The 68,324-nt window shown below is 45.2% G+C and overlaps 8 non-coding genes across 8 annotated transcripts; all 8 read left to right on the forward strand.

The window, feature by feature from the left end:
- Nucleotides 1–28,123: 28,123 nt before the first annotated feature.
- Nucleotides 28,124–28,415, forward strand: LOC147123702 (Nuclear RNase P). The gene has a single exon (XR_015075227.1).
- Nucleotides 28,416–32,375: 3,960 nt separating this feature from the next.
- LOC147123703 (Nuclear RNase P) lies at nucleotides 32,376–32,672 on the forward strand. The gene has a single exon (XR_015075197.1).
- Nucleotides 32,673–40,806: 8,134 nt separating this feature from the next.
- On the forward strand, nucleotides 40,807–41,109 carry LOC147123704 (Nuclear RNase P). Its single transcript, XR_015075205.1, has one exon.
- Nucleotides 41,110–44,917: 3,808 nt separating this feature from the next.
- LOC147123705 (Nuclear RNase P) lies at nucleotides 44,918–45,220 on the forward strand. Its single transcript, XR_015075207.1, has one exon.
- Nucleotides 45,221–50,506: 5,286 nt separating this feature from the next.
- On the forward strand, nucleotides 50,507–50,809 carry LOC147123706 (Nuclear RNase P). Its single transcript, XR_015075212.1, has one exon.
- A 5,286-nt stretch (nucleotides 50,810–56,095) lies between these two features.
- On the forward strand, nucleotides 56,096–56,392 carry LOC147123707 (Nuclear RNase P). The gene has a single exon (XR_015075216.1).
- A 5,286-nt stretch (nucleotides 56,393–61,678) lies between these two features.
- On the forward strand, nucleotides 61,679–61,981 carry LOC147123708 (Nuclear RNase P). The gene has a single exon (XR_015075213.1).
- A 3,808-nt stretch (nucleotides 61,982–65,789) lies between these two features.
- On the forward strand, nucleotides 65,790–66,089 carry LOC147123709 (Nuclear RNase P). The gene has a single exon (XR_015075188.1).
- Nucleotides 66,090–68,324: the final 2,235 nt, after the last annotated feature.

The following is a 68,324-nucleotide window of genomic DNA, read 5'->3' on the forward strand; positions in this document are numbered from 1 at the left end:
TGTATATCTAGGGCATTAATGAATGATGTCCCCGTGTTTATTCCCATGAGTATATCGGTTCCTAAGCTCCTCTTAATCCTTTGGTGGAATGCAGCATGTCCCCTGAAACTAGTGGCCCCTGTCGCATCAGCAGCTTGGTTAATTACATTCTTTATCATATATGCATACAATTCTCTAGTTTTAGTAAACCTTTCACAATATCCTGGCCATTGTAACATGGTTAAGTTCCTTAGTACCGGTACAATTTCGTGTCTCACGTTACCATACAATTGTTCTCCCTGGTAAATAATACTAGTCCATTCATGGGTCCAGGATTCATATCTGGACATTGTGGCATCCTCAGTTCGCTTGTCTCTTCTTTCTGTATATTGGGAGCTGTGGATGAGACTCCGAATGCGATTGTTCCATTAAAAGATGGTGCTTCTTCATCATGTACTTGTCATATAATGTGGGATGTCCCTTTGCTTATTTCGTGTCCCAGCAGTAATCCCACCTTCACGGTGAAGTTTCCTTGTAAATTAAGCAGAAGCCTGGTCGTCACCAGAGGTTAGTTTATCTCCGGTGTTTATTCCATTGTTCCTGTGGGATTTAAGATCAGATGGGTTATTGCTTTATCATTTTAATTGGGTCCAATGTTTCCATCTCCCTTTTCCCCTCATATCTATACATGCACACGTATCGCTGGTCATGATAATCTCAAATGGTCCGGTCCATGTAGGTGAGAATCCCGATCTCTCTGGCAATATTTTAACAAATACCTGCTCGCCCACCTTGGGTAGGGGCTCCGAGGCCCCCTGCTTTTGTGTATTTTTATCTCTGATGTTTGTTGTTCTTTAACTTCTTGTTTGAGCTCTTTCAATTGATTATCTAATGTTTGTACGTATTTCCTAATTTTATCTTTTAAGGGACCTGGCCTCTCGCTACCGGATGCTACTCCTTCCGGCAGACACATTGCTCGTCGAGTCATGAGTTCATATGGTGTCAGTCTGGTCACCCTGTTTGGGGTGGCTCTCAGCCTCATCAGGATACACGGAAGGTCATCCACCCATCCCTGTCCGGTTTCAGCTATGGCCTTACTTAAGGCTGTTTTCAGGGTTCTGTTCATTCTCTCTACCATGCCTGAGCTTTGCAGATGATAGGGGATATGGAACTTCTGTCTTACTCCTAGTAGCTTACAAGCTTCTTTCATTACCTTTCCCGTAAAGTGGGTACCTTGATCTGAATCTATTTGCAATGAGACCCCCCATCTCGGTATCATGTCGTATGCAAATATTCGGGCCAGAGTCTGAGCACTGCAGTCTCTGGTAGGGAATGCTTCCACCCACCTTGTAAACTGGTCTATGATCACTAGGCAGTATTTCTTCCCTCTACCGTTAGGTAGGGGTCCAGTAAAGTCTATCTGGAGGTTTTCCCAGGGGCCTTTGGGTCATGGCTGGTAGGCCATTCTAACCTTTATGGGCCTACCCGGGTTGTGCTGTCCACAGATGATGCAGCGTCTGCAGTATCTTGCCACATCTTGTCCCATTCCACTCCTCCACCAATCTATACTTAGCCTACCTATCATGCCATTCCGCCCCCCATGGTCTGGCTCATGGAATATTTTCAACAAATTCTCCTGAATACAGCGAGGGGCTACCACCCTGTGATCCTTTTTCCATATTCCATCTCTACCTTTGGCTGCGACTCTCTTTGTCCACCGCTCCTGCTCCTCCATTTCGGTCTTGATATACCTTAAATAGCTACAGAGACTGGTAGTTATAACTCAAACAGTTGGCTTTTAATAGCTTAGAACTGGACAGAACAGAACACACATGTTAGCCTTCTGACCAGCTTCTCAGAAGTGAACTAGGAGGCGGAGCCAGGGGCGAAGTAACAGATCAGGGCAATCAATGGCACAGCAGAGTGGTATACAGTACATCAGCATTCCTGGCCAACCAAGAAAACAGCAGGGTTACAATAGATTACAATAGGAAACTATACACAGGTAGAATAAGGTATATACTTATAAGACTTATTTCACCACATTCACCCCTCCTATAAGTTAAGTCTGACCGGGGGTTTTACAGTTCATAGTGAGCGACGTAGCGTCGGCCGAGGAACCTCTTGGGGGACTTGCTCAGGTTCCTCCGCCGTCCCGGCGTCTGCTGGGTTTTCCAAAACGACGTTTTGTACATCTTGTACCTCCGGGCATCCCACCCCCACAGGCGGCGCATCACGGTGCTCCACACCCGCATCTTCACTAGCAGCATCGCTCTCTCTCTCTTCTCCTGCCGGAGCCAGGTCCTTTATTGAAACAGTATCCTCACGTCCATCAGGGTATTGAATATATGTGTACTGAGGATTGGCGTGGAGGAGCTGTACTTCCTCCACTAGGGGATCAGTCTTATGACCTCTCACATGTTTTCGTAGCAGTACAGTGCCCGGGGACATCAACCACCCGGGTAGTGAAATACCTGAGGAAGATTTCCTGGGGAAACCGAACATCCTCTCATGAGGAGTAGCATTTGTTGCGGTGCGCAGCAGAGACCTTATGGAATGCAGTACATCGGGAAGAACTTCCTGCCAGCAAGAGGTCGGTAGGCCTTTCGATTTTAAAGACAGAACGACTGCCTTCCACACTGTCGCATTCTCCCTCTCAACCTGCCCATTGCCCCGGGGGTTGTAGCTAGTGGTTCTACTAGTAGCAATCCCTTTTGATAGTAAGAACCGGCGTAACTCATCACTCATAAACGACGTCCCTCTGTCGCTATGGATATAGTTGGGCATACCGAACAGACAGAATAAGTTGCAGAGGCTTTTGATTACCGTAGCACTGGTCATGTCCGGGCAGGGAATGGCAAAGGGGAAACGAGAGTATTCGTCTATAACGTTGAGGAAATAGACATTACGATCAACCGATGGGAGAGGACCTTTGAAATCAAGGCTTAGGCGCTCGAATGGCCGAGTTGCCTTGATGAGGTGAGCTTGTTCGGGCCTGTAGAAGCGGGGTTTGCATTCCGCACAAACGCGGCAGGCTCTGGTCATCGTTCGGACCTCCTTAATGGAGTAGGGTAAGTTGCGAGACTTGATGAAGTGATTCAATCGGGTGATTCCTGGGTGGCAGAGTGCGTCGTGGAGACTTTGGAGCTTGTCAGTACTAAGGCTGGCACATACCCCTCGAGATAGGGCATCGGGTGGCTCGTTGAGTGCTCCTGGCTTGTACATAATATCGTAGTCGTAAGTGGACAGTTCTATCCGCCATCTTAGGATCTTGTCATTTTTTATCTTGCCTCTCTGCTTCGTGTTAAACATGAAGGCCACAGACCGCTGGTCAGTGAGGAGTGTGAAACGTTTGCCGGCGAGATAATGTCTCCAATGTCTGACCGCCTCGATAATTGCTTGTGCTTCCTTCTCAACGGAAGAATGCCTGACTTCAGGACCCTGTAGTGTACGGGAAAAGAAGGCTACCGGTCTCCCGGCCTGGTTGAGGGTTGCAGCCAACGCAAAATCAGAAGCATCGCTCTCTACCTGGAAGGGTATCCTCTCATCTACAGCACATACCACGGCCTTTTCAATGTCCCGTTTGATGTTGGTGAATGCCTCCTGCGCTTCTACTGATAGAGGGAAGGACGTCGACTTGATAAGGGCTCGGGCTTTGTCCGAATAGTTGGCCACCCACTGAGCATAATAAGAGAAGAATCCCAGACACCTTCTTAAGGCCTTAGGGTTATGTGGCAGTGGTAGTTCTTTAAGCGGGCGTAATCGTTCAGGGTCTGGCCCGATTACCCCATTCTCTACCACACAGCCGAGAATACACAGACGAGTAGTGTTGAAAGTACATTTGTGCTCGTTATAGGTCAGGTTTAGCTTTTGGGCAGTCTCTAGAAATTTAGCGAGATTCCGGTCATGCTCCTGTTGGTTGCGTCCACAGATAGTAACATTGTCCAGGTACGGAAATGTTGCCTCCAACGCATTCTCATCTACCATACGGTCCATTTCCCGTTGGAAAACGGAAACTCCATTCGTGACCCCGAAGGGTACCCTAAGGAATTGGTACAGGCGCCCATTTGCTTCAAAAGCCGTATAAGGACGGTCGTCTACTTTTATGGGGAGCTGGTGATAGGCAGACTTTAAGTCAATAGTGGAAAACACACGATACTGGGCAATCTGGTTCACCAATTCGGAGATGCGAGGCAAGGGATAAGCGTCTAGTTGCGTATATATGTTGATGGTCTGGCTGTAGTCGACCACGAGCCGTTTCTTTTCGTTAGTTTTAACCACCACTACCTGAGCACGCCACGGGCTATTACTATTTTCGATGATACCCTCCCGCTGTAGCCTTCCTACTTCTTCTTTTATCTTCCGAACTGTACCGTCGACTTTTGGTCGCGATAGGTCTACAGTTTGGGGCGAGGTTCACAAACAGGGATGGCGGGCTTATCTTTAAAGTGGAGAGGCCGCAAACTGTGAGCGGGGGCTGGGATCCGCCATATGCAAGTGTGACGCTCTCGTGGTGGCACTGGAAATCTAGGCCTAGAATTAGTTTCACGCAGAGCTGTGGCAACACAAGGAGTTTAAAATCTTTATACTCTGTGCCCTTAACAGTCAGTGTTACTTTACAGAAACCGCTTACCTCCGAAGTGAGGGACTTAGATGCCATCGCGATTTTGCTCCGGGTAGGGTACACCTTTAGTGAGTACGGTTTGATGAGGCTATGGTGAATAAAACTCTCAGTACTCCCGCAATCGATTAAACACTTCGTCGGGTGTCCGTTTACCTTAACGTCCATCATAGACTTTGATAGTGGATGCAGTCTGGACTGGTCAACCGTGACTGAGGCTATCGTAGATCCGTAGGCGGCCGCTGAGATGGTATCAAATTCTGGGACCACGTGTAGGGCCGCGGAGACTGTATCAGGTACGGGATTCCCCTTACATACCTTGCTGAAATGTCCCTGTTTCTTGCACTTGAAACATGTGGCGTCTCTCACAGGACATCGGTGTCTGGGGTGCTTGAGCTGGCCGCAGAAGTAGCATCTTGGTCCGCGGGACATCGCTGCAGTGGTGGGGCTGGGTGGAGACTCCCGTGGTGTAGGGCTGGTCTGAGGCCCAGGCGGAGAGGATGGCGCCTCCTCGCTCGGCGCGCACGAGGCTGAGAGGGCCGCATGGCCTGACGCATAGGTCTCGGAGTTCTTCTGCGCCACATCCAGCGATTGAGCTGTAGCCACGGCCGTCTTTAGATCCAGAGTGTCCCTTTCAAGCAACCTCTGCCTAATGTAATTCGATCGAAGGCCCGATATAAACGAATCGCGAACCGCTTCTTCCTGGTACAAAATGGCCGTCACGGCCTTGTAGTTGCAGTCCTTCGCCAGGGCCTTTAGATTCTGTAGAAAATCATCCAGCGATTCCTCCGGTAGTTGCCTGCGGGTAGCCAAGAGATGCCTGGCATACACCTCATTAACAGGCTTCAGGTATTGGGCCTTGAGAGTCGCGAGTGCATCCTCGTATGTAGAAGCATCCTCGATTAGCGAGTAAGATGACTTACTCGGTTAGTCAGTAGGCCCAGTTTGTTGGCCCCATCATCGAGCGATGCAATGAAATGTTCGAAACACCGGAGCCAATGTGCGAATTTCTTCGATGCGTCCGCCGAATGTGGATCACTGTCTAGACGCTCCGGCTTCAGGAGTCTGTCCATCCCTGGAAGTAATAAGCTATTAAAATTGATATACCTTAAATAGCTACAGAGACTGGTAGTTATAACTCAAACAGTTGGCTTTTAATAGCTTAGAACTGGACAGAACAGAACACACATGTTAGCCTTCTGACCAGCTTCTCAGAAGTGAACTAGGAGGCGGAGCCAGGGGCGAAGTAACAGATCAGGACAATCAATGGCACAGCAGAGTGGTATACAGTACATCAGCATTCCTGGCCAACCAAGAAAACAGCAGGGTTACAATAGATTACAATAGGAAACTATACACAGGTAGAATAAGGTATATACTTATAAGACTTATTTCACCACAGGTCTCCTCTTGGATTCTTTTAATGTTCACTTCCTCAGCTGTTATTCTACCTGCTGCTATTGGTGTAGACATCTCTGTGTCTGCTGCTGCTCTTGCTGCCTGATCAGCTAGCACATTTCCTTTTTGTTGCTCGCTCACTATCTTGCGGTGTGCCTTTATTTTAATCACTGTTACCTCTTCTGCTCCTTTTACCGCTTCTACTAGGTCTCTCACTACTTCCTCATGCTGTATTTGTCCTCCTCCGGAGGTTACATATCCTCTCCTATTCCATGCTATCATTGTTAAGTCTGTGTGTTATATTGAGAATTACTACACAGACCACAAGAGTAAAATTTAACAGGTCTTTACTAGTCGAAGGTCAGGGCGGAACTGCCCAATAAATCATTACACAGCACTTATATACCGGTGTGGTCACCACCGGTATTACAGTATACAGCAGCCAAGATAAAGTAGTGCAACCCTTAAAATAGTTCTCTTAAAGGTGGAACGGTTACATACACCACAATCCTCCCTTTTTAGCTTAACAGTATATATTCCCCATTAACATAACATAATAACATATATACACAACTTCATGTAAAAACAGTTCACAGATTCAGTCTCTCTGGAGGCTTCCTGACTCGGTCCGGATAACGCCTCGGTGGTGTAGTAGTTTTCGGTGGTGTAGTAGGTTCTTTTGGCAAGGTCGATTCGGCTTGAATGCCAGTGTCGGGTTCATCTGATTCCAGTATCACCGGATCGGAGGTAGATACTATGGGTATCTCTGCTTCATCATTAGGCGTATAGAGTTGTGGAGTAGGTTGTCCCTTTTCGGATGACCCTATGATCTGGTCAACATGGCGCCTTATTATGCTTTCACCAATGTCCACGGTATACATCAGCGGTCCTAGTCGTGTGCAAATAGTTCCAGGCTGCCATTTCTCGGTACGGTAGTCCCGGGCCAAAACTTGTTGACCTATCTGGAAGGTTCTAGTTGGCCTTTCATTCATGCCTTGAAATTGCCGGTTCTCTCCGTCCCTTCTGATGTTTTGCTTGATCAAATCCAGCCGACATCTTAGTCTTCTATTGAAAAACATCATGGCGGGAGTTTGGTTTGTAACCACATGTGTTGCATTCCTGTACGCCAACAAGAAGTTATCTACCTTATGTTGTAGATTTATGTCTTCATTACCCATGGCCTTTATGGCCTTCTTGAAGGTCTGGACAAACCTTTCAGCTAATCCATTGGTGGCGGGATGGTATGGGGCGGACGTGTAGTGCTTAACCCCATTGTTTTTTAAGAACTTCCTGAATTCTTCGGACACAAATTGCGGTCCATTATCAGAACAGATCTGTTCCGGCAGCCCATTCCTGGCAAATATGGTCCTTAATACTGTGATGGTTTTTTCCGTGGTGGTGGAGGACATCTTTATTACCTCCGGCCACTTGGAGTGTGCATCCACCGCGATTAAGAACATTGAGTCCATAAATGGACCAGCAAAGTCGATATGTACCCTTTGCCATGGAGATGAGGGCCACTCCCATGGATGTAGAGGGGCTTGTGGTGGGGCGTTTTGGACCTTCTGGCATCCTAGACAGCTCTTGGTCATTTCTTCGATGTCTCCATCGATACCTGGCCACCACACAAACGCTCTGGCTAGGTTCTTCATTTTCACTCCACCCAGATGCCCCTCGTGAAGCTCCTTTAGCACTTTATGTTGGAGTTTGGGTGGAATCACCACTCTGGATCCACACATCAAAGTTCCTCGGCACACTGACAGCTGTTCTCTTCTTTGCGAGAATGCTGGCAACAGTGGTTCGCCATGTGCTGGCCATCCCTTCACCGTTAATTCGTAGACTCGTGAGAGAGTCGGGTCATTTCTTGTTTCCTTTTCGATCGTAGAATTTGTTACTGGTAGACATTCCACTATGGTTGAGTGGAACATCTCCACTGGGTCCACTGTAGGCGCTTCTTCTACCGTTGGCAACGGTAGGCGTGATAAACCGTCAGCATTCCCATGCTGTTTTGATCCTTTGTATTCTATGTCATATTGGTGTGCCCCTAAGAAAAGGGACCACCTCTGTAGCCTTTGCGCTGTCATAATGGAAACGCCCTTTTTAGGGTTGAATATGGATACCAACGGCTGGTGGTCTGTCAGCAGTGTAAACTTCTGGCCCTGCAGGTAATGATTAAACTTCTTTACTCCCCACACCAGGCTGAGAGCCTCCCTATCTATCTGAGCATAGTTGCGCTCAGCGGAGGTCAATGATCTGGATGCAAATGCGACTGGCCTTTCCAAGCCATTTGGCAACTTGTGTGAGAGTACTGCTCCAATACCATAAGGAGAAGCATCACAAGCTAAACGAATAGGTAGCGTTGGGTTGAAGTGAGCCAACACTTCCTCTGAGGTGATCAATGCCTTGCTTTTGCGAAAGGCCTTCTTACAGTCCTCGCTCCACTTCCATGGTACTTCTTTCTGCAAAAGAGCATTCAGCGGGTGCAGCACCGTGGATAGATTTGGCAGAAACTTATGGTAATAGTTAATCAACCCTAGGAACGACCTCAACTGGGATACATTTTCCGGAGCAGGAGCCTTCACAACAGCTTCGATCTTGTCAGGTGACTTGTGCAGCTCCTCCTGGTCAATGACATGGCCACAGTACGAGATCCATTTCTGAAAGAACTCACATTTCTGGCGATTAACTCGAAGGCCATATTCCTTCAACCTGGTGAGCACCAGTTTCAAATTTGCAAGGTGTTCCTCATCGTCATCTCCTGTAATCAGGATGTCGTCCAAGTAACATTGAGTGCTTGGAATTCCCTGTAATACCTGCTCCATGGCCCTCTGCCAAATTGCTGGAGCCGAAGCCACTCCAAAAACCAGTCTATTATATCGATACAAGCCTCTGTGCGTGTTCATTGTGAGATACTGGCGCGACTCTTCCTCAACTTCCATCTGTAAGTACGCTTGCGCCAGGTCTATCTTGGTGAAGCGTTTCCCGCCAGACAATGAAGCAAAGATACCCTCAATCCGCGGAAGCGGATATTGCACCGTGTGAAGCACTGGATTAACTGTGATCTTGAAGTCTCCACAGATGCGGACCTTCCCCGGTTCCCCTGGCTTGTTACTTGATGAACGCTTCATGACGGGAACAATGGGCGTGGCCCACTCACTCCAGTCCACCTTAGGCAGTACTCCTGAACGTTCTAGCCCTTCCAGCTCAGCTTCCACAGCAGGTCGTATCGCATAAGGTACCGGTCTGGCTTTGAAAAATTTTGGGTTTGCATGTTCTGCAATCTTGATTTTTGCCTTAATTCCTCTCAGTGTTCCCAGTCCCTGTTGGAACACCTCTTTCGCCTCATCCAATATTCTGGACAATCGTTCAGGTTTGACATCTTTTTTCCCGGAATCTACCGTTATTGCGTTTAGGGAGTGCCAGTCCATATTTATTTTCCTAATCCACTCCCGTCCCAGAAGTGGTGGACCTCCCTCAGGTAGTACATATAAGTCCATTCCTTGGTGTTCTTTGCCCTTGTGTACCACCTTGACTTTTATCTTTCCGATGGGGTATACTCTTTGCCCCGTGTATGTCTGCAATACTATCTTCGTATCCCGTAGGGGAATATGTTTGAATAACCTTTTGTAATCTTGCTTATTCATGACCGTCAACGCCGATCCGGTGTCCAATTCCATCTTCACTTGGACTCCTGCTATCTGCAGTGTGGCCCAGATAGTTTGTCGGTCAGCTTCCTTACTCACATTGTGAATTCTCAGACTACCCAGTTCCTTGCTGTTGGAGTCTGAATCCGAATTCTGTTCATCCAAACTCTTCTCAGCCACCTTATGTACCTTTCTGCACTTTTCCTGCGGTGACTTTTTGTTGCTGGTCTTCTTTCCTGACCGGCATACTTTAGCTATGTGACCAAGCTTGCCACATTTTCTACATTCCTGGTTTTTAAACCAGCATTGGTTCTGATCGTGTGTTGTCTTTCCACAACGATAACATTTCGTTGTACCCAAAGCCATTTGATCTACGCTGAGTACCGCTGCCTTCAGCTGCATTTCCGCAGTGCCTCTCGCTGCGGCTTCGTGTGATGCTGCAATAGTGACAGCCTTATCAAGTGTAAGATCATTCTCTTCAAGCAGCCGCTTTTGTGTTCCTTCTTTCGACAATCCACACACAAATTTGTCTCTCAGTGCCTCTGTCAGACTTTCCCCAAACTGACAGTATTTCGCTAGCTTACGCAGTTCAATTAAATACTCCGCGTTGCTTTCCTCTTTCAGTTGCGTTCTCTCATAAAATTTAAATCGTTCCGCGAACATCAGCGGTGTGGGGTTCAAATGATTTTTCAGGACAGCAACAATTTTAGCGAAAGTCTGATCCGCCGGTTTAGCTGGTGATAGAAGATGCTTCAATAGCCCATATGTCTTCGCACCCATTGAGTTTAGTAAGGTTAGTGCTTTATCTTCATCTGATATTTTATTTGCCTTACAATATATCTCTATACGTTCTACATACGTGGCCCAATCTTCAACATCGGGATCGAAATCGTTGATGTTACCACGCTTAGGCATCCTCGCAATCTTCTTGAGAAACAAAAAGAAATTTTTCCTTTATTTTTTTTTTCAAAATGGCGGTTTCCCGCGCTTGTCTTCTTCCCCCGCCTACGAAAATGGCGGCTTCCCGCATTTGCCTTTCTCCCCCGCTGGCTGTAATGGCGATTGCCGTATTGCTGCATTCGCCCTCCCCAGCGGTTTTCAAATCGTGCCTCCCAGCCCCTCTTGCAGTCCGGTCCTTTCCCCCGGCTGCGGCTGAGTTCTCCGCGGTTTTTTTATATTTTCTTCCACACCTTACACTGTCCCGGTCGCTGCGCCTCGCGGCCTCGCGGCCTCGGTAGCTGCCCGGCCTTTCTCACCGGTCGCGGTCAAGCTCTCTCTCGACGCTGTTGCGTCTCCCAGCCCGCTTGCAGCCCGGTCTTTTACACCGGCTGCGTTTGTCGTGGTTGAGCTCTCTCTCGACGCTGTTGCGTCTCCCAGCCCGCTTGCAGCCCGGTCTTTTACACCGGCTGCGTTTGCATTCACCGCGGCTCCCGTGCCTTACGCTGCCCCAGTCTCAGCGCCTCTGGCCCCGACTTCTGTCCGGCTCTTTTCCCCGGCCGTGGTCGAGTTCTCCGCCCTTATATCCTCCGTTTTTCCCTCCCCTACTTCACAGATCGGCTTACCCACCACCGTGATAGAAGGGATGATCACTGCCTGTTGCTGATGGAAGACTTCGTGTCAGGATTCTTCCTTTGCTCTTCAGACCTGCGTCTTTTCTCAGCAGGATGATGAGGGCGGATGCCTCCTCTCAACGCCCGTCAACTGCCTTGGATGTATCTCTGCCGCAGGGTAAGATCGTACTCGTCGCCACTGTTAAGTCTGTGTGTTATATTGAGAATTACTACACAGACCACAAGAGTAAAATTTAACAGGTCTTTACTAGTCGAAGGTCAGGGCGGAACTGCCCAATAAATCATTACACAGCACTTATATACCGGTGTGGTCACCACCGGTATTACAGTATACAGCAGCCAAGATAAAGTAGTGCAACTCTTAAAATAGTTCTCTTAAAGGTGGAACGGTTACATACACCACAATCATATAATCATGTACTACCCCAAATGCATACCTACTGTCTGTGTATATATTTACTCATTTTCCTTTTGCCAATTTCAATGCTTCCGTGAGAGCCACTAGTTCTGCTACCTGTGCTGAGGTTCCTCCTTCAAGCCCTCCCTTTGCAACTGTTTCTCCGTTCTCGGATACTAATGCCCAACCGTGTGTGGCTCCCCATTTATATATCAGCGAGATCTGTCTACATAAAAGGTGTTTGGGGGATTTTGAAGGGGTGATTCTAATACGGTTCCTCTGACCTCTTCTTCAATTACTAACTGACACTCGTGTGCCTCACCCTCTGATAGCATTCCCTCTGCGGGGTTGACTCTATGTTCCCTTATAATCTGGACTGATCTGTCCTTGGGTATCAATACTGCTTCCCAAGCTGCCCTCCTTCTGTCTGATACAGCCTTCATTTTGCCTGTGTTTAGCAGGTCCACACTGTGTTTTGTGTGTGTAATATCAGCTGTCTTGACATAGTGACGGGCTCGCATATCCACACTGCCCATGCGGCGCAGTCGAGGGCCGCCATGCTTCTGCCATTCCTTTAGCCACGGGGGTTTGTTGGGTGAAGTAAAAGGCAATTGGCCTCATATCTCCCCCATACTCTTGGGTGACTACAGCGTTATAGAAGTCCCCGTCTATACTATAGTATACATGGAATGGTTTGACGATATTTGGCAATCCTAGTGTGGGTGTGGACGTCAGGGCTGCTTTTAATTTTGCATAAGCCTCGTCCTGCTCTGATTCCCATTCTATCTTATCCCCTTCAACTAACCATTGAATCGGCTCTGCTTTCCCTGCAAAGTCTGATATAAAATTCCTGCAGTAGTTAAATAGTCCCAACACTTTCCTCACTCCCGGACGGTCACTGGCCTTGGCATGTCTTTTATGGCTGCCTTTCGTTCCTGCGGGAGTGCCTTATACCCCTGGCTAATTTCGTGCCCTAGATACTTTACTTTGGGCAGTCCAACCTGTGCCTTTTTGGGGTTCAATTTAAAGCCAGCCTTCTTAAGTGCCTGGAGGGTGGCTAGTAATGCTCCCATGTGTCCTTTGGCATCCTCTGATGCAATCATTATGTCATCGACATATTGGAGTAGGGCGCTCTGGTATTTTGATAGGTCTAACTCATCTAAGGTTTGACGCAGTACACGGTGGAATATATTTGGACTATTGTGGAACCCCTGTGGGACTCTGGTCCATGTATACTGTCTATCCCCGACAGTAAAGACAAATTTCCCTTGTGATTCCTCTGCCAATGGTATGGACCAGAACCCGTTCACTATATCCAAGACTGTAAATATTTTAAAGTCTGGTTTCAGACCATTTAATATCTTATTCAATGCGGTCTACACAAATTTGCACCAACCAGAATTTCACTGTGGCCACAATAAAAGTCTGGTTTTAATAGGTTAATTAACCTCATAACTCCAATCCAATCCAGATCAATTTTTTTTTTAACTAACCAATATCACTTGAAAAAGAAAGAAACCATGGCTTCATTTTCTTCCAGGCACATTGGCAACTGTGACTTCAAGGCTGAAGCTTATCTTTTGTAAAACAATTAACAAACTTAAAACAGTGTAGGATTTGCAAAATTGGACTTTGTATTAATAAGGGTCAAATGGCAGAAGAGGCCATGATTTTAAAGACTGTTTTAAAAGAAGCCCAGAAAAAGGGGCATACAAAATGGCTGCCATACCATGCGACCAGCTTATTGGAACACTTTAAATTGGTTCCTGCGCAACCTCAGACAGCTTTGTGGATTCAACCTACAGCAAGTTCTGGAAGCCGTTTCTGAGAGAACGAAACCAGACCCACACGTATGCATATGGATTAAATGCAGATCCAGTTAAGATCGGCCTGGAGACAGAGGCCATCTAAATGTTGACCCAGACAAAAGGGGACAATTTCATATTCATGAGAACAGCACCCAGGACTAGATAACGAGATCAGCAGGACATTAAAAACAATGAAGGTAATTCCAGACCAGAGATGGGCCTTTACCGACCGTTTAAGACATTTCAAAATATAATAACTACCCCGCTGTGCTCCCAGCCCGCCAAAAGTAAAACAAAGACTAACCTAATTTTGGGCGGGAGACGGAAGTTTCTGGGAGAAAGGTATATCAGAGAGACTTTTCGGCAGTTGGGGCAAGCTTGAAGAGACACGCACCTTGAATGCCGTTTTGAATCTGGACACTCAGAAGAAGAAGCAGGCACTCGGAGAAGGAAGAAGAACCAAGCCAACATCAAGAAGGCCGTCTCGAAGCCGGCATCCCACCCTGGGGAAAACACATCGGGAGATCATCGACCATCCCCGGGCCATTGCCAGAACGAGAGGTCATCGACCCAACTTGGGAGAAGAGACAAAAAAATAAAAACCCCAAGAGAAGAAACCTTCCAGCCACCCCGGTTGGAAGGAGAAGAGATAAAAACAAACTGAAGAAGCGAAGGGAGCCAGCCCAAGGCTCCTCTGACCAGGGGCGAGCCGACGATCCTCGACCCCGCCGACATCCAGGCCCGCCGGTGTCCAGCCGCCCCCGACCCCCACCTCAGGAGAGAGGTGTGGTGCAGCTCGCAGGGGCTCCACGATCCACATGGAGACGAAACGTCTGAAAGGACCAAACACAGACTCGATTTCAAAACCTTGCACTTCCTAGTGGGATTGGTGAGCATGTTTCTGGCCCTTCACAATCAGATCTAGATAAGTTTAATAAGGGGGTGGATTTAAGGGTACAATTAACATGAGTTGTTGTCCCTCGATATTCCGTGTGTTTCCTTATTTCATGATGATCTTTGTAGAGTATAAGATGCCTGTATTTGCCTTAGTCAGTACTGTGTCGTTATGATTTGTTTGTGTGTTTTTCCCTCCCATGTACTCTCTTATCTGCTTGCATTTGATTTGATATTTTTCCTTATGCAATAAAATTTCATTTTGTTTCATCAAACTTGGTCTACAAGAGTTTTCTCTACACTGTAGTTCCTGCCCCAAAGTCCAGAGTATAGAATCTAAGGGGCGAGTGGGTCGAACCACTCAAGGTTTTACTGTGCAAGAGAGAGAGGCCTCCAGAGAGAGAAAACCTCAGGGAAATCTCTCGAGGAAAACCCCTTACAACAACACACGCTTGTCCATCATTCAAGACAAGTCTTCAAAGGGTTAAACAGCTTTTAGCTCTCTGTACAAAAGAATGGGTGGAGCTAAAACAAACACAACAGACATTTTCTTTCAAAGACAGAAAACTTCCACACTTTTAACACACACTTTCACACAAACTGAGATTCCAGCCTTCCTTTTAAGATTCCTTTCACTTAGCAAATCCTGTATTTGACTTGTTTTGGACAGAAGCTGATAGCATCTGTGTTGATAAAACTTTAATTTTTTCCTTATTCCCTTTCTTAAATTACTGGTACTCAGGTACAATTTTGGCACCCGTTTTTGGTCCAAATTCGAGTACAACTACTCAACTCATAATATGTGCAAGCCACTAAAATGATGGCCTTTTCTTCCTTTAATTTTGTTTCTTTAGCCCACCATTCTCTTTGTTTTACCGGTGGGTCGTTCGGTTGCAAATCATTTTAAACCATTTTGTCAATTAACCTTTTAGTTTTGTCCGCGAAATGGTGTGTCAGAGACCCCACCGGTCCCCACTCGAGTTTTTCACTTCCCGTGGTTAATTGTTGTCAGCGGTACCTCCCTTACTTTACTCTCGCAGAGTGAGACGGTACTTGCAACCGCAGTTGTCAGCGGTACCTCCCTTACTTTACTCTCGCAAAGTGAGACGGTACTTGCAACCGCAGTTGTCAGCGGTACGTTCCTTACTTTACTCTCGCAGAGTGAGACGGTACTTACAACCGCAGTTGTCAGAGGTACCTCTCTTACTTTACTCTCACAGAGTGAGACCGTACTTGTAACCGCAGTTGTCAGCGGTACGTCCCTTACTTACTCTCGCAGAGTGAGACGGTACTTGCAACCGCAGTTGTCAGAGGTACCTCTCTTACTTTACTCTCGCAGAGTGAGACGATACTTGCAACCGCAGTTGTCAGAGGTATCTCTCTTGCTTACTCTCACAGAGTGAGACGGTACTTACACCCGCAGTTGTCAGAGGTACCTCTCTTGCTTACTCTCGCAGAGTGAGACGGTACTTACAACAGCAGTTGTCAGCGGTACGTCCCTTACTTTACTCTCGCAGAGTGAAACGGTACTTGTAACCGCAGTTGTCAGCGGTACGTCCCTTACTTTACTCTCACAGAGTGAGACGGTACTTGTAACCGCAGTTGTCAGAGGTACCTCTCTTACTTTACTCTCACAAAGTGAGACGGTACTTACAATCACAGTTGTCAGCGGTATCTCTCTTGCTTACTCTCGCAGAGTGAGACGGTACTTACAACAGCAGTTGTCAGCAGTACGTCCCTTACTTTACTCTCGCAGAGTGAGACGGTACTTGTAACCGCAGTTGTCAGCGGTACGTCCCTTACTTTAATCTCACAGAGTGAGACGGTACTTGTAACCGCAGTTGTCAGCGGTACCTCTCTTGCTTTACTCTCACAGGGTGAGACCGTACTTGTAACCGCAGTTGTCAGCGGTACGTCCCTTACTTTACTCTCGCAGAGTGAGACCATACTTGTAACCGCAGTTGTCAGCGGTACGTCCCTTACTTTACTCTCGCAGAGTGAGACGGTACTTGTAACTGCAGTTGTCAGTGGTACGTCCCTTACTTTACTCTCACAGAATGAGACGGTACTTGCAACCGCAGTTGTCAGAGGTACCTCTCTTACTTTACTCTCACAGAGTGAGACGGTACTTGTAACCGCAGTTGTCAGCGGTACGTCCCTTACTTTACTCTCACAGAGTGAGACGGTACTTGCAACCGCAGTTGTCAGAGGTACCTCTCTTACTTTACTCTCACAGAGTGAGACGATACTTGCAACCGCAGTTGTCAGCGGTACGTCCCTTACTTTACTCTCACAGAGTGAGACGGTACTTGCAACCGCAGTTGCCAGAGGTACCTCTCTTACTTTACTCTCACAGAGTGAGACGATACTTGCAACCGCAGTTGTCAGAGGTACCTCTCTTGCTTACTCTCACAGAGTGAGACGGTACTTGCAACCGCAGTTGTCAGAGGTACCTCTCTTGCTTACTCTCGCAGAGTGAGACGGTACTTGCAACCGCAGTTGTCAGAGGTACCTCTCTTGCTTTACTCTCGCAGAGTGAGACGGTACTTGCAACCGCAGTTGTCAGAGGTACCTCTCTTGCTTTACTCTCGCAGAGTGAGACGGTACTTGCAACCGCAGTTGTCAGAGGTACCTCTCTTGCTTTCTCTCACAGGGTGAGATGGTACTTGCAATCGCAGTTGTTAAGTCCGTGAATGATTGAGACACGGACTAGCAGGAGAGAAAATAAACAGATCTTTACTGGTGAAAGGCATAAACGAAACTAAACAACAGAGGCGCTCTAGCGCCTTTTATACAGGGGTGGTCACTGCCGGTACTGCAGTCTGAGACCAGTTATTCTCTTAAAGGTACATACACAACAATTCCTCCCCTTTTAGATAAACAGTACATAACATTCATTTAACAACTAATGATAACGAATTACAATCACAATTACTGTTGCTAGATACATTGGTTAAGTTTAAGCAATTATAAGTTCAGTCTTTGAGGAGGCTTCCTGATTCTGTCTGGATAACGCTTCTTTGGGGTATCAGGTTCGTCTGGCAATGTTGAGTCGGAATCAATGTTGTTGTTTGGTTCATCTGCTTCCAATATTACCGGTTCTGTGGTAGCTGCAATTGGAACGTCGATTTCATTACCAGGTGTATCAGATCGTGGTGTGGAGTTGACGTTTTCCAGTGACTCTAGAATCTGGTCAGCATGGCGTCTTACAATGCTCTCCCCAATGTCCACGGTATACATGAGAGGTCCTTGTCGTGTACAAATCGTTCCTGGCTGCCATTTCTCAGTGCGGTAGTCCCGGGCCAAAACTGTTTGACCTATCTTAAAACTCCTGGTCGGCCTTTCATTCATATTCTGAAACTGCCTGTTCTCCACATCTCTTCGGACGTTTGGCTTAACCAAATCCAAGCGGCATCGTAGTCTTCGATTGAACAACATCATGGCTGGAGTTTGGTTGGTAACCGCATGTGTCGCATTCCGGTAGGCAAACAAGAAGTTGTCCACCTTGTGTTGTAGGGGTATATCTTCATTACACATTGCCTTGATAGCCTTCTTGAATGTTTGGACAAACCTCTCGGCCAATCCATTAGTGGCTGGATGATATGGGGCACATGTGTAATGCTTAACACCATTGTTCTTTAAGAACCTCCGGAACTCTTCAGACACAAACTGTGGTCCATTGTCAGAGCAAATCTGTTCAGGCAGCCCATTCCTGGCGAATATGGTTCGTAAAACTGTGATCGTTTTTTCCGTGGTGGTTGAGGACATTTTTATTACCTCTGGCCACTTTGAATGTGCATCCACCGCAATTAAAAACATCGAGTCCATGAAGGGACCAGCAAAATCAATGTGCACCCTTTGCCATGGAGATGAAGGCCACTCCCATGGATGCAGAGGAGCTTGTGGTGGGGCGTTTTGGACCTTCTGGCATCCTGCACAGCTCTTGGTCATCTCTTCGATTTCTCTATCGATTCCCGGCCACCACACAAACGCTCTGGCTAAGCTCTTCATTTTTACCCCACCCAGATGACCCTCATGAAGCTCATTGAGCACTCTATCCGTCAACTTAGGTGGAATTACTACTCTGGATCCACACATCAAGGTTCCTCTGCACACTGACAGCTGTTCTCTTCTCAGCGAGAATGCTGGCAGCAGTGGTTCGCCATGTGCTGGCCATCCTGTCACCGTTAAATCATAGACTCGTGATAGTGTCGGGTCATTCCGTGTTTCCTTTTCTATGTTTGCATTCGTCACAGGGAGACATTCGACTATGGTCGAGTGGAATAACTCCATTGGATCCACTGCAAGGTCTTCTTCTTCCACCGTCGGCAACGGTAGACGTGACAATCCATCAGCATTTCCATGCTGTTTAGTTCCTTTGTACTCGATGTCATATTGGTGTGCCCCTAGGAAAAGGGACCATCTCTGCAGCCGTTGTGCTGTCATTATCGGTACGCCCTTCTGAGGGTTGAAAATGGAGACAAGAGGTTGATGATCGGTTAGCAGAGTAAATTTTTGACCGTGCAGATAGTGATTGAACTTCTTCACCCCCCACACTAGGCTGAGGGCCTCTCTGTCAATCTGGGCGTAGTTACGCTCGGCAGAAGTTAACGAGCGTGACGCAAAAGCTATCGGCCTCTCCGAACCATCAAGGAATTTATGTGACAGTACCGCCCCAATGCCGTAGGGAGACGCATCACACGCCAGCCTGATTGGCAGTGCTGGGTTATAGTGAGCCAATACTTCCTTTGAAGTGATTAAGCCCTTACTCTTCTGAAAAGCACGCTTACAATCATCACTCCATTTCCATGCTACCCCCGTTCATAGCAGGGCGTTCAGTGGGTGCAGAATTGTCGACAAATTCGGCAAAAACTTATGATAGTAATTCACCAACCCAAGGAATGACCTCAGTTGCGACACATTTTCAGGCGCTGGGGCCTTAACAACCGCTTCAATTTTGTCAGGGGACTTATGTAACCCCTCTTCATCAATCACGTGGCCACAATATGATATCTGTTTCTTAAAAAATTCGCACTTGGGGCAGTTGGCTCGCAGCCCATGTTCCCGTAGTCTAGTGAGCACCTGTTCTAGGTTGTTAAGGTGTTCACTGTCATCTTCACCTGTTACAAGGATATCGTCCAAGTAACACTGAGTCCCCGGAATCCCTTGCAGGACTTGTTCCATCGCTCTTTGCCATATCGCCGGAGCCGATGCTGCTCCGAATACCAATCGATGATACTGGTAAAGACCTTTGTGAGTGTTTATCGTGAGATACTTCCTAGAGGACTCTTCAACCTCCATCTGCAAATATGCTTGTGCTAGGTCAATTTTTGTAAAACGCTTCCCTCCAGACAGCGAGGCGAAGATGTCTTCTATCCTTGGAAGAGGATATTGTACTGTGCGAAGGACAGGGTTCACCGTCACCTTGAAATCCCCACAGATGCGAATCTTCCTTGGCTCTCCGGACTTATTGGTTAACGTTTTCTTCATGACAGGAATGATGGGTGTCGCCCACTCGCTCCAGTCGACCTTAGACAACACGCCCGCCTTCTCCAGATTCTCCAGCTCTGCCTCGACGGCTGGGCGAATTGCATATGGTACCGGTCTCGCTTTGAAAAACTTGGGAACTGCATTCTCTTCTAGTTTTATCGAGGCAGTTACGCCTCTAAGCGTGCCCAGTTCTTGTTGAAATACCTCTTTGGAGTTAGCTAAGATTGTTGACAATCGTCCAGGAGTGACGTCTTCATCTTTTCTACCGTCCACCGTCATTGCATGAATGGAATGCCAATCTAAGTTTATCTTCCTGATCCATTCCCGTCCCAATAACGGTGGTCCACCATTTGGCAGTATGTAGAGATACAATTTCCGGATTTTCTTGCCATTGTATTCGACAGGCACCCTTATTTTTCCTCTGGGGTATACTTTTTGCCCCGTATACGTTGTCAAGACGATGGATGTCTCTCTCAAGGGTATGTGTGAAAATAGCCGCTCGTAGTCTCGTCGATTCATGACAGTTAGCGCTGATCCTGTATCCAATTCCATTTTAACTTGGGACCCTGCTATCGTGAGAGTGACCCAAATGGTTCGGTGATCCTCTTTTGCGATTACATTGTGAAGTTTGAGACAGCTTAGTCTCCTGTTTCCGGATTCATTATCGCTCATCTGGTCTTCGGAACTACTGTCCGTCATCTTTTGTACTTTCTTGTACGGTTCCTTAGTAGCCTTTTTGTTGTCGCTGGTCTTCTTCCCAGACCTACAAACTCGTGCAATGTATCCAATCTTCCCGCATTGTCTGCATATTTTGCCTTTGGACCAGCAGTCCTTCTGGTCATGGTTAGTTCTCCCGCAGCGATAACATTTTGCAAATCCCCGTGTCATTTCGTGGGTGCCGTATTCCTGTGGTTTTTGTTGAATTTCTGCAGCTCCCCTGGCTGCTGCTTCATACGATACTGCCACGCTGAAAGCCTTATCTAGCGTCAGCTCTTTTTCTGAGAGTAACTTCTTCTGTGTTCCTTCACTCAGGAATCCACAGACAAATTTGTCCCGTAGGGTATCTGCCAATCCTGCTCCGAACTGGCAGTGCTTTGATAGCTTGCGTAGTTCCGTAAGATACTCAGCATTGCTCTCATCTTTGTGCTGAGTTCTCCTGTGGAATTTAAATCTTTCTGCTATCAACAGCGGTGCAGGGTTTAAGTGTTCCTGTAGGACAGCAACAATTTCGTTAAAACTCTTCGCCTTCGGTTTGGCTGGAGTAATCAGATCCCGCAATAGGCCGTACGTTCTAGCGCCCATTAAGTTTAGCAATATCGATGCCTTTTTCCCCTCCGCTATTTTGTTTGACTCGAAATATACCTCGACTCTTTCCACATACGTGGTCCAGTCCTCTAATGTGCTATCAAAAGCAGTGATACAGCCAGTCTTCGGCATCTTGCAAATCTAAAATGGCACCTCCCGCGCTTTGCCTTCTTCCCCGATTTAACAAAGTGGCACCTCCCGCGCTTTGTCTTCCTCCCCGCTGTTGTTAGCGCTGCTTTCCACGGTTTCCTGCACGTTAAATATTAATTCTTTTTCTTTTATTATCTTCCCGTCGTGGAGCGGACCCTCTGGGACACTTCCCTCCCTCTTCTGAGGTCCGAACGCTGCCCAGCTTCGAAACACCGGCCGCGCCCTGTGTGCTCCACCCTCTCTCTCTCTCCTTGCTTCCCGACTCGCTGCCCGGCCCCGTTGAAAAGCCACCCGATCGAGCTTCAGCCCGCCGCAGCCCAGGAAGGATCAGAGCACTACCTGCCACCAGCCCGATTAGCTGGGAAACCACGGACCGAGGAACCCAGCCTGGCTCGGGACAGTCTCTCCTGCAAGTTTTGAAATCGATGATTGACGGTTGACGCCCGTTTCTCGAGTTTCAATGGCCTCTTTTTTTTTCTTTTTTTTTTCTGGCTCCGACCTTCAACAACGTCGTCGGAGCTGCTGCTGAGTTGCAGGTAAGTTCGTTTCTAACTCATCGCCGGTGTTAAGTCCGTGAATGATTGAGACACGGACTAGCAGGAGAGAAAACAAACAGATCTTTACTGGTGAAAGGCATAAACGAAACTAAACAACAGAGGCTCTCTAGCGCCTTTTATACAGGGGTGGTCACTGCCCACACTGCAGTCTGAGACCAGTTATTCTCTTAAAGGTACATACACAACAGCAGTTGTCAGAGGTACCTCTCTTACTTTACTCTCACAGATTGAGACGGTACTTGCAACCGCAGTTGTCAGAGGTACCTCTCTTGCTTACTCTCACAGAGTGAGACGGTACTTACAATCACAGTTGTCAGAGGTACCTCTCTTACTTCACTCTCACAGAGTGAGACAGTACTTGTAACCGCAGTTGTCAGAGGTACCTCTCTTGCTTTACTCTCACAGGGTGAGATGGTACTTGCAACCGCAGTTGTCAGAGGTACCTCTCTTGCTTACTCTCACAGAGTGAGACGATACTTACAATCACAGTTGTCAGAGGTACCTCTCTTACTTTACTCTCATAGAGTGAGACGGTACTTGTAACCGCAGTTGTCAGAGGTACCTCTCTTGCTTTACTCTCACAGGGTGAGATGGTACTTGCAACCGCAGTTGTCAGAGGTACCTCTCTTGCTCACTCTTGCAGAGTGAGACGGTACTTGCAACAATTTTGTTCAGGTAATTTGTTGTCAGAGGTGTGCTTAGCACTACTTGCAACTGGAGTTGTCAGAGGTATGCTTTAGACTTTTACTCCCAAGTTAACGCACTACTTGCAACTCATACCACACCCATACTTCCGTGCGTTTCATCTGAACCCCAAGACCGCTTGACTTATCGATTCAAACCTTTTAGTTCTTTGATTCCGAAGGGGACGCTGGACACGAGACGGTGTTGCCTTGCCCTAACTGTATGTGGTATTTAAAAGTACTCACATTTTTGGCTCAGCTTCACTCACCCGTGCCTCCCGTCCATGTGAAAATCCTGTTCGTGACGCCAATTGTTGTGGAGTATTTTAAACCAACACTCGACACAAGGTTTTTGGATCAATAATCAAGTTGTCTTTATTACACCAGTGGGGAGAATCTGCTCTGTCTTAGCCAGACTTCTCCAAATTGTTACAGCAAACACTACATTTTTATACATTACAATACACATGTCCAGCTCATGCAAAATTCATTCCTGCCACCTGATTGGACCTTGGCCCGCATGCATCTTCACTGATTGGTTGCCTATGCCGTGTTACATTAAAGTACCGCCTTTATTATCGGAAAAGTATATGTCCATTATCCCTCAAGCTGTTGTTGCAACTATGACATTGTTTATGCCAGATGGGGTCTCACCAACATTGTACTTCTGACTCATTGTTCTGCTTCCCTGCCTCTCTAGGCCTCTTTACTTCCAACTCATTGTTTTACTTTCCTGCCAGAACAGAACTTACATCCTCTAGGCCTCTTATGGTCCAACATCCATCTGTTTGCAATTGTCCCTAAGTGACACAGAATGCAGTCGTTAATCATTCTAACACTACTGCAAAATTAACATGTCATTCTTAGGTTATCTCAACTGCCAGTTCAGCAATTTAGAAAAAGCTTACTACTGCAAAGGCCTATTAGATTATTGTCTTTATTAAACCATTCAGTGAAACTGCCAGCGATGTCAGTTTAACTCTTTCCCCACTGCAGGATAGATTCAGAACAGATCTAGCAGCTCAAAACTTGGCATCCATGAAGCGCTGTGGGCCATCAACAGCAGCAGAATTGTACTCCACCACAATCTTTAACCTCATGGCCTGGCATATCCCTCACTCTACCATTACCACCAAGCCAGGGGACCAACCCTGCTTCAACAACGAGTGTAGAAGAGCATGCCAGGAGCAGCACCAAGCGTACCTAAAAATGAGGTGCCAACCCGGGGAAGCTGCAACACAGGACTATATGCATGCTAAAAAGCTGAAACAGCATGCTATAGACAGGGCTAAGCGATCCCACAATCAACGGATCAGATCAAAACTCTGCAGTCCTGCCACATCCAGTCGTGAATGGTGGTGGACCATTAAACAACTAACGGGAGAAGGAGGCTCCAAGAATATCTCCATCCTCAACGATGGTGGAGCCCAGTACGTGAGTGCAAAAGACAAGGCTGAAGCGTTTGCAACCAACTTCAGCCAAAAGTGCCGAGTGGAAGATCCATATCGGCCTACTCCCGAGTTCCCCAGCATCACAGAAGCCAGTCTTCAGCCAATTCGATTCACTCCACGTGATATCAAGAAACGGCTGAGCGCACTATATATAGTAAACGCTATGGGCCCCGACAACATCCCGGCTATCGTGCTGAAGACTTGTGCTCCAGAACTAGCCGCGCCTCTAGCCAAGCTGTTTCAGTACAGCTACAACACTGGCATCTATCCGACAATTTGGAAAACTGCCCAGGTATGTCCTGTCCACAAAAAGCAGGACAAATCCAACCCGGCCAATTACCGCCCCATCAGTCTACTCTCAATCATCAGCAAAGTGATGGAAGGTGTCATCGACAGTGCTATCAAGCAGCACTTACTCACCAATAACCTGCTCACTGATGCCTAGTTTGGGTTCCGCCAAGATCACTTGGCTCCCGACCTCATTACAGCCTTGGTCCAAACATGGACAAAGGAGCTGAATTCCAGAGGTAAGATGAGAGTGACTGCCCTTGACATCAAGGCAGCATTTGACCAAGTGTGGCATCAAGGAACCCTAGTAAAACTAAAGTCAATGGGAATCAGGGGGAAAACGCTCCACTGGCTGGAGTCATACCTAGCACAAAGGAAGATGGTTGTGGTGGTTGAAGGTCAATCATCACAGCCCTAGGACATCGCTGCAGGAGCTCCTCAGGGCAGTGTCCTGGGCCCAACCATCTTCAGCTGCTTCATCAATGACCTTCCCTCCAACATAAGGTCAGAAATGGGGATGTTCGCTGATGATTGCAGTGTTCAGCACCATTCACAACTCCACAGATAATGAAGCAGTCCATGCCCGCAAGCAACAAGACCTGGACGACGTTCAGGCTTGGGCTGATAAGTGGCAGGTAACATTTGCACCACAGAAGTGCCAGGCAATGACTATCTCCAACAAGCGAGAGTCTAACCACCTCCCCATGACAATCAATGGAATTACCATCGCCAAATCCACCACTATCAACATCCTGGGGGTCACCATTAACCAGAAACTTAACTGGACCAGCCACATAAATACTGTGGCAACAAGAGCAGGTCCGAGGCTAGGTATTCTGCGGCGAGTGTCTCACCTCCTGACTCCCCAAAGCCTTTCCACCATCTACAAGGCACAAGTAAGGAGTGTGATGGAATACTCTCCACTTGCCTGGATGAGTGCAGCTCCGACAACACTCAAGAAGCTCGACACCATCCAGGACAAAGCAGCCCAATTGATTGGTACCCCATCCACCACCTTAAACATTCACTCCCTCCACCACCGGCGTACCATGGCTGCAGTGTGTACCATCTACAAGATGCACTGTAGTAACTCGCCAAGGCTTCTTCGGCAGCACCTCCCAAACCCGCAACCTCTTCCACCTAGAAGGACAAGGGCAGCAGGCGCATGGGAACACCACTACCTCCAAGTTCCCCTCCAAGTCACACACCATCCTGACTTAGAAGTATATCGCCGATCCTTCATCGTTGCTGGGTCTAAATCCTGGAACTCCCTACCTAACAGCACTGTGGGAGTACCTTCACCACACGGACTGCAGCGGTTCAAGTAAGCGGCTCACCACCACCTTCTCAAGGGCAACTAGGGATGTGCAATAAATGCTGGCATTGCCAGTGACGCCCTGATCCCATAAACGAATAAAAAAATATATATATAATTTGTGAAATACAGCAAATGGAGCCCCTGCAATGGAGTTTTCAAAGATTCTCATGGGACAAGTCTTTGTTGCTCCTTCCAGATAGCAATGTCTTGTCCATCTCACTAGGCTGAGACATAGCGGTATAAAGTGATATATTTCATGCCCGTTTTTCAATTACCAATTTGCCTCTTTACCAATATAGCAGTGGGATGGACTGCACCCAATCTGTGTTGGCTTTCGTCGCTCTGCTAAATACTTGGAGTCCATTTTTTAGGCATCTCGGACCATTCCATGAGAAGTAATTAAAAACACAAATCTACTACTGTTGTAATAATTAAAAATGGAAGACTTGTATTTATACAGCACCTTTCAAGACCTCATGACATCCCAAAGCAATTTTACAAAAATGAAGCACTTTTGCGGTGTTGTCACTGTTGTAATGTAGGGTACGCTGAGGGACAAATATTAGCGTGGACACCAGGGAGAACATAAGAAATAGAAGCAGGAGTAGGCCATTCGGCCCTTTGAGCCCGCTCCGCCATTCAATGAGATCATGGCTGATCACAGAATCCCCACAGTGCAGATAGAGGCCATTTCGGCCCATCGAGCCTGCACCGACACATACCCCACCCTATCCCACGTATTTAATCCCCTAACACTAAGGGTCAATTTATCATAGCCAAATCAACCTAACCCGCACATCTTTGGACTGTGGGAGGAAACCGGAGCACCTGGAGGAAACCCACGCAGACACAGGGAGAATGTGCAAACTCCACACAGACAGTCACCCGAGGCCAGATTTGAACCCAGGTCCCTGGTGCTGTGAGGCAACAGTGCTAACCACTATGCCACCGTGCCACCGTGATCTTCTGTATCAACTCCATTCACCGGCCCTATCGACATATCCCTTGATGCCCTTACTAGTCAGAAATCTATCAACTTCTGTTTTGAATATACCCAATGACTGAGCCTCCACAGCCCTCTTGGGTAGAGAATTCCAAAGATTTCCCACCCTCTGTGTGAAGAAATGTCTTCTCATCTCAGTCCTGAATGGCCTACCCTTTATCCTGAGGCTGTGGCCCCTTATTCTAGAATCCCCAGCCAAGGGAAACATTCTCCCAGCATCCATCCTATCAAGCCCTGTAATAATTTTGTATGCTTCAATGAGATCCCCTCTCATTCTTCTGAATTGAAGAGAATACAGGCCTAGTTTACTCAATCTCTTCTCATACGACAGTCCCGCCATCCCAGGAATCAATCTTGTGAACCTTCGTTGCACTCCCTCTATGGCAAGTATATCCTTCCTTAGGTAAGGAGACCAAAGTTGTACACAGTACTCCAGGTGTGGTCTCACCAGGGCCCTATATAATTGGAGTAAGACTTCTTTACTCCTGTACTCAAATTCTCTTGTAATGAAGGCCAGCATAACATTTGCCTTCCTAATGGCTTGCTGGACCTGCACATTCACTTTCAGTGACTCATGTACAAGAACACCCAGGTCCCTTTGAGCATCTGCATTCCCCAATCTTTCAGCATTTAGGAAACACTCTGCCTTTCTGTTTTTTCTATCAAAGTGGATAACTTCACATTTATCCACATTATATTCCATCTGCCATGTTCTCGCCCACTCACTGAGCCTGTCGAGATCCCCTTGAAGCCTCTTCACATCCTCTTCGCAACTTCCACTGCCACCTAGCTTTGTATCATCAGGAAATTTGGAAAAGTTACATTTAGTCCCCTCATCCAAATCATTGATATAGAATGTGAATAGCTGGGGCCCAAGCACCGATCCTTGCGGTACCCGACTAGTCACAGCCTGCCATCCTGAAAAAGACCTGTTTATCCCTACTCTTTGTTTTCTGTCTGTTAACCAATTCGCAATCCATGCTAGTATATTAACCCCAATTCCATGTGCCCTAATTTTGTTCACCAACCTCTTGTGTGGGACCTTATCGAAGGCCTTCTGAAAATCCAGATACACCACATCTACCGGTTCCCCTTTGTCTACTCCACTAGTTACATCCTCAAAGAACTCCAATAGGTTAGAACTGCGCTGCTCTTCTTCAAAATAGTGCCTTGGGATCTTTTACATCCACTTGAGAGGAAAGACGGGGCCTCGGTTTAATGCAGCATCTGAAAAATGGCACCTCTGAGAGTGCAGCACTCCCTCAGTACTGCATTGGAGTGTCAGCCTAGATTAATGTGCTCAATTCTCTGGAGTGGGACTTGGATGCTACGAATAGCCAATGAGCTCTCATACTCAGGGACGGTATTAGAATAATTTATGCATAATTTACTAGTTTCAGCTGTTTTCCATGTAAATATTAATTTGATTTAAATAAATGTTGAATCCTGTTGTAATAACTAATGGAATGATCTAAACTGGAGCGTGAGGCCTCCCTCACCCTATGTTTGAAGTATTTGTGTTCACTAAGGGTTTATATATCTTCCCATTTCTCTCACATACAATGTGGTGGGAAGCTCACTGTGGAGGTCACTTGCTGAGTGTGGATCACTCATTGCTTATTACCTTGGGAAAGGCCTGAGATAACGAGCCAGTTATTGCCCTTGCAGGGTGTTACCTGATGCAGGTGAGGAAGTCACACAGGGATGTGAGAGTACAGAGAGCAGGAGAAGCAGTCCCAGCACTGTTGGATGCAGTTACTGACTGGAATGGGAAGGGCTTCTGGCTGGCTTGGTCAGCTCAATGTGTGAGATGAGACAAGAAATCTTACAACCCAATTCAGACTACTCTCCCCGTAGCCTTGCAAGTTTATTTCCCTCAAGTGCCTATCCAGTCTCCCCTTGAGAACATTGTGTGTTTCCGCTTCCACCACTTCCGTCGACATGAATTCTATTTTTAAGGACACCCAGGAGCTGTTGCACAAACTCCTCCAAGGAACTCAAGGCTCACTGAAGAGCAACCAACCGTATTGCCCTCCAAGGCGTGCTATCCTCATGCTATGCTATTGCCAACCTGGCTGAGATCGACCTGGGGACTTTTACTAAACTATCAAGGGAATACCACATATTAGCTTCACGACATTGTCTGTAGTGTGAAAAACAGGACAAGGGAGGCCTGGCAATGGAGTTTTCAAAGTCTTTCTCACTCCTTCAAGATAGTAATGTCTCTTCCATCTTACTATGTTGAGACATACGGTTATAAAGTGATAGAGTCATAACGGCACAGAAGGAGGCCATTCGGCCCATCGAATCCATGCCGGCTCTCTGTAGAGCAATCCAGTCAGTCCCATTCCCCTGCTCTATCCCCGTAGCCTTGCAACTTTATTTCCCTCAAGTGCCTATCCAGTCTCCCCTTGAGAACATTGCGTGTCTCCGCTTCCACCACTTCCGTCGGCAGCGAGTTCCAGGCCATCGCCACTCGTTGTGTAAAATGGTTTTATCTCACATCACCTCTGTATCTCTTGCCCAAAACCTTAAATCTGTGTCCCCTAGTCCTTGTACCATCAACTAGTGGGAACAGCCTTTCCCCGTCTAGCCTATCCGAACCCGTCATAATCTTGTACACCTCTATCAAATCACCCCTCAACCTCCTTTGCTCTAATGAAAACAAATCCAGCTTCTCCAGCCTGTCCTTGTAGCTAAGATCCCCCATCCCCGGAACCATTCTGGTAAATCTCCTCTGCACCCTCTCGAGGGCCTTCACATCCTTCCTAAAGTGTGGTGACCAGAACTAGACGCAATACTCCAGTTGTGGCCTAACCAGCGCATTATAAAAGTTCAGCATAACTTCTCTACTTTTGTACTCAATACCTCTATTTATGAAGCCCAAGATCCCATATGCTTTGTTAACCACTCTCTCAGTATGTCCTGCCACCTTCAGGGACCTATGCACATTAACTTCCAGGTCCCCGTGTCCTTGTACACTCTTTAAAACTGTGCTATTAGGTGTATATTGCCTCTCCCTGTTCCTTCTGCCAAAATGCATCACCTCACACTTCTCTGTATTAAATTCCATCTGCCACTTGATATATTTCGTGCCCGTTTTTTGGGCATAAAACAGCGCACATACCAATTTAGCAGTAGGACGGACTGCACCCAATCTGCGTAGGCTCTGGTTGCTCTGCTAAATACGTTGGGCTCATTTGTTTAGGCATTTCGGACCATTCCATGGGACGTAATTAAAAACACAAATCTACTAATGTTGTAATAATTAAAAAATAGAAGACTTGTATTTATATAGCACCTTTCAAAACCTCAGGACATCCCACTGGGATGGTAGGAATGACGTATGAAGAGAGATTGGGTCGATTAGGCTTATATTCACTAGAGTTTAGAAGAATGAGAGGGGCTCTCGCTGAAACTTATAAAATTCTAACAGGACTAGACAGACTAGATGCAGGAAGGATGTTCCCAGTGGCAGGGGAGTCCAGAACCAGGGGTCACAGACTAAGGATAAGGGGTAAGCCATTTAGGACTGAGATGAGGAGGAATTTCTTCACCCAGAGAGTGGTGAACCTGTGGAATTCTCGACCACTGAAGGCAGTTGAGGCCAACTTATTAAATATATTCAAGAAGGAGTTAGATATATTTCTTGAGGCTAAAGGGATCAAGGGATATGGGGAGAAAGCAGGGACAGGGTACTGAATTTGGCTGATCAGCCATGATCTCATTAAATGGCGGAGCAGGCTCGAGGGGCTGAATGGCCTACTCCTGCTCCTAGTTTCTATGTGTATGTTTCTATGTAAAGCACTTTTACAACAACGTCACACTTTTGTGGTATTGTCACTGTTGTAATGTAGGGGACTGCAGGGTTTGAAAATCCACAACCACGTTTTATTGGAGCCTTCTAAGGGCAAGGTGACCAAAATTGGATTGCCCTATACAGTTTAAAACCAACATCTTCGGCCAATGCAGTGGTCCCGAAAAGCAGGCTGGGATATCTGAATACAGGGGACTATGGCTCAGAAGCGAGCCATAGATGTCGGCCAATCGAAACAAAGTGCATTCTCAAAGGCCAATCAGGGGACTGAGTCGGGCCTGAAGCAAGGAAATCCCCGGCCAATGGGGACGACCCGGCCCAGGCTTGAATATGTGACTCACCCCTAATCGAGCTATGAGTACAGGCCATCATCACCTTAATCAACTCGGACTAGGGACAATAGTTTTGGGATCACTACAGTTAAGAGGTGGCCCAAAATAATCAAGTCCCAGGACTGGCACAATGGCACAGCAGACTTGGAGGAGCCGCTGTGCACTCAAAACAATACCCCTGCCCTCGAACTTGTAAACACCAATTTAATTGGGCGCGAAGAGGCCGAAATGGAATTGGGTATAAAATACAGAACCAAGAGATTATTAAAAAAGACCAGAAGAAAGAGCAGGAGAGCGAGTTAAGAAGCTGAGGGAGAGACGAGCTGGGGCGAACTACCATCTAAAGAACTCCAACCACGCTGATGAGAAGATCCACCATCAGGCCCCAGACTCAATCGGCATACTGAAAGTTTACTCCGCTACCAGATGGCACAACATCACCGCAAGAAACCGCACCGTATACCAACTCCCGTCCCAGGGACATCAACAAGAAGACACCAACGACCGAAGTGGCTGTGGAAGACGGCATTCACTCCCGCTATTTTGGGAGCCTTTTCCATCAAGCACAAACCAACCAACAACAGCAACAACCCAACAACCGCACTCAAAGTAGGCTGTGAGTATAATCTAAGGGCCTGCAACTGTCAGTCTAGTCTAGGTAGGAAAGTGGGTTGGTGGGATTGGACTTGGTAAAGTTAAAACAGTGTAAAACATTTTCGTTATGTCCATTCTCTCCCATATATTATTTATAGTTATAGAGTGTGTGTGTTTATTACGTTTGCGGTAGAACCAAATAAAATTGGTTGTTACCTGTTTTTTCCAAGGACTACTTGTCTCCGAGTGTCTATTTAAAGTGCATCGTTCTCCATCCAAATTCTGGAGTTAGAACCAGATAGGGGCATTAGGGCGCTTCGAACCCGCCAAACAAGGGAACAGCAGGCTAGGGAAAAAGAGAGAGGACTACAGGAGCCCTTGGGCTCAGGAGTACCCCGCAGATTAGGCATAAACTGTGCGGGTCGTCACCGTATTCTAGTCTTGCTCTATAAGCTGTTGTTCTCTATCTCCTTAGAGGGTGTTTAGTGACACCCGACCTGCAGGCTAACATAAGCTGCAAGGGTATAAAGGAGACAGAGGCCCAATACATTAACAGGCACTAAAGACCCCTGTAATTGGGCAGAGCAAAACCCCCTACAGGACGTTGAAGGATAAACATTGGCGAGGGCTCCAGAGAGAATGCCGCTGCTCTTCTACGAAATAGTGTCCTGGGAACTGTTACGTCCACTTAAGAGGGAAGACGGGGTCTCGGTTTAATACATCATCCCAAAAATGGCACCTCCGACAGTGCAGCACTCCCTCAGTACTGCACTGGAGTGTCAGCCTAGATTAATGTGCTCAATTCTCTGGAGTGGGTCTTGGATGCTGCCCAATAGCCAATGAGCTCTCCTACTCAGGGAAGATATCAGCATAATTTATGCTTACTTTACTAGTTTCAGCTATTTTCTATATAAATATGAATTTTATTTTAAATAAATGTTGAATACTGTTGTAATAATTAATGGAATAAACGAAACTGGAGAGTGAGGCCTCCCACTAGTAACCCTCACCCTATGTTTGAAGTATTTGTGTTCACTAAGGGTTTATATATCTTTCCATTTCTCTCACATACAATGTGGTGGGAAGCTCACTGTGGAGGTCACATGCTGAGTGTGCATCACTCATTGTCTATTACCTTGGGGAAGGTCTGAGATAAGAGCCAATCACTGCCCTTGCAGGGTGTTACCTGATGCAGGTGAGGAAGTCACCAGAGATGTGATTCAGGCAGTAACAGTGAGTAGGAGAAGCAGTGCCAGCACTGTGGATGCAGTTATTGACTGGAATGGGAATGGCTTCTGGCTGGCTTGGTAAGCTCAATGTGTGAGATGAGACAAGAAATCTCACAACCCAATTCAGACTACTCTCCCACCACATGAATTCTATTTTTAGGGCACCTGTTCCACAAACTCCTCCAAGGAACTCAAGGCTCATTGAAGAGCAACCAACCATAATCCCCATCTCTGGATACTGTGGTCATGACCTGTACTACCAACCGTGCTGAGATCAGGTAGCCTGGTCTGGGTGTATTTACTCTTCTTCTTCTTAGGCAGTCCCTCGGAACCGAGGATGACTTGCTTCCACATTAAAAATGAGTTCTCAGGTGACTGATGAATCCGATGCGGGACCTACAGTCTCTGTCACAGGTGGGGCAGACGGTGGTTGAATGGGTGGGGTGCTTGGGTTGACGTGCGCTCCTTGCGCTTGGCTTCCGCTTGCTCCCGACGAAGAGTCTCGAGGTGTTCGGCACCTGCCCGGATGCTTCTCCTCCACTTTGTGCGGTCTTGGGCCAGGGATTCTCAGGTGTCGGTGGGGATGTTACACTTTTTCAAGGAGGCTTTGAGGGTGTCCTTGAAGCGTTTCCTCTGCCCACCTGGGGCTCATCTTGCACGTGCTGGAGCTCCAAGTAGAGCGCTTGTTTTGGGAGTCTCGTATCGGACATGCGGACAATGTGACCCGTCCATCGGAGCTGATTGAGTGTGGTCAGAGCTTCGATGCTGGGGATGTTGGCCTGAGCAAGAACACTGACGTTGGCGCGCCTATCCTGCCAATGGATTTGCAGGATCTTGCGGAGACAGCATTGGTGGTACCTCTCCAGTGCTTTGAGGTGCCTGCTGTACATGGTCCATGTCTCTGAGGCATACAGCAGGGCAGGTATCATTGCTGCCCTGTAGACCATGAGCTTTTACTAAGTGCATTTACTAAGCTATCAAGGAGACACCACATATTAGCTTCATACACTGCACCCAATCTGCGTAGGCTCTGGTTGCTCTGCTAAATATGTTGGGCCCATTTGTTTAGGCGTTTCGGACCATTCCATGGGACGTAATTAAAAACACAAATCTACTAATGTTGTAATAATTAAAAAATAGAAGACTTGTATTTATATAGCACCTTTCAAAACCTCAGGACATCCCACTAGGTGTTATGTTCATTAATAACTAGACATTCTTATTATGAACAGCTAGCTTCTAGCTAGTCATTTATTCAGTACACGTTCTCTAGGTACAGCGTCTGTAGAGATTCAGCATGTGTACTTCTGTGTGCAGGCAGCCATCTTGACTACTGCCTTGTGGGTAGCCTAGTGCATCATGGGTAGTGTAGTCTTAAACACATACAACTAAATATACAGCTCTACGGCTCCATCTAGTGTACTACTCTAGAATGACATGTTATTGATCATTACATCCCCATTTCTTTGAGGTTAAACAAAATCAATATCAATCAATATCAATCAACTTTCAAGAAACACGATAAAGATGATATCAGTAACACTTTTGCTAGTGCTCTATAAACATAAACATTTTCACAACAGTCAATACATTTGCAATATAGTTTTTCTTTGCACTCAAAGATTAAGTCTATCAGGCTTTTTTACTTCACGTGTGGATCTTCTCAACACAGGTAAGTCTGATGTGTTTTCATGAGATTGTTCTGGTGGTGAATGACAACATTCAGTTGCGGCATTGTCATCAATCTGCTCTTGGATAGTTTCTTGTGTTTTCAGGAGGGAACGGCGGTTCCTCCTGAGAATCTGTCCTTCCTCGGTTCTAACAGTGTATGACCTTGGTGTTGTTGCCCTTTCTTTGTTTTTACTTTTGAAAAGCATTGTTTGGCAAAGTGATTCTTTCCATGACATTTTGTGCACATTTTTCCAAACGCTGGGCATTGTTTTAACTGGTGTTTGTAACCACAGCGTTTACAATTAAAAATTTCATCCTCTGATTGCTTTTCATTTCTGTTCTGCCCACGTTTCTTCCCCTTGTAGGACACAGCACCGACAGCAGCACTTACTACAATCATATCATTATTGATTTCACTGAACGTCTTTGCATGCTTTTGAGCTAGCTCGCTGGCTTGGCATATTTTCACAGCATTTTCCAATGTTAGTTCGGTTTCTCTCAACAGACGTTCCCTGACCTTTTTATCATGAATACCAAACACAATTTGGTCACGAATCATGGAAGCTTTCAGCTCAGAGAAATTACATGTCTGTGCTTTCAGTTTCAGATCGGTCACAAAGCTATCAAAAGTCTCACTTTGCTGTTGTGCCCCCCCCCTCCTCTAACCTAGTAGTCTTTTAGCAGCTGTCTAAAAACAGAGGTCACAAATTTTTTGGTCTCAGTTTCTTTTCAGCAGGGCAGGAACCGGGAGGAGCGGGAAGTCGGCGTAGGACCAAGGGGACAAGACCGGGAAGTCAGTGAAAGACCAGGGAGGTAAGACTAACTGGTAAGTACTTTCCTCAAACCTTCCTAGAAAGTAAAACCAAAACTAGTGGGATTTGGTTAGTTTAAAAAGGAATAAGAGGAGTACAGTATACATTGGTCTAAGTAAGCTTCGGGAAAACAAAAGTCGATAAATAAACTAAAACTAGAAAATTAAAAAGTAATATAAGGGTTAAGTCATGGCAGTAGAGCTCGGACCTGTGTCATGCTCCTCCTGTAACATGTGGGAAATCAGGGACGCTTCCTGTGTCCCTGACGACTATGTGTGCGGGAAGTGTGTCCAGCTGCAGCTCATGTGGGACCGCATGACGGCCCTTGAGCTGCAGATGGACTCACTTTGGAGCATCCACGATTCTGAGAGGGGTGTGGATAGCACATTTAGTGAGTTGGTCACACCGCAGGTTAAGGCCAGCGTAGACAGTACATGGGTGACCAAAAGGCAGAGCAAGGGCAGGAAGGTAGTGCAGAAATCCCCTGGGGTTGTCTCCCTTAGCAACAGGTTCACCGTCTTAGGTACTGTTGTCGGGGGGGGTGACGCATCGGGGGAAGGCACCAGCAGCCAGGCTCATGGCACCATGACTGGCTCTGTTGCAAAGAAGGGAGGGAAAAAGAGTGGCAGGGCTATAGTAATAGGGGATTCGATTGTAAGGGGAATAGATAGGGGTTTCTGTGGTCGCGACCGAGACTCCAGGATGGTATGTTGCCTCCCTGGTGCAAGGGTCAAGGATGTCTCGGCGCGGGTGCAGAACATTCTGGAGGGGGAGGGGGAACAGCCAGTTGTCGTGATACATGTTGGTACCAACGACGTAGCTAAAAAAAGGGAAGAGGTCCTACAAGTAGAATTTAGGGAGTTAGGAGCCAAGCTAAAAAGTAGGACCTCGAAGGTAGTAATCTCTGGATTACTACCAGTGCCACGTGCTAGTAAGAGTACAGAGAACAGGATAGTTAGGCTAAATACGTGGCTTGAGCAGTGGTGTAAGAGGGAGGGTTTTAAATTTTTGAGGCATTGGAACCAGTTTTGTGGTAGGTGTGACCTATACAAAAGGGACGGTCTACACCTGTGCAGAGATGGAACTGATGTTCTCGGGGTAATTTTTGATAAAGCAGTTCGGGAGCATTTAAACTAGTATGGCAGGGGGCTAGAAACCTATGTAGTGAAATAGAGGAAAGTGAAAGGCAGACAGAAATAAATGGTAAAAGGGTGAGGAACAAAAAACAAAGGGCCAAACTAATTCATAAAAAATGTGAGCATAAAAAAAGCCTGAGGGTTTTATACCTTAATGCGAGAAGCATCAGGAACAAGGTAGATGAATTAGCTGTGGAAATAGAGGTTAATAATTATGATCTAATTGGGATTACGGAAACATGGTTGCAGGGTGAGCAGGGCTGGGAGCTTAACATACAGGGGTATTCAGTATTTAGGAAGGATCGACAAAAAAGAAAGGGAGGAGGGGTAGCATTGCTAGTAAAAGAGGGGATAAATGCAATTGAAAAGAAGGATATTAACTCAGTTAATACAGAATCTATATGGGTGGAGCTAAGAAATAGCGAGGGGCGAAAAACATTAATAGGAGTGGTATATAGGCCTCCAAATAGTAAAATAGAGGTTAGGGAGGGCATCACGAGGGAAATTAGAGAAGCGTGCAATAAGAGCACAGCTGTCATCATAGGTGACTTTAACTTACATATAGATTGGACTAGCCTAATCAGTAAAAATAATGAGGAGGAGGAATTCCTTGAGTGTTTAAGGGATGGTTATCTGGATCAATATGTCGAGGAACCAACTCGGGAACAGGCTATATTGGACTGGGTACTGTGCAATGAGAAGGGACTAATCAGTAATCTTGTTGTACGGGGACCCTTGGGTCAGAGCGATCATAACATGATCGATTTCTCACTCGAAATGGAGAGCGAAGAAATTGACTCAGAGACTAAGGTCCTGAATTTAAACAAGGGGAATTATGATGCCATGAGACGGGAACTGAGTAGGTCTGATTGGACAACGTTCCTGGGAGGACTGGAGGTAGATAAACAATGGCAAACATTTAAAGATAGAATGACAAAATTGCAAAAATTGTTTATACCAATCTGGCATAAAAGGAAATCTAAAAAGGTGACTCAACCGTGGATAACAGGGGAAATTAGAGACAGCATAAAATCCAAAGATAGGGCGTATAAAATAGCCAAAAAAAGCGCCAGAGCGGAAGATTGGGAACAGTTTAAGATAGAGCAAAGGAGGGCAAAGGGCATAATCAAGAGGGGCAAAATAGCTTACGAAAACAAGCTGGCGGAAAATATAAAAACTAACTCCAAAAGCTTTTATAAGTATATCAAAAGGAAAAGACTGGTGAAAACCAAAGTTGGTCCATTGCAGTCAGATACGGGGGAATATATAATGGGAAATAAGGAAATGGCAGATCAACTAAATGCATACTTTGGGTCAGTCTTTACGAAGGAAGACACAAAAAACCTCCCTGGGATATCGGGAAAAATAGGGACATTGGCAAAGGAGGAACTGACGCAAATCAATATCTCTAAGGATATGGTGTTAAGGAAGCTAAAGGGATTGAAGGTGGACAAATCCCCAGGGCCTGATAACATGCATCCTAGGGTACTGAAGGAGGTGGCCCTAGAGATAGCGGATGCACTAAGGATGATTTTTCAGAATTCATTAGACTCGGGAACAGTGCCGATGGATTGGAGGGTAGCTAACGTTACCCCACTATTCAAAAAGGGGGGTAGGGAAAAAGCAGGTAATTACAGACCTGTAAGCCTTACATCAGTTGTGGGCAAAATGCTGGAGTCCATCATTAAGGATGAAATAGCGGAGCACTTAGCAAATGGGGACAGGATAGGACAGAGTCAACATGGATTTACAAAGGGTAAATCGTGCTTGACTAATCTATTGGAATTTTTTGAGGGAGTAACTGGTAGAATAGATGGGGGAGAGCCAGTAGATGTGGTGTACCTGGACTTCCAAAAGGCCTTCGATAAGGTCCCACATAAAAGATTAGCATGGAAAATTGAGGCTCATGGGATAAAGGGGAAAGTTTTGGCGTGGATAGGGAACTGGCTGTCAGATAGAAAACAGAGAGTTGGAATAAACGGCTCATTTTCTGAATGGCAGGCAGTAACAAGTGGGGTACCACAGGGATCTGTCCTGGGCCCCCAGCTGTTCACAATTTACATTAATGACCTGGATCAGGGAGTCGGATGCAGCATTTCCAAATTTGCAGACGACACTAAACTAGGAGGGGGGGTGGGCTCAGAGGAAGAGACCAGGAAGCTCCAGAGCGATTTGGACAGACTGGGCGATTGGGCGGATAAATGGCAGATGCACTATAATGTGGACAAGTGCGAAGTTATCCACCTTGGGTGCAGGAACGGGAGGGCAAATTATTATTTAAATGGCAATAGATTGGGAGAGGGGGAAGTACAGAGAGACCTGGGTGTTCTTGTACACCAGTCACTGAAGGCGAGCATGCAGGTGCAACAGGCGGTCAAGAAGGCAAACGGTATGCTGGCCTTCATAGCAAAAGGGTTAGAATACAGGAACAGGGATACCTTGCTGCAGCTGTACAGGGCACTGGTGAGACCACACCTCGAGTACTGTGTACAGTTTTGGTCGCCTCATCTGAGGAAGGATGTTCTTGCCATGGAGGGGGTGCAGCGGCGATTCACCAGGCTGATACCAGGAATGGCGGGAATGACCTATGAGGAGAGACTATGTAGTTTAGGGATGTACACACTGGAGTTTAGAAGATTGAGAGGGGACCTCATAGAAGTGTATAAAATTCTGACAGGTCTAGACAGACTGGATGCAGAAGGAATGTTTCCCTTGGCGGGTGAGAACAGAACTAGAGGACATAATTTAAGGATAAGGGCTAAACCATTTAGGACAGAGATGAGGGGGAATTTCTTCACTCAGAGAGTGGTGAACCTGTGGAACTCATTGCCACAGAGGGCAGTGTACGCCAGCTCATTAAATATATTTAAGAGGGAATTAGATATATTTCTACGGGCAAAAGGGGTTAAGGGTTACGGAGAGAAGGCGGGGACGGGATACTGAATTAAAGGATCAGCCATGATCTCATCGAATGGCGGAGCAGGCACGAAGGGCCGAATGGCCTACTCCTGCTCCTATCTTCTATGTATCTATGTATCTATGTACCTCTCATAGGTTGCGTTCTTTTTGGGAGAACAATGTGTGTCAAATTTCTTTAGCACATCGTCTAATTTTTCTCTGTTCTCCTCTGGAGTAAATACAAACGTATTAAATACCTCTATCACCTGTGGGCCTGCAACCGTAAGCAGCAACGCTATCTTCCTTGTGTCTGGCTTCGTACTGTACCCGATGGCAACAATGTAGAGTTTGAATTGTTGTTTGAAAGCCCGCCAATTGTAGTCGACATTTCCCGTGAGGTTCAAACCCTTCGGTGGCTTCAAAGTCTCCATGTCGCGTTTCAAAATGTTTAGCAGATTTTCACAACTCCTGGTACCATGTTATGTTCATTAATAACTAGACATTCTTATTATGAACAGCTAGCTTCTAGCTAGTCATTTATTCAGTACACGTTTTCTAGGTACAGCATCTGTAGAGATTCAGCATGTGTACTTCTGTGTGCAGGCAGTCATCTTGACTACTGCCTTGTGGGTAGCCTAGTGCATCGTGGGTAGTGTAGTCTTAAACACATACAACTAAATATACAGCTCTATACAGCTCTACGGCTCCATCTAGTGTACTACTCTAGAATGACATGTTATTGATCATTACACTGGGATGGCAGGAATGACGTATGAAGAGAGATTGGGTCAATTAGGCTTATATTCGCTAGAGTTTAGAAGAATGAGAGGGGCTCTCACTGAAACTTATAAAATTTTAACAGGACTAGACAGACTAGATGCAGGAAGGATGTTCCCAGTGGCGGGGGAGTCCAGAACCAGGGGTCACAGACTAAGGATAAGGGGTAAACCATTTAGGACAGAGATGAGGAGGAATTTCTTCACCCAGAGAGTGGTGAACCTGTGGAATTCTCTACCACAGAAGGCAGTTGAGGCCAACTTATTAAATATATTCAAGAAGGAGTTAGATATATTTCTTGAGGCTAAAGGGATCAAGGGATATGGGGAGAAAGCAGGGACAGGGTACTGAATTTGGATGATCAGCCATGATCGCATTAAATGGCGGAACAGGCTCGAGGGGCCGAATGGCCTACTCCTGCTCCTATCTTCTATGTGTATGTTTCTATGTAAAGCACTTTTACAACAACGTCGCACTTTTGTGGTATTGTCACTGTTGTAATGTAGGGGACGTTGAAGGATAAACATTGGCGAGGGCTCCAGAGAGAATGCCGCTGCTCTTCTACGAAATAGTGTCCTGGGAACTTTTACGTCCACTTAAGAGGGAAGACGGGGTCTCGGTTTAATACAGCATCCCAAAAATGGCACCTCTGACAGTGCAGCACTCCCTCAGTACTGCACTGGAGTGTCAGCCTAGATTAATGTGCTCAATTCTCTGGAGTGGGTCTTGGATGCTGCCCAATAGCCAATGAGCTCTCCTACTCAGGGAAGATATCAGCATAATTTATGCTTACTTTACTAGTTTCAGCTATTTTCGATATAAATATGAATTTTATTTTAAATAAATGTTGAATACTGTTGTAATAATTAATGGAATAAACGAAACTGGAGAGTGAGGCCTCCCACTAGTAACCCTCACCCTATGTTTGAAGTATTTGTGTTCACTAAGGGTTTATATATCTTCCCATTTCTCTTACATATAATGTGGTGGGAAGCTCACTGTGGAGGTCACATGCTGAGTGTGCATCACTCATTGCCTATTACCTTGGGGAAGGTCTGAGGTAAGAGCCAATCACTGCCCTTGCAGGGTGTTATCTGATGCAGGTGAGGAAGTCACCAGGGATGTGATTCAGGCAGTAACAATGAGCAGGAGAAGCAGTCCCAGCACTGTGGATGCAGTTATTGACTGGAATGGGAATGGGAATGGCTTCTGGCTGGCTTGGTAAGCTCAATGTGTGAGATGAGACAAGAAATCTCACAACCCAATTCAGACTACTCTCCCACCACATGAATTCTATTTTTAGGGCACCTGTTCCACAAACTCCTCCAAGGAACTCAAGGCTCATTGAAGAGCAACCAACCATAATCCCCATCTCTGGATACTGTGGTCATGACCTGTACTACCAACCGTGCTGAGATCAGGTAGCCTGGTCTGGGTGTATTTACTCTTCTTCTTCTTAGGCAGTCCCTCGGAACCGAGGATGACTTGCTTCCACATTAAAAATGAGTTCTCAGGTGACTGATGAATCCGATGCGGGACCTACAGTCTCTGTCACAGGTGGGGCAGATGGTGGTTGAATGGGTGGGGTGCTTGGGTTGACGTGCGCTCCTTGCGCTTGGCTTCCGCTTGCTCCCGACGAAGAGTCTCGAGGTGTTCGGCACCTGCCCGGATGCTTCTCCTCCACTTTGTGCGGTCTTGGGCCAGGGATTCTCAGGTGTCGGTGGGGATGTTACACTTTTTCAAGGAGGCTTTGAGGGTGTCCTTGAAGCGTTTCCTCTGCCCACCTGGGGCTCATCTTGCCGTGCTGGAGCTCCAAGTAGAGCGCTTGTTTTGGGAGTCTCGTATCGGACATGCGGACAATGTGACCCGTCCATCGGAGCTGATTGAGTGTGGTCAGAGCTTCGATGCTGGGGATGTTGGCCTGAGCAAGAACACTGACGTTGGCGCGCCTATCCTGCCAATGGATTTGCAGGATCTTGCGGAGACAGCATTGGTGGTACCTCTCCAGTGCTTTGAGGTGCCTGCTGTACATGGTCCATGTCTCTGAGGCATACAGCAGGGCAGGTATCATTGCTGCCCTGTAGACCATGAGCTTTTACTAAGTGCATTTACTAAGCTATCAAGGAGACACCACATATTAGCTTCATACACTGCACCCAATCTGCGTAGGCTCTGGTTGCTCTGCTAAATATGTTGGGCCCATTTGTTTAGGCGTTTCGGACCATTCCATGGGACGTAATTAAAAACACAAATCTACTAATGTTGTAATAATTAAAAAATAGAAGACTTGTATTTATATAGCACCTTTCAAAACCTCAGGACATCCCACTAGGTGTTATGTTCATTAATAACTAGACATTCTTATTATGAACAGCTAGCTTCTAGCTAGTCATTTATTCAGTACACGTTCTCTAGGTACAGCGTCTGTAGAGATTCAGCATGTGTACTTCTGTGTGCAGGCAGCCATCTTGACTACTGCCTTGTGGGTAGCCTAGTGCATCATGGGTAGTGTAGTCTTAAACACATACAACTAAATATACAGCTCTACGGCTCCATCTAGTGTACTACTCTAGAATGACATGTTATTGATCATTACATCCCCATTTCTTTGAGGTTAAACAAAATCAATATCAATCAATATCAATCAACTTTCAAGAAACACGATAAAGATGATATCAGTAACACTTTTGCTAGTGCTCTATAAACATAAACATTTTCACAACAGTCAATACATTTGCAATATAGTTTTTCTTTGCACTCAAAGATTAAGTCTATCAGGCTTTTTTACTTCACGTGTGGATCTTCTCAACACAGGTAAGTCTGATGTGTTTTCATGAGATTGTTCTGGTGGTGAATGACAACATTCAGTTGCGGCATTGTCATCAATCTGCTCTTGGATAGTTTCTTGTGTTTTCAGGAGGGAACGGCGGTTCCTCCTGAGAATCTGTCCTTCCTCGGTTCTAACAGTGTATGACCTTGGTGTTGTTGCCCTTTCTTTGTTTTTACTTTTGAAAAGCATTGTTTGGCAAAGTGATTCTTTCCATGACATTTTGTGCACATTTTTCCAAATGCTGGGCATTGTTTTAACTGGTGTTTGTAACCACAGCGTTTACAATTAAAAATTTCACCCTCTGATTGCTTTTCATTTCTGTTCTGCCCACGTTTCTTCCCCTTGTAGGACACAGCACTGACAGCAGCACTTACTACAATCATATCATTATTGATTTCACTGAACGTCTTTGCATGCTTTTGAGCTAGCTCGCTGGCTTGGCATATTTTCACAGCATTTTCCAATGTTAGTTCGGTTTCTCTCAACAGACGTTCCCTGACCTTTTTATCATGAATACCAAACACAATTTGGTCACGAATCATGGAAGCTTTCAGCTCAGAGAAATTACATGTCTGTGCTTTCAGTTTCAGATCGGTCACAAAGCTATCAAAAGTCTCACTTTGCTGTTGTGTCCTTGAACAGAACATGTACCTCTCATAGGTTGCGTTCTTTTTGGGAGAACAATGTGTGTCAAATTTCTTTAGCACATCGTCTAATTTTTCTCTGTTCTCCTCTGGAGTAAATACAAACGTATTAAATACCTCTATCACCTGTGGGCCTGCAACCGTAAGCAGCAACGCTATCTTCCTTGTGTCTGGCTTCGTACTGTACCCGATGGCAGCAATGTAGAGTTTGAATTGTTGTTTGAAAGCCCGCCAATTGTAGTCGACATTTCCCGTGAGGTTCAAACCCTTCGGTGGCTTCAAAGTCTCCATGTCGCATTTCAAAATGTTTAGCAGATTTTCACAACTCCTGGTACCATGTTATGTTCATTAATAACTAGACATTCTTATTATGAACAGCTAGCTTCTAGCTAGTCATTTATTCAGTACACGTTTTCTAGGTACAGCATCTGTAGAGATTCAGCATGTGTACTTCTGTGTGCAGGCAGTCATCTTGACTACTGCCTTGTGGGTAGCCTAGTGCATCGTGGGTAGTGTAGTCTTAAACACATACAACTAAATATACAGCTCTATACAGCTCTACGGCTCCATCTAGTGTACTACTCTAGAATGACATGTTATTGATCATTACACTGGGATGGCAGGAATGACGTATGAAGAGAGATTGGGTCAATTAGGCTTATATTCGCTAGAGTTTAGAAGAATGAGAGGGGCTCTCACTGAAACTTATAAAATTTTAACAGGACTAGACAGACTAGATGCAGGAAGGATGTTCCCAGTGGCGGGGGAGTCCAGAACCAGGGGTCACAGACTAAGGATAAGGGGTAAACCATTTAGGACAGAGATGAGGAGGAATTTCTTCACCCAGAGAGTGGTGAACCTGTGGAATTCTCTACCACAGAAGGCAGTTGAGGCCAACTTATTAAATATATTCAAGAAGGAGTTAGATATATTTCTTGAGGCTAAAGGGATCAAGGGATATGGGGAGAAAGCAGGGACAGGGTACTGAATTTGGATGATCAGCCATGATCGCATTAAATGGCGGAACAGGCTCGAGGGGCCGAATGGCCTACTCCTGCTCCTATCTTCTATGTGTATGTTTCTATGTAAAGCACTTTTACAACAACGTCGCACTTTTGTGGTATTGTCACTGTTGTAATGTAGGGGACGTTGAAGGATAAACATTGGCGAGGGCTCCAGAGAGAATGCCGCTGCTCTTCTACGAAATAGTGTCCTGGGAACTTTTACGTCCACTTAAGAGGGAAGACGGGGTCTCGGTTTAATACAGCATCCCAAAAATGGCACCTCTGACAGTGCAGCACTCCCTCAGTACTGCACTGGAGTGTCAGCCTAGATTAATGTGCTCAATTCTCTGGAGTGGGTCTTGGATGCTGCCCAATAGCCAATGAGCTCTCCTACTCAGGGAAGATATCAGCATAATTTATGCTTACTTTACTAGTTTCAGCTATTTTCGATATAAATATGAATTTTATTTTAAATAAATGTTGAATACTGTTGTAATAATTAATGGAATAAACGAAACTGGAGAGTGAGGCCTCCCACTAGTAACCCTCACCCTATGTTTGAAGTATTTGTGTTCACTAAGGGTTTATATATCTTCCCATTTCTCTTACATATAATGTGGTGGGAAGCTCACTGTGGAGGTCACATGCTGAGTGTGCATCACTCATTGCCTATTACCTTGGGGAAGGTCTGAGGTAAGAGCCAATCACTGCCCTTGCAGGGTGTTATCTGATGCAGGTGAGGAAGTCACCAGGGATGTGATTCAGGCAGTAACAATGAGCAGGAGAAGCAGTCCCAGCACTGTGGATGCAGTTATTGACTGGAATGGGAATGGGAATGGCTTCTGGCTGGCTTGGTAAGCTCAATGTGTGAGATGAGACAAGAAATCTCACAACCCAATTCAGACTACTCTCCCACCACATGAATTCTATTTTTAGGGCACCTGTTCCACAAACTCCTCCAAGGAACTCAAGGCTCATTGAAGAGCAACCAACCATAATCCCCATCTCTGGATACTGTGGTCATGACCTGTACTACCAACCGTGCTGAGATCAGGTAGCCTGGTCTGGGTGTATTTACTCTTCTTCTTCTTAGGCAGTCCCTCGGAACCGAGGATGACTTGCTTCCACATTAAAAATGAGTTCTCAGGTGACTGATGAATCCGATGCGGGACCTACAGTCTCTGTCACAGGTGGGGCAGACGGTGGTTGAATGGGTGGGGTGCTTGGGTTGACGTGCGCTCCTTGCGCTTGGCTTCCGCTTGCTCCCGACGAAGAGTCTCGAGGTGTTCGGCACCTGCCCGGATGCTTCTCCTCCACTTTGTGCGGTCTTGGGCCAGGGATTCTCAGGTGTCGGTGGGGATGTTACACTTTTTCAAGGAGGCTTTGAGGGTGTCCTTGAAGCGTTTCCTCTGCCCACCTGGGGCTCATCTTGCCGTGCTGGAGCTCCAAGTAGAGCGCTTGTTTTGGGAGTCTCGTATCGGACATGCGGACAATGTGACCCGTCCATCGGAGCTGATTGAGTGTGGTCAGAGCTTCGATGCTGGGGATGTTGGCCTGAGCAAGAACACTGACGTTGGCGCGCCTATCCTGCCAATGGATTTGCAGGATCTTGCGGAGACAGCATTGGTGGTACCTCTCCAGTGCTTTGAGGTGCCTGCTGTACATGGTCCATGTCTCTGAGGCATACAGCAGGGCAGGTATCATTGCTGCCCTGTAGACCATGAGCTTTTACTAAGTGCATTTACTAAGCTATCAAGGAGACACCACATATTAGCTTCATACACTGCACCCAATCTGCGTAGGCTCTGGTTGCTCTGCTAAATATGTTGGGCCCATTTGTTTAGGCGTTTCGGACCATTCCATGGGACGTAATTAAAAACACAAATCTACTAATGTTGTAATAATTAAAAAATAGAAGACTTGTATTTATATAGCACCTTTCAAAACCTCAGGACATCCCACTAGGTGTTATGTTCATTAATAACTAGACATTCTTATTATGAACAGCTAGCTTCTAGCTAGTCATTTATTCAGTACACGTTCTCTAGGTACAGCGTCTGTAGAGATTCAGCATGTGTACTTCTGTGTGCAGGCAGCCATCTTGACTACTGCCTTGTGGGTAGCCTAGTGCATCATGGGTAGTGTAGTCTTAAACACATACAACTAAATATACAGCTCTACGGCTCCATCTAGTGTACTACTCTAGAATGACATGTTATTGATCATTACATCCCCATTTCTTTGAGGTTAAACAAAATCAATATCAATCAATATCAATCAACTTTCAAGAAACACGATAAAGATGATATCAGTAACACTTTTGCTAGTGCTCTATAAACATAAACATTTTCACAACAGTCAATACATTTGCAATATAGTTTTTCTTTGCACTCAAAGATTAAGTCTATCAGGCTTTTTTACTTCACGTGTGGATCTTCTCAACACAGGTAAGTCTGATGTGTTTTCATGAGATTGTTCTGGTGGTGAATGACAACATTCAGTTGCGGCATTGTCATCAATCTGCTCTTGGATAGTTTCTTGTGTTTTCAGGAGGGAACGGCGGTTCCTCCTGAGAATCTGTCCTTCCTCGGTTCTAACAGTGTATGACCTTGGTGTTGTTGCCCTTTCTTTGTTTTTACTTTTGAAAAGCATTGTTTGGCAAAGTGATTCTTTCCATGACATTTTGTGCACATTTTTACAAACGCTGGGCATTGTTTTAACTGGTGTTTGTAACCATAGCGTTTACAATTAAAAATTTCATCCTCTGATTGCTTTTCATTTCTGTTCTGCCCACGTTTCTTCCCCTTGTAGGACACAGCACCGACAGCAGCACTTACTACAATCATATCATTATTGATTTCACTGAACGTCTTTGCATGCTTTTGAGCTAGCTCGCTGGCTTGGCATATTTTCACAGCATTTTCCAATGTTAGTTCGGTTTCTCTCAACAGACGTTCCCTGACCTTTTTATCATGAATACCAAACACAATTTGGTCACGAATCATGGAAGCTTTCAGCTCAGAGAAATTACATGTCTGTGCTTTCAGTTTCAGATCGGTCACAAAGCTATCAAAAGTCTCACTTTGCTGTTGTGTCCTTGAACAGAACATGTACCTCTCATAGGTTGCGTTCTTTTTGGGAGAACAATGTGTATCAAATTTCTTTAGCACATCGTCTAATTTTTCTCTGTTCTCCTCTGGAGTAAATACAAACGTATTAAATACCTCTATCACCTGTGGGCCTGCAACCGTAAGCAGCAACGCTATCTTCCTTGTGTCTGGCTTCGTACTGTACCCGATGGCAGCAATGTAGAGTTTGAATTGTTGTTTGAAAGCCCGCCAATTGTAGTCGACATTTCCCGTGAGGTTCAAACCCTTCGGTGGCTTCAAAGTCTCCATGTCGCGTTTCAAAATGTTTAGCAGATTTTCACAACTCCTGGTACCATGTTATGTTCATTAATAACTAGACATTCTTATTATGAACAGCTAGCTTCTAGCTAGTCATTTATTCAGTACACGTTCTCTAGGTACAGCGTCTGTAGAGATTCAGCATGTGTACTTCTGTGTGCAGGCAGCCATCTTGACTACTGCCTTGTGGGTAGCCTAGTGCATCATGGGTAGTGTAGTCTTAAACACATACAACTAAATATACAGCTCTACGGCTCCATCTAGTGTACTACTCTAGAATGACATGTTATTGATCATTACATCCCCATTTCTTTGAGGTTAAACAAAATCAATATCAATCAATATCAATCAACTTTCAAGAAACACGATAAAGATGATATCAGTAACACTTTTGCTAGTGCTCTATAAACATAAACATTTTCACAACAGTCAATACATTTGCAATATAGTTTTTCTTTGCACTCAAAGATTAAGTCTATCAGGCTTTTTTACTTCACGTGTGGATCTTCTCAACACAGGTAAGTCTGATGTGTTTTCATGAGATTGTTCTGGTGGTGAATGACAACATTCAGTTGCGGCATTGTCATCAATCTGCTCTTGGATAGTTTCTTGTGTTTTCAGGAGGGAACGGCGGTTCCTCCTGAGAATCTGTCCTTCCTCGGTTCTAACAGTGTATGACCTTGGTGTTGTTGCCCTTTCTTTGTTTTTACTTTTGAAAAGCATTGTTTGGCAAAGTGATTCTTTCCATGACATTTTGTGCACATTTTTCCAAACGCTGGGCATTGTTTTAACTGGTGTTTGTAACCACAGCGTTTACAATTAAAAATTTCATCCTCTGATTGCTTTTCATTTCTGTTCTGCCCACGTTTCTTCCCCTTGTAGGACACAGCACCGACAGCAGCACTTACTACAATCATATCATTATTGATTTCACTGAACGTCTTTGCATGCTTTTGAGCTAGCTCGCTGGCTTGGCATATTTTCACAGCATTTTCCAATGTTAGTTCGGTTTCTCTCAACAGACGTTCCCTGACCTTTTTATCATGAATACCAAACACAATTTGGTCACGAATCATGGAAGCTTTCAGCTCAGAGAAATTACATGTCTGTGCTTTCAGTTTCAGATCGGTCACAAAGCTATCAAAAGTCTCACTTTGCTGTTGTGTCCTTGAACAGAACATGTACCTCTCATAGGTTGCGTTCTTTTTGGGAGAACAATGTGTGTCAAATTTCTTTAGCACATCGTCTAATTTTTCTCTGTTCTCCTCTGGAGTAAATACAAATGTATTAAATACCTCTATCACCTGTGGGCCTGCAACCGTAAGCAGCAACGCTATCTTCCTTGTGTCTGGCTTCGTACTGTACCCGATGGCAACAATGTAGAGTTTGAATTGTTGTTTGAAAGCCCGCCAATTGTAGTCGACATTTCCCGTGAGGTTCAAACCCTTCGGTGGCTTCAAAGTCTCCATGTCGCGTTTCAAAATGTTTAGCAGATTTTCACAACTCCTGGTACCATGTTATGTTCATTAATAACTAGACATTCTTATTATGAACAGCTAGCTTCTAGCTAGTCATTTATTCAGTACACGTTTTCTAGGTACAGCATCTGTAGAGATTCAGCATGTGTACTTCTGTGTGCAGGCAGTCATCTTGACTACTGCCTTGTGGGTAGCCTAGTGCATCGTGGGTAGTGTAGTCTTAAACACATACAACTAAATATACAGCTCTATACAGCTCTACGGCTCCATCTAGTGTACTACTCTAGAATGACATGTTATTGATCATTACACTGGGATGGCAGGAATGACGTATGAAGAGAGATTGGGTCAATTAGGCTTATATTCGCTAGAGTTTAGAAGAATGAGAGGGGCTCTCACTGAAACTTATAAAATTTTAACAGGACTAGACAGACTAGATGCAGGAAGGATGTTCCCAGTGGCGGGGGAGTCCAGAACCAGGGGTCACAGACTAAGGATAAGGGGTAAACCATTTAGGACAGAGATGAGGAGGAATTTCTTCACCCAGAGAGTGGTGAACCTGTGGAATTCTCTACCACAGAAGGCAGTTGAGGCCAACTTATTAAATATATTCAAGAAGGAGTTAGATATATTTCTTGAGGCTAAAGGGATCAAGGGATATGGGGAGAAAGCAGGGACAGGGTACTGAATTTGGATGATCAGCCATGATCGCATTAAATGGCGGAACAGGCTCGAGGGGCCGAATGGCCTACTCCTGCTCCTATCTTCTATGTGTATGTTTCTATGTAAAGCACTTTTACAACAACGTCGCACTTTTGTGGTATTGTCACTGTTGTAATGTAGGGGACGTTGAAGGATAAACATTGGCGAGGGCTCCAGAGAGAATGCCGCTGCTCTTCTACGAAATAGTGTCCTGGGAACTTTTACGTCCACTTAAGAGGGAAGACGGGGTCTCGGTTTAATACAGCATCCCAAAAATGGCACCTCTGACAGTGCAGCACTCCCTCAGTACTGCACTGGAGTGTCAGCCTAGATTAATGTGCTCAATTCTCTGGAGTGGGTCTTGGATGCTGCCCAATAGCCAATGAGCTCTCCTACTCAGGGAAGATATCAGCATAATTTATGCTTACTTTACTAGTTTCAGCTATTTTCGATATAAATATGAATTTTATTTTAAATAAATGTTGAATACTGTTGTAATAATTAATGGAATAAACGAAACTGGAGAGTGAGGCCTCCCACTAGTAACCCTCACCCTATGTTTGAAGTATTTGTGTTCACTAAGGGTTTATATATCTTCCCATTTCTCTTACATATAATGTGGTGGGAAGCTCACTGTGGAGGTCACATGCTGAGTGTGCATCACTCATTGCCTATTACCTTGGGGAAGGTCTGAGGTAAGAGCCAATCACTGCCCTTGCAGGGTGTTATCTGATGCAGGTGAGGAAGTCACCAGGGATGTGATTCAGGCAGTAACAATGAGCAGGAGAAGCAGTCCCAGCACTGTGGATGCAGTTATTGACTGGAATGGGAATGGGAATGGCTTCTGGCTGGCTTGGTAAGCTCAATGTGTGAGATGAGACAAGAAATCTCACAACCCAATTCAGACTACTCTCCCACCACATGAATTCTATTTTTAGGGCACCTGTTCCACAAACTCCTCCAAGGAACTCAAGGCTCATTGAAGAGCAACCAACCATAATCCCCATCTCTGGATACTGTGGTCATGACCTGTACTACCAACCGTGCTGAGATCAGGTAGCCTGGTCTGGGTGTATTTACTCTTCTTCTTCTTAGGCAGTCCCTCGGAACCGAGGATGACTTGCTTCCACATTAAAAATGAGTTCTCAGGTGACTGATGAATCCGATGCGGGACCTACAGTCTCTGTCACAGGTGGGGCAGACGGTGGTTGAATGGGTGGGGTGCTTGGGTTGACGTGCGCTCCTTGCGCTTGGCTTCCGCTTGCTCCCGACGAAGAGTCTCGAGGTGTTCGGCACCTGCCCGGATGCTTCTCCTCCACTTTGTGCGGTCTTGGGCCAGGGATTCTCAGGTGTCGGTGGGGATGTTACACTTTTTCAAGGAGGCTTTGAGGGTGTCCTTGAAGCGTTTCCTCTGCCCACCTGGGGCTCATCTTGCCGTGCTGGAGCTCCAAGTAGAGCGCTTGTTTTGGGAGTCTCGTATCGGACATGCGGACAATGTGACCCGTCCATCGGAGCTGATTGAGTGTGGTCAGAGCTTCGATGCTGGGGATGTTGGCCTGAGCAAGAACACTGACGTTGGCGCGCCTATCCTGCCAATGGATTTGCAGGATCTTGCGGAGACAGCATTGGTGGTACCTCTCCAGTGCTTTGAGGTGCCTGCTGTACATGGTCCATGTCTCTGAGGCATACAGCAGGGCAGGTATCATTGCTGCCCTGTAGACCATGAGCTTTTACTAAGTGCATTTACTAAGCTATCAAGGAGACACCACATATTAGCTTCATACACTGCACCCAATCTGCGTAGGCTCTGGTTGCTCTGCTAAATATGTTGGGCCCATTTGTTTAGGCGTTTCGGACCATTCCATGGGACGTAATTAAAAACACAAATCTACTAATGTTGTAATAATTAAAAAATAGAAGACTTGTATTTATATAGCACCTTTCAAAACCTCAGGACATCCCACTAGGTGTTATGTTCATTAATAACTAGACATTCTTATTATGAACAGCTAGCTTCTAGCTAGTCATTTATTCAGTACACGTTCTCTAGGTACAGCGTCTGTAGAGATTCAGCATGTGTACTTCTGTGTGCAGGCAGCCATCTTGACTACTGCCTTGTGGGTAGCCTAGTGCATCATGGGTAGTGTAGTCTTAAACACATACAACTAAATATACAGCTCTACGGCTCCATCTAGTGTACTACTCTAGAATGACATGTTATTGATCATTACATCCCCATTTCTTTGAGGTTAAACGAAATCAATATCAATCAATATCAATCAACTTTCAAGAAACACGATAAAGATGATATCAGTAACACTTTTGCTAGTGCTCTATAAACATAAACATTTTCACAACAGTCAATACATTTGCAATATAGTTTTTCTTTGCACTCAAAGATTAAGTCTATCAGGCTTTTTTACTTCACGTGTGGATCTTCTCAACACAGGTAAGTCTGATGTGTTTTCATGAGATTGTTCTGGTGGTGAATGACAACATTCAGTTGCGGCATTGTCATCAATCTGCTCTTGGATAGTTTCTTGTGTTTTCAGGAGGGAACGGCGGTTCCTCCTGAGAATCTGTCCTTCCTCGGTTCTAACAGTGTATGACCTTGGTGTTGTTGCCCTTTCTTTGTTTTTACTTTTGAAAAGCATTGTTTGGCAAAGTGATTCTTTCCATGACATTTTGTGCACATTTTTCCAAACGCTGGGCATTGTTTTAACTGGTGTTTGTAACCACAGCGTTTACAATTAAAAATTTCATCCTCTGATTGCTTTTCATTTCTGTTCTGCCCACGTTTCTTCCCCTTGTAGGACACAGCACCGACAGCAGCACTTACTACAATCATATCATTATTGATTTCACTGAACGTCTTTGCATGCTTTTGAGCTAGCTCGCTGGCTTGGCATATTTTCACAGCATTTTCCAATGTTAGTTCGGTTTCTCTCAACAGACGTTCCCTGACCTTTTTATCATGAATACCAAACACAATTTGGTCACGAATCATGGAAGCTTTCAGCTCAGAGAAATTACATGTCTGTGCTTTCAGTTTCAGATCGGTCACAAAGCTATCAAAAGTCTCACTTTGCTGTTGTGTCCTTGAACAGAACATGTACCTCTCATAGGTTGCGTTCTTTTTGGGAGAACAATGTGTGTCAAATTTCTTTAGCACATCGTCTAATTTTTCTCTGTTCTCCTCTGGAGTAAATACAAACGTATTAAATACCTCTATCACCTGTGGGCCTGCAACCGTAAGCAGCAACGCTATCTTCCTTGTGTCTGGCTTCGTACTGTACCCGATGGCAACAATGTAGAGTTTGAATTGTTGTTTGAAAGCCCGCCAATTGTAGTCGACATTTCCCGTGAGGTTCAAACCCTTCGGTGGCTTCAAAGTCTCCATGTCGCGTTTCAAAATGTTTAGCAGATTTTCACAACTCCTGGTACCATGTTATGTTCATTAATAACTAGACATTCTTATTATGAACAGCTAGCTTCTAGCTAGTCATTTATTCAGTACACGTTCTCTAGGTACAGCGTCTGTAGAGATTCAGCATGTGTACTTCTGTGTGCAGGCAGCCATCTTGACTACTGCCTTGTGGGTAGCCTAGTGCATCATGGGTAGTGTAGTCTTAAACACATACAACTAAATATACAGCTCTACGGCTCCATCTAGTGTACTACTCTAGAATGACATGTTATTGATCATTACATCCCCATTTCTTTGAGGTTAAACGAAATCAATATCAATCAATATCAATCAACTTTCAAGAAACACGATAAAGATGATATCAGTAACACTTTTGCTAGTGCTCTATAAACATAAACATTTTCACAACAGTCAATACATTTGCAATATAGTTTTTCTTTGCACTCAAAGATTAAGTCTATCAGGCTTTTTTACTTCACGTGTGGATCTTCTCAACACAGGTAAGTCTGATGTGTTTTCATGAGATTGTTCTGGTGGTGAATGACAACATTCAGTTGCGGCATTGTCATCAATCTGCTCTTGGATAGTTTCTTGTGTTTTCAGGAGGGAACGGCGGTTCCTCCTGAGAATCTGTCCTTCCTCGGTTCTAACAGTGTATGACCTTGGTGTTGTTGCCCTTTCTTTGTTTTTACTTTTGAAAAGCATTGTTTGGCAAAGTGATTCTTTCCATGACATTTTGTGCACATTTTTCCAAACGCTGGGCATTGTTTTAACTGGTGTTTGTAACCACAGCGTTTACAATTAAAAATTTCATCCTCTGATTGCTTTTCATTTCTGTTCTGCCCACGTTTCTTCCCCTTGTAGGACACAGCACCGACAGCAGCACTTACTACAATCATATCATTATTGATTTCACTGAACGTCTTTGCATGCTTTTGAGCTAGCTCGCTGGCTTGGCATATTTTCACAGCATTTTCCAATGTTAGTTCGGTTTCTCTCAACAGACGTTCCCTGACCTTTTTATCATGAATACCAAACACAATTTGGTCACGAATCATGGAAGCTTTCAGCTCAGAGAAATTACATGTCTGTGCTTTCAGTTTCAGATCGGTCACAAAGCTATCAAAAGTCTCACTTTGCTGTTGTGTCCTTGAACAGAACATGTACCTCTCATAGGTTGCGTTCTTTTTGGGAGAACAATGTGTGTCAAATTTCTTTAGCACATCGTCTAATTTTTCTCTGTTCTCCTCTGGAGTAAATACAAATGTATTAAATACCTCTATCACCTGTGGGCCTGCAACCGTAAGCAGCAACGCTATCTTCCTTGTGTCTGGCTTCGTACTGTACCCGATGGCAACAATGTAGAGTTTGAATTGTTGTTTGAAAGCCCGCCAATTGTAGTCGACATTTCCCGTGAGGTTCAAACCCTTCGGTGGCTTCAAAGTCTCCATGTCGCGTTTCAAAATGTTTAGCAGATTTTCACAACTCCTGGTACCATGTTATGTTCATTAATAACTAGACATTCTTATTATGAACAGCTAGCTTCTAGCTAGTCATTTATTCAGTACACGTTTTCTAGGTACAGCATCTGTAGAGATTCAGCATGTGTACTTCTGTGTGCAGGCAGTCATCTTGACTACTGCCTTGTGGGTAGCCTAGTGCATCGTGGGTAGTGTAGTCTTAAACACATACAACTAAATATACAGCTCTATACAGCTCTACGGCTCCATCTAGTGTACTACTCTAGAATGACATGTTATTGATCATTACACTGGGATGGCAGGAATGACGTATGAAGAGAGATTGGGTCAATTAGGCTTATATTCGCTAGAGTTTAGAAGAATGAGAGGGGCTCTCACTGAAACTTATAAAATTTTAACAGGACTAGACAGACTAGATGCAGGAAGGATGTTCCCAGTGGCGGGGGAGTCCAGAACCAGGGGTCACAGACTAAGGATAAGGGGTAAACCATTTAGGACAGAGATGAGGAGGAATTTCTTCACCCAGAGAGTGGTGAACCTGTGGAATTCTCTACCACAGAAGGCAGTTGAGGCCAACTTATTAAATATATTCAAGAAGGAGTTAGATATATTTCTTGAGGCTAAAGGGATCAAGGGATATGGGGAGAAAGCAGGGACAGGGTACTGAATTTGGATGATCAGCCATGATCGCATTAAATGGCGGAACAGGCTCGAGGGGCCGAATGGCCTACTCCTGCTCCTATCTTCTATGTGTATGTTTCTATGTAAAGCACTTTTACAACAACGTCGCACTTTTGTGGTATTGTCACTGTTGTAATGTAGGGGACGTTGAAGGATAAACATTGGCGAGGGCTCCAGAGAGAATGCCGCTGCTCTTCTACGAAATAGTGTCCTGGGAACTTTTACGTCCACTTAAGAGGGAAGACGGGGTCTCGGTTTAATACAGCATCCCAAAAATGGCACCTCTGACAGTGCAGCACTCCCTCAGTACTGCACTGGAGTGTCAGCCTAGATTAATGTGCTCAATTCTCTGGAGTGGGTCTTGGATGCTGCCCAATAGCCAATGAGCTCTCCTACTCAGGGAAGATATCAGCATAATTTATGCTTACTTTACTAGTTTCAGCTATTTTCGATATAAATATGAATTTTATTTTAAATAAATGTTGAATACTGTTGTAATAATTAATGGAATAAACGAAACTGGAGAGTGAGGCCTCCCACTAGTAACCCTCACCCTATGTTTGAAGTATTTGTGTTCACTAAGGGTTTATATATCTTCCCATTTCTCTTACATATAATGTGGTGGGAAGCTCACTGTGGAGGTCACATGCTGAGTGTGCATCACTCATTGCCTATTACCTTGGGGAAGGTCTGAGGTAAGAGCCAATCACTGCCCTTGCAGGGTGTTATCTGATGCAGGTGAGGAAGTCACCAGGGATGTGATTCAGGCAGTAACAATGAGCAGGAGAAGCAGTCCCAGCACTGTGGATGCAGTTATTGACTGGAATGGGAATGGCTTCTGGCTGGCTTGGTAAGCTCAATGTGTGAGATGAGACAAGAAATCTCACAACCCAATTCAGACTACTCTCCCACCACATGAATTCTATTTTTAGGGCACCTGTTCCACAAACTCCTCCAAGGAACTCAAGGCTCATTGAAGAGCAACCAACCATAATCCCCATCTCTGGATACTGTGGTCATGACCTGTACTACCAACCGTGCTGAGATCAGGTAGCCTGGTCTGGGTGTATTTACTCTTCTTCTTCTTAGGCAGTCCCTCGGAACCGAGGATGACTTGCTTCCACATTAAAAATGAGTTCTCAGGTGACTGATGAATCCGATGCGGGACCTACAGTCTCTGTCACAGGTGGGGCAGACGGTGGTTGAATGGGTGGGGTGCTTGGGTTGACGTGCGCTCCTTGCGCTTGGCTTCCGCTTGCTCCCGACGAAGAGTCTCGAGGTGTTCGGCACCTGCCCGGATGCTTCTCCTCCACTTTGTGCGGTCTTGGGCCAGGGATTCTCAGGTGTCGGTGGGGATGTTACACTTTTTCAAGGAGGCTTTGAGGGTGTCCTTGAAGCGTTTCCTCTGCCCACCTGGGGCTCATCTTGCCGTGCTGGAGCTCCAAGTAGAGCGCTTGTTTTGGGAGTCTCGTATCGGACATGCGGACAATGTGACCCGTCCATCGGAGCTGATTGAGTGTGGTCAGAGCTTCGATGCTGGGGATGTTGGCCTGAGCAAGAACACTGACGTTGGCGCGCCTATCCTGCCAATGGATTTGCAGGATCTTGCGGAGACAGCATTGGTGGTACCTCTCCAGTGCTTTGAGGTGCCTGCTGTACATGGTCCATGTCTCTGAGGCATACAGCAGGGCAGGTATCATTGCTGCCCTGTAGACCATGAGCTTTTACTAAGTGCATTTACTAAGCTATCAAGGAGACACCACATATTAGCTTCATACACTGCACCCAATCTGCGTAGGCTCTGGTTGCTCTGCTAAATATGTTGGGCCCATTTGTTTAGGCGTTTCGGACCATTCCATGGGACGTAATTAAAAACACAAATCTACTAATGTTGTAATAATTAAAAAATAGAAGACTTGTATTTATATAGCACCTTTCAAAACCTCAGGACATCCCACTAGGTGTTATGTTCATTAATAACTAGACATTCTTATTATGAACAGCTAGCTTCTAGCTAGTCATTTATTCAGTACACGTTCTCTAGGTACAGCGTCTGTAGAGATTCAGCATGTGTACTTCTGTGTGCAGGCAGCCATCTTGACTACTGCCTTGTGGGTAGCCTAGTGCATCATGGGTAGTGTAGTCTTAAACACATACAACTAAATATACAGCTCTACGGCTCCATCTAGTGTACTACTCTAGAATGACATGTTATTGATCATTACATCCCCATTTCTTTGAGGTTAAACGAAATCAATATCAATCAATATCAATCAACTTTCAAGAAACACGATAAAGATGATATCAGTAACACTTTTGCTAGTGCTCTATAAACATAAACATTTTCACAACAGTCAATACATTTGCAATATAGTTTTTCTTTGCACTCAAAGATTAAGTCTATCAGGCTTTTTTACTTCACGTGTGGATCTTCTCAACACAGGTAAGTCTGATGTGTTTTCATGAGATTGTTCTGGTGGTGAATGACAACATTCAGTTGCGGCATTGTCATCAATCTGCTCTTGGATAGTTTCTTGTGTTTTCAGGAGGGAACGGCGGTTCCTCCTGAGAATCTGTCCTTCCTCGGTTCTAACAGTGTATGACCTTGGTGTTGTTGCCCTTTCTTTGTTTTTACTTTTGAAAAGCATTGTTTGGCAAAGTGATTCTTTCCATGACATTTTGTGCACATTTTTCCAAACGCTGGGCATTGTTTTAACTGGTGTTTGTAACCACAGCGTTTACAATTAAAAATTTCATCCTCTGATTGCTTTTCATTTCTGTTCTGCCCACGTTTCTTCCCCTTGTAGGACACAGCACCGACAGCAGCACTTACTACAATCATATCATTATTGATTTCACTGAACGTCTTTGCATGCTTTTGAGCTAGCTCGCTGGCTTGGCATATTTTCACAGCATTTTCCAATGTTAGTTCGGTTTCTCTCAACAGACGTTCCCTGACCTTTTTATCATGAATACCAAACACAATTTGGTCACGAATCATGGAAGCTTTCAGCTCAGAGAAATTACATGTCTGTGCTTTCAGTTTCAGATCGGTCACAAAGCTATCAAAAGTCTCACTTTGCTGTTGTGTCCTTGAACAGAACATGTACCTCTCATAGGTTGCGTTCTTTTTGGGAGAACAATGTGTGTCAAATTTCTTTAGCACATCGTCTAATTTTTCTCTGTTCTCCTCTGGAGTAAATACAAACGTATTAAATACCTCTATCACCTGTGGGCCTGCAACCGTAAGCAGCAACGCTATCTTCCTTGTGTCTGGCTTCGTACTGTACCCGATGGCAACAATGTAGAGTTTGAATTGTTGTTTGAAAGCCCGCCAATTGTAGTCGACATTTCCCGTGAGGTTCAAACCCTTCGGTGGCTTCAAAGTCTCCATGTCGCGTTTCAAAATGTTTAGCAGATTTTCACAACTCCTGGTACCATGTTATGTTCATTAATAACTAGACATTCTTATTATGAACAGCTAGCTTCTAGCTAGTCATTTATTCAGTACACGTTCTCTAGGTACAGCGTCTGTAGAGATTCAGCATGTGTACTTCTGTGTGCAGGCAGCCATCTTGACTACTGCCTTGTGGGTAGCCTAGTGCATCATGGGTAGTGTAGTCTTAAACACATACAACTAAATATACAGCTCTACGGCTCCATCTAGTGTACTACTCTAGAATGACATGTTATTGATCATTACATCCCCATTTCTTTGAGGTTAAACGAAATCAATATCAATCAATATCAATCAACTTTCAAGAAACACGATAAAGATGATATCAGTAACACTTTTGCTAGTGCTCTATAAACATAAACATTTTCACAACAGTCAATACATTTGCAATATAGTTTTTCTTTGCACTCAAAGATTAAGTCTATCAGGCTTTTTTACTTCACGTGTGGATCTTCTCAACACAGGTAAGTCTGATGTGTTTTCATGAGATTGTTCTGGTGGTGAATGACAACATTCAGTTGCGGCATTGTCATCAATCTGCTCTTGGATAGTTTCTTGTGTTTTCAGGAGGGAACGGCGGTTCCTCCTGAGAATCTGTCCTTCCTCGGTTCTAACAGTGTATGACCTTGGTGTTGTTGCCCTTTCTTTGTTTTTACTTTTGAAAAGCATTGTTTGGCAAAGTGATTCTTTCCATGACATTTTGTGCACATTTTTCCAAACGCTGGGCATTGTTTTAACTGGTGTTTGTAACCACAGCGTTTACAATTAAAAATTTCATCCTCTGATTGCTTTTCATTTCTGTTCTGCCCACGTTTCTTCCCCTTGTAGGACACAGCACCGACAGCAGCACTTACTACAATCATATCATTATTGATTTCACTGAACGTCTTTGCATGCTTTTGAGCTAGCTCGCTGGCTTGGCATATTTTCACAGCATTTTCCAATGTTAGTTCGGTTTCTCTCAACAGACGTTCCCTGACCTTTTTATCATGAATACCAAACACAATTTGGTCACGAATCATGGAAGCTTTCAGCTCAGAGAAATTACATGTCTGTGCTTTCAGTTTCAGATCGGTCACAAAGCTATCAAAAGTCTCACTTTGCTGTTGTGTCCTTGAACAGAACATGTACCTCTCATAGGTTGCGTTCTTTTTGGGAGAACAATGTGTATCAAATTTCTTTAGCACATCGTCTAATTTTTCTCTGTTCTCCTCTGGAGTAAATACAAACGTATTAAATACCTCTATCACCTGTGGGCCTGCAACCGTAAGCAGCAACGCTATCTTCCTTGTGTCTGGCTTCGTACTGTACCCGATGGCAGCAATGTAGAGTTTGAATTGTTGTTTGAAAGCCCGCCAATTGTAGTCGACATTTCCCGTGAGGTTCAAACCCTTCGGTGGCTTCAAAGTCTCCATGTCGCATTTCAAAATGTTTAGCAGATTTTCACAACTCCTGGTACCATGTTATGTTCATTAATAACTAGACATTCTTATTATGAACAGCTAGCTTCTAGCTAGTCATTTATTCAGTACATGTTTTCTAGGTACAGCATCTGTAGAGATTCAGCATGTGTACTTCTGTGTGCAGGCAGTCATCTTGACTACTGCCTTGTGGGTAGCCTAGTGCATCGTGGGTAGTGTAGTCTTAAACACATACAACTAAATATACAGCTCTATACAGCTCTACGGCTCCATCTAGTGTACTACTCTAGAATGACATGTTATTGATCATTACACTGGGATGGCAGGAATGACGTATGAAGAGAGATTGGGTCAATTAGGCTTATATTCGCTAGAGTTTAGAAGAATGAGAGGGGCTCTCACTGAAACTTATAAAATTTTAACAGGACTAGACAGACTAGATGCAGGAAGGATGTTCCCAGTGGCGGGGGAGTCCAGAACCAGGGGTCACAGACTAAGGATAAGGGGTAAACCATTTAGGACAGAGATGAGGAGGAATTTCTTCACCCAGAGAGTGGTGAACCTGTGGAATTCTCTACCACAGAAGGCAGTTGAGGCCAACTTATTAAATATATTCAAGAAGGAGTTAGATATATTTCTTGAGGCTAAAGGGATCAAGGGATATGGGGAGAAAGCAGGGACAGGGTACTGAATTTGGATGATCAGCCATGATCGCATTAAATGGCGGAACAGGCTCGAGGGGCCGAATGGCCTACTCCTGCTCCTATCTTCTATGTGTATGTTTCTATGTAAAGCACTTTTACAACAACGTCGCACTTTTGTGGTATTGTCACTGTTGTAATGTAGGGGACGTTGAAGGATAAACATTGGCGAGGGCTCCAGAGAGAATGCCGCTGCTCTTCTACGAAATAGTGTCCTGGGAACTTTTACGTCCACTTAAGAGGGAAGACGGGGTCTCGGTTTAATACAGCATCCCAAAAATGGCACCTCTGACAGTGCAGCACTCCCTCAGTACTGCACTGGAGTGTCAGCCTAGATTAATGTGCTCAATTCTCTGGAGTGGGTCTTGGATGCTGCCCAATAGCCAATGAGCTCTCCTACTCAGGGAAGATATCAGCATAATTTATGCTTACTTTACTAGTTTCAGCTATTTTCGATATAAATATGAATTTTATTTTAAATAAATGTTGAATACTGTTGTAATAATTAATGGAATAAACGAAACTGGAGAGTGAGGCCTCCCACTAGTAACCCTCACCCTATGTTTGAAGTATTTGTGTTCACTAAGGGTTTATATATCTTCCCATTTCTCTTACATATAATGTGGTGGGAAGCTCACTGTGGAGGTCACATGCTGAGTGTGCATCACTCATTGCCTATTACCTTGGGGAAGGTCTGAGGTAAGAGCCAATCACTGCCCTTGCAGGGTGTTATCTGATGCAGGTGAGGAAGTCACCAGGGATGTGATTCAGGCAGTAACAATGAGCAGGAGAAGCAGTCCCAGCACTGTGGATGCAGTTATTGACTGGAATGGGAATGGGAATGGCTTCTGGCTGGCTTGGTAAGCTCAATGTGTGAGATGAGACAAGAAATCTCACAACCCAATTCAGACTACTCTCCCACCACATGAATTCTATTTTTAGGGCACCTGTTCCACAAACTCCTCCAAGGAACTCAAGGCTCATTGAAGAGCAACCAACCATAATCCCCATCTCTGGATACTGTGGTCATGACCTGTACTACCAACCGTGCTGAGATCAGGTAGCCTGGTCTGGGTGTATTTACTCTTCTTCTTCTTAGGCAGTCCCTCGGAACCGAGGATGACTTGCTTCCACATTAAAAATGAGTTCTCAGGTGACTGATGAATCCGATGCGGGACCTACAGTCTCTGTCACAGGTGGGGCAGACGGTGGTTGAATGGGTGGGGTGCTTGGGTTGACGTGCGCTCCTTGCGCTTGGCTTCCGCTTGCTCCCGACGAAGAGTCTCGAGGTGTTCGGCACCTGCCCGGATGCTTCTCCTCCACTTTGTGCGGTCTTGGGCCAGGGATTCTCAGGTGTCGGTGGGGATGTTACACTTTTTCAAGGAGGCTTTGAGGGTGTCCTTGAAGCGTTTCCTCTGCCCACCTGGGGCTCATCTTGCCGTGCTGGAGCTCCAAGTAGAGCGCTTGTTTTGGGAGTCTCGTATCGGACATGCGGACAATGTGACCCGTCCATCGGAGCTGATTGAGTGTGGTCAGAGCTTCGATGCTGGGGATGTTGGCCTGAGCAAGAACACTGACGTTGGCGCGCCTATCCTGCCAATGGATTTGCAGGATCTTGCGGAGACAGCATTGGTGGTACCTCTCCAGTGCTTTGAGGTGCCTGCTGTACATGGTCCATGTCTCTGAGGCATACAGCAGGGCAGGTATCATTGCTGCCCTGTAGACCATGAGCTTTTACTAAGTGCATTTACTAAGCTATCAAGGAGACACCACATATTAGCTTCATACACTGCACCCAATCTGCGTAGGCTCTGGTTGCTCTGCTAAATATGTTGGGCCCATTTGTTTAGGCGTTTCGGACCATTCCATGGGACGTAATTAAAAACACAAATCTACTAATGTTGTAATAATTAAAAAATAGAAGACTTGTATTTATATAGCACCTTTCAAAACCTCAGGACATCCCACTAGGTGTTATGTTCATTAATAACTAGACATTCTTATTATGAACAGCTAGCTTCTAGCTAGTCATTTATTCAGTACACGTTCTCTAGGTACAGCGTCTGTAGAGATTCAGCATGTGTACTTCTGTGTGCAGGCAGCCATCTTGACTACTGCCTTGTGGGTAGCCTAGTGCATCATGGGTAGTGTAGTCTTAAACACATACAACTAAATATACAGCTCTACGGCTCCATCTAGTGTACTACTCTAGAATGACATGTTATTGATCATTACATCCCCATTTCTTTGAGGTTAAACGAAATCAATATCAATCAATATCAATCAACTTTCAAGAAACACGATAAAGATGATATCAGTAACACTTTTGCTAGTGCTCTATAAACATAAACATTTTCACAACAGTCAATACATTTGCAATATAGTTTTTCTTTGCACTCAAAGATTAAGTCTATCAGGCTTTTTTACTTCACGTGTGGATCTTCTCAACACAGGTAAGTCTGATGTGTTTTCATGAGATTGTTCTGGTGGTGAATGACAACATTCAGTTGCGGCATTGTCATCAATCTGCTCTTGGATAGTTTCTTGTGTTTTCAGGAGGGAACGGCGGTTCCTCCTGAGAATCTGTCCTTCCTCGGTTCTAACAGTGTATGACCTTGGTGTTGTTGCCCTTTCTTTGTTTTTACTTTTGAAAAGCATTGTTTGGCAAAGTGATTCTTTCCATGACATTTTGTGCACATTTTTCCAAACGCTGGGCATTGTTTTAACTGGTGTTTGTAACCACAGCGTTTACAATTAAAAATTTCATCCTCTGATTGCTTTTCATTTCTGTTCTGCCCACGTTTCTTCCCCTTGTAGGACACAGCACCGACAGCAGCACTTACTACAATCATATCATTATTGATTTCACTGAACGTCTTTGCATGCTTTTGAGCTAGCTCGCTGGCTTGGCATATTTTCACAGCATTTTCCAATGTTAGTTCGGTTTCTCTCAACAGACGTTCCCTGACCTTTTTATCATGAATACCAAACACAATTTGGTCACGAATCATGGAAGCTTTCAGCTCAGAGAAATTACATGTCTGTGCTTTCAGTTTCAGATCGGTCACAAAGCTATCAAAAGTCTCACTTTGCTGTTGTGTCCTTGAACAGAACATGTACCTCTCATAGGTTGCGTTCTTTTTGGGAGAACAATGTGTGTCAAATTTCTTTAGCACATCGTCTAATTTTTCTCTGTTCTCCTCTGGAGTAAATACAAATGTATTAAATACCTCTATCACCTGTGGGCCTGCAACCGTAAGCAGCAACGCTATCTTCCTTGTGTCTGGCTTCGTACTGTACCCGATGGCAACAATGTAGAGTTTGAATTGTTGTTTGAAAGCCCGCCAATTGTAGTCGACATTTCCCGTGAGGTTCAAACCCTTCGGTGGCTTCAAAGTCTCCATGTCGCGTTTCAAAATGTTTAGCAGATTTTCACAACTCCTGGTACCATGTTATGTTCATTAATAACTAGACATTCTTATTATGAACAGCTAGCTTCTAGCTAGTCATTTATTCAGTACACGTTTTCTAGGTACAGCATCTGTAGAGATTCAGCATGTGTACTTCTGTGTGCAGGCAGTCATCTTGACTACTGCCTTGTGGGTAGCCTAGTGCATCGTGGGTAGTGTAGTCTTAAACACATACAACTAAATATACAGCTCTATACAGCTCTACGGCTCCATCTAGTGTACTACTCTAGAATGACATGTTATTGATCATTACACTGGGATGGCAGGAATGACGTATGAAGAGAGATTGGGTCAATTAGGCTTATATTCGCTAGAGTTTAGAAGAATGAGAGGGGCTCTCACTGAAACTTATAAAATTTTAACAGGACTAGACAGACTAGATGCAGGAAGGATGTTCCCAGTGGCGGGGGAGTCCAGAACCAGGGGTCACAGACTAAGGATAAGGGGTAAACCATTTAGGACAGAGATGAGGAGGAATTTCTTCACCCAGAGAGTGGTGAACCTGTGGAATTCTCTACCACAGAAGGCAGTTGAGGCCAACTTATTAAATATATTCAAGAAGGAGTTAGATATATTTCTTGAGGCTAAAGGGATCAAGGGATATGGGGAGAAAGCAGGGACAGGGTACTGAATTTGGATGATCAGCCATGATCGCATTAAATGGCGGAACAGGCTCGAGGGGCCGAATGGCCTACTCCTGCTCCTATCTTCTATGTGTATGTTTCTATGTAAAGCACTTTTACAACAACGTCGCACTTTTGTGGTATTGTCACTGTTGTAATGTAGGGGACGTTGAAGGATAAACATTGGCGAGGGCTCCAGAGAGAATGCCGCTGCTCTTCTACGAAATAGTGTCCTGGGAACTTTTACGTCCACTTAAGAGGGAAGACGGGGTCTCGGTTTAATACAGCATCCCAAAAATGGCACCTCTGACAGTGCAGCACTCCCTCAGTACTGCACTGGAGTGTCAGCCTAGATTAATGTGCTCAATTCTCTGGAGTGGGTCTTGGATGCTGCCCAATAGCCAATGAGCTCTCCTACTCAGGGAAGATATCAGCATAATTTATGCTTACTTTACTAGTTTCAGCTATTTTCGATATAAATATGAATTTTATTTTAAATAAATGTTGAATACTGTTGTAATAATTAATGGAATAAACGAAACTGGAGAGTGAGGCCTCCCACTAGTAACCCTCACCCTATGTTTGAAGTATTTGTGTTCACTAAGGGTTTATATATCTTCCCATTTCTCTTACATATAATGTGGTGGGAAGCTCACTGTGGAGGTCACATGCTGAGTGTGCATCACTCATTGTCTATTACCTTGGGGAAGGTCTGAGATAAGAGCCAATTACTGCCCTTGCAGGGTGTTACCTGATGCAGGTGAGGAAGTCACCAGAGATGTGATTCAGGCAGTAACAGTGAGCAGCAGAAGAAGCAGTGCCAGCACTGTGGATGTAGTTACTGACTGGAATGGGAATGGCTTCTGGCTGGCTTGGTAAGCTCAATGTGTGAGATGAGACAAGAAATCTCACAACCCAATTCAGACTACTCTCCCACCACATGAATTCTATTTTTAGGGCACCTGTTCCACAAACTCCTCCAAGGAACTCAAGGCTCATTGAAGAGCAACCAACCATAATCCCCATCTCTGGATACTGTGGTCATGACCTGTACTACCAACCGTGCTGAGATCAGGTAGCCTGGTCTGGGTGTATTTACTCTTCTTCTTCTTAGGCAGTCCCTCGGAACCGAGGATGACTTGCTTCCACATTAAAAATGAGTTCTCAGGTGACTGATGAATCCGATGCGGGACCTACAGTCTCTGTCACAGGTGGGGCAGACGGTGGTTGAATGGGTGGGGTGCTTGGGTTGACGTGCGCTCCTTGCGCTTGGCTTCCGCTTGCTCCCGACGAAGAGTCTCGAGGTGTTCGGCACCTGCCCGGATGCTTCTCCTCCACTTTGTGCGGTCTTGGGCCAGGGATTCTCAGGTGTCGGTGGGGATGTTACACTTTTTCAAGGAGGCTTTGAGGGTGTCCTTGAAGCGTTTCCTCTGCCCACCTGGGGCTCATCTTGCCGTGCTGGAGCTCCAAGTAGAGCGCTTGTTTTGGGAGTCTCGTATCGGACATGCGGACAATGTGACCCGTCCATCGGAGCTGATTGAGTGTGGTCAGAGCTTCGATGCTGGGGATGTTGGCCTGAGCAAGAACACTGACGTTGGCGCGCCTATCCTGCCAATGGATTTGCAGGATCTTGCGGAGACAGCATTGGTGGTACCTCTCCAGTGCTTTGAGGTGCCTGCTGTACATGGTCCATGTCTCTGAGGCATACAGCAGGGCAGGTATCATTGCTGCCCTGTAGACCATGAGCTTTTACTAAGTGCATTTACTAAGCTATCAAGGAGACACCACATATTAGCTTCATACACTGCACCCAATCTGCGTAGGCTCTGGTTGCTCTGCTAAATATGTTGGGCCCATTTGTTTAGGCGTTTCGGACCATTCCATGGGACGTAATTAAAAACACAAATCTACTAATGTTGTAATAATTAAAAAATAGAAGACTTGTATTTATATAGCACCTTTCAAAACCTCAGGACATCCCACTAGGTGTTATGTTCATTAATAACTAGACATTCTTATTATGAACAGCTAGCTTCTAGCTAGTCATTTATTCAGTACACGTTCTCTAGGTACAGCGTCTGTAGAGATTCAGCATGTGTACTTCTGTGTGCAGGCAGCCATCTTGACTACTGCCTTGTGGGTAGCCTAGTGCATCATGGGTAGTGTAGTCTTAAACACATACAACTAAATATACAGCTCTACGGCTCCATCTAGTGTACTACTCTAGAATGACATGTTATTGATCATTACATCCCCATTTCTTTGAGGTTAAACAAAATCAATATCAATCAATATCAATCAACTTTCAAGAAACACGATAAAGATGATATCAGTAACACTTTTGCTAGTGCTCTATAAACATAAACATTTTCACAACAGTCAATACATTTGCAATATAGTTTTTCTTTGCACTCAAAGATTAAGTCTATCAGGCTTTTTTACTTCACGTGTGGATCTTCTCAACACAGGTAAGTCTGATGTGTTTTCATGAGATTGTTCTGGTGGTGAATGACAACATTCAGTTGCGGCATTGTCATCAATCTGCTCTTGGATAGTTTCTTGTGTTTTCAGGAGGGAACGGCGGTTCCTCCTGAGAATCTGTCCTTCCTCGGTTCTAACAGTGTATGACCTTGGTGTTGTTGCCCTTTCTTTGTTTTTACTTTTGAAAAGCATTGTTTGGCAAAGTGATTCTTTCCATGACATTTTGTGCACATTTTTACAAACGCTGGGCATTGTTTTAACTGGTGTTTGTAACCACAGCGTTTACAATTAAAAATTTCATCCTCTGATTGCTTTTCATTTCTGTTCTGCCCACGTTTCTTCCCCTTGTAGGACACAGCACCGACAGCAGCACTTACTACAATCATATCATTATTGATTTCACTGAACGTCTTTGCATGCTTTTGAGCTAGCTCGCTGGCTTGGCATATTTTCACAGCATTTTCCAATGTTAGTTCGGTTTCTCTCAACAGACGTTCCCTGACCTTTTTATCATGAATACCAAACACAATTTGGTCACGAATCATGGAAGCTTTCAGCTCAGAGAAATTACATGTCTGTGCTTTCAGTTTCAGATCGGTCACAAAGCTATCAAAAGTCTCACTTTGCTGTTGTGTCCTTGAACAGAACATGTACCTCTCATAGGTTGCGTTCTTTTTGGGAGAACAATGTGTGT

This window comes from Somniosus microcephalus, chromosome 2 (genome assembly GCF_052327205.1).
Source record: "Somniosus microcephalus isolate GS21.2 chromosome 2, FLI_Smic_1.0, whole genome shotgun sequence".
In the NCBI taxonomy this organism is placed as follows: domain Eukaryota; kingdom Metazoa; phylum Chordata; class Chondrichthyes; order Squaliformes; family Somniosidae; genus Somniosus; species Somniosus microcephalus.